At 42.2% G+C, this 72,089-nt stretch overlaps 2 protein-coding genes across 6 annotated transcripts; both read left to right on the forward strand.

The window, feature by feature from the left end:
• Positions 1 to 8,257: 8,257 nt before the first annotated feature.
• LOC120546639 (NACHT, LRR and PYD domains-containing protein 3-like) lies at positions 8,258 to 52,237 on the forward strand. 5 transcript variants are annotated; one of them, XM_039781731.1, is made up of 11 exons: positions 8,258 to 8,382; positions 15,601 to 15,780; positions 37,129 to 37,408; positions 37,695 to 39,486; positions 39,576 to 39,749; positions 41,471 to 41,641; positions 49,619 to 49,789; positions 50,120 to 50,293; positions 50,451 to 50,603; positions 50,780 to 50,826; positions 51,449 to 52,237. In XM_039781731.1, the coding sequence occupies exons 3-11, from the start codon at positions 37,138 to 37,140 to the stop codon at positions 51,979 to 51,981; spliced, it is 3,486 nt and encodes a 1,161-aa protein (XP_039637665.1). In that variant the 5' UTR covers positions 8,258 to 8,382; positions 15,601 to 15,780; positions 37,129 to 37,137; the 3' UTR covers positions 51,982 to 52,237. The 5 variants fall into 5 exon arrangements, with proteins under 5 accessions (XP_039637665.1, XP_039637664.1, XP_039637669.1 ...); XM_039781730.1 differs by lacking the exon at positions 15,601 to 15,780; XM_039781732.1 differs by lacking the exons at positions 8,258 to 8,382; positions 15,601 to 15,780 and adding an exon at positions 27,120 to 27,188.
• A 16,877-nt stretch (positions 52,238 to 69,114) lies between these two features.
• LOC120546666 lies at positions 69,115 to 72,023 on the forward strand. The gene is made up of 2 exons (XM_039781786.1): positions 69,115 to 70,978; positions 71,233 to 72,023. Exon 1 carries the CDS (start codon positions 69,372 to 69,374, stop codon positions 70,413 to 70,415), a length of 1,044 nt encoding a protein of 347 aa, XP_039637720.1. The 5' UTR covers positions 69,115 to 69,371; the 3' UTR covers positions 70,416 to 70,978; positions 71,233 to 72,023.
• Positions 72,024 to 72,089: the final 66 nt, after the last annotated feature.

The raw sequence follows: 72,089 nt of genomic DNA on the forward strand, positions 1-72,089 counted from the left end.
ATGCACAATGCGTATTCTCCATTCTCCTCGCGGTCTTTTGAGGAAAGCCGTGGACGCACATCTATCTGAATTACTTCAGCCTGACTCGACCTAGTCTCTCCTCCTCAGCCTTCGTGCAACGCACCAAGCCAGGATGCACAGATTAGACTAGGTCAAGCCTCGCTTTATCAGTTATCCTGGATTTATATATTCTGCTTTTGTGAAACAGGCCCCGGAAGATATGAATGGGTCTATTGTTGTATGTTGTTGTCTTGTTGTTAAGTGTGACTTACATGTTTTGTATGCTGCATATGCATATCTATTTGTTTTTTTCTGTAATACTATGATATTGTAAAGTAGGGGCAAGACTTTATAAGCATTATGCTTCTGCCTGCTCCATCTTAAAATCATCCTTTTTGTTCTTTGATGGAATCGGATTGATTCTAGATTTGTGTTTTATCTTTATGTTTTTATCTGATTTAGTTTTCTCTTCTACATTCACAGTATGTTGATGGTTCAAGATGAATAAATCAAACTGTGTTGACTTTGATATTCACTGTAATCACATTTTCTTGCAGCAGTCCAAACAGCTGTTAGTGATTTATTTCCATGAAGGCTTCAAGACAAAAAACAGAGTTGATGTTTATAAGTTCAACCTGTTTTAACAAATGTAAATCTTGTACATTTAAAAGTCAAAGAATAAAGATGTTTTCTTCACAATTAAGTGGTATTTCTTTTATATTTATAATATTTGAACATGTATTTATATCAATTAATACATGCCTCCTCCTAGCTGGACGTCCTTCCATCTAGTCCTGGGTCTTCCCCGAGGCCTCCTCCCAGCTTGACATCCCTCCACCTAGTCCTGGGTCCTCCCCGAGACCTCCTCCCAGCTGGACGTGCCTCCACCTAGTCCTGGGTCCTCCCCGAGGCCTCCTCCCAGCTGAATGTGCCTCCGTCCTCCGCCAAAGTTTAAACACTTAAACATGTTCTGATGTTCTTTACAGCTTTTATGGTTATTATTGGATGTTCAACAGGTCTTTAAACACACTGAAACCTCTTCTATTTTTTCCTCCAGTTTACAACAGAGGATATCTCAGCTCATAGAGTTGCAGCTCTATATTTTTTTTATTTTATTTATTTTATTACAGAGACAGTGCATATTAATAAACATTTCTGTCAATATGCCAGGGTTAGCCAGAAGGCTATTTTTCATCTGCAGTCTCTAGACAGATGGTAAAAAGTCACCCTAAAAGAATGTCAAATTACACATTTACATATAACATTTAAAATACATTTGGTAAAAGGTACTATTAAGGCAAAAATGTACAATAGGAGCACAACAGACCACAATCAAACAAAAATTAGACAAAGACATGAGCACATATACACACACAGGATCAAAAAACCAACAGGGGGCAGCGTGAGCAGGTCAAGGAGTTAATGGTAATGTTGACAGTTCTGATTATCAATGAGCCATTTCTTTAACTGGATCTTGAAAGTACTGTAAGTGTTTAAATTTCTGATGGTTATGGGGGTACGGTTCCACTCTGTAGCAGCTCGATCAGAGAAAGAAGTATGGCCAAATACACTTTTCCTAAATGGAATGACACAATCTCCCCTCGCTGCACCTCTGGTTCTGCTGTGATCAGCTGTTCTGATGTTGACAAACTTGTGGAGAGGAGGGGATGATAAACCGTGAATAATTTTATAGACAAGACATAGTTTGGAATATTTAACCATATTTTCCCAGTTAAGTAATCTGTATTTTTGTAATATTGGACAATGATGAGAAATGCTTGTTTTTTTGTCCAGGATTTTAACACTTTTTTCTTAAGTGATAGCAGAGGTTTCAGAGATGTTACACTAGCTTGTGACCAAATGGGTAAACAGTAAGGGATATGTGACAAGATCAGTGAGTGCATGTACATTTTTGCTGCCAGTGTGGACATTTGATGGCGAATGTATTTAAAATTACTGAGGTTGAATTTGATTTGATTACAGACCTGTTTAACATGTGATGTAAATGACAGATTTGAATCAATTAATACCCCAAAATATCTGTATTCAGACACGATCTGCAACCTTTGTCCTGACACTAAAACATCTGGCTCAACATTAAAATTTCTGTGGGACTTGCTGAAGAACATTGCTACTGTTTTTGATGTGTTCAACTGCAGGCAGGATTAATAATAATAATAATACATTTAATTTGTAATGCACTTTATATTTAAGCAAATCTCAAAGTGCTACATGATAGTGCTAAAAATTATAAAAACACATGGAGAGCATGAAAAGAAAAAGAAGTAAATAAAAGGCAAAAGGACACAAGTTCACTCAAAAGCTCTCCTAAAAAGGTGGGTTTTAAGGCCATGTTTAAAAGCATCCACAGTCTGTGGGGTCCTTAGGTGGTCAGGGAGAGCATTCCACAGTCTGGGAGCAGCTGAGCAGAAAGCCCGATCTCCCATTGTACAAAGCTTTGTCCTGGGAGGTTTCAAAAAATATGCTGAGGCAGATCGGAGGGTACGTGTTGAGGTCTGTGGGGTGAGGAGTTCCTTGAGGTAGAGGGGGGCTTCACCATGAATGCACTGGTGGGTAAGGAGGGAGACCTTGTACTCAACCCTGAGTGAGACAGGAAGCCAATGGAGTGATTTAAGGATGGGGGTGATGTGGTCATATTTGCACACCCTCAGGATTGTTCTAACCAAGCTGTAATATTAACCATGGTGTTAGTGAGCTTCTCAGCCACCTGAGAGATATTACTACCATGAACATAGATTACAGTGTCATCTGCATACATCTGCACAGAACAATCAGAACAGACGGACGGGAGGTCATTAATATAAAGTGAGAACAACAAAGGGCCTAAATTTGATCCTTGAGGGAGACCGGTGGTCAGACCGAGGGCCTCTGACTTATATGACTGGAGACTCCGCTACAACCTCAATATTATTTGTTAGTTGGTCATTTATTTTAATTTCTAAAGTATTTTGTTCTTTGGGGCGATCACCTGTCATTTTTCTTAGCTGGTTCCATATTATTTTAGCATTTCCATTTGATTTTTCGATTATAGTGAGAAAGAAATCTGCCTTTGCTTGTCTTAATGTTCTTACAACTTTATTTCTCAACATAGTAAAACGTCCTCTGTCATGAGTCAGTTTAGTTTTATTTGCTATTTTTAGGGCTTGGTCTCGCATTTTCATGAGTTTTATGATGCCTGGGTTTATCCAGGGTACAGTGTTTTTGTGTAGTTTGTGCTTGATTTTTTGCGAGAATTCTTTAATAGTTTTCTCAAGTGTTTCTTAAAAATATTTGGCTGTCTTTTTCATAATCAACCAAAGGCAAAATTTCATTCCATTGAATTTGGTTAGCTGCAGCTACAGTATAAAATTTTGAATTTTACTTTTGGGGATTGCAATAGTTTCTTTTTTCTCACTAGCACAGTAAAGGAAGCGTTTTTTGGTAAGTTTCCTATTGACAAGAGTTAGATTGTGATCTGATAGGCCTGTTAACATATTGAATGATTTTACAATTCTTTCTGGCCTGTTGGTAAATATGAGATAGATTTGCGATCTTGGTAGAGTTTGTTATTCTTGTTGGCCCACGGATAACTTGTGTTGGATCAAACCTGTCTGTAATTTGTTTGAGCTTTTTTCTACAAGGTTTATCTTCCCAGTTGATGTTAAAATCGCCCATAATTAAAATATCTTTATCAAGATTGCTTTCTTTTAAGAGCTTCTCAAAGTTTTCATAAAAGCTGTTATCTGCCGAGGGAGACCTGTAAATTACAACAAGGACAAAGGACATTTGTCGTGAAAGGCTGATATTAAGACCTAAACATTCTAATGGAATACAATTTGACCACTGGATTTTGTGACACTCTAATGTGCTTTTTATATAAACCATCACTCCTCGCCCTTTTTTTGATCCCTCCCTGTCTTTCCTGTGGATGTTATAACCAGGAATATTCAGAGCTGCTGATGGAGCATTTTGATTAAGCCAAGTTTCAGATAAGCATAGGAAGTCAAGGTTTGAATCCAGTAACAGATGCTGTATTTGTTCACTTTTAGACAGTATACTTCTAATGTTTAGATGACCACCTAGAAGGCCCTTTGTTTTAGCCCTAGGGTCCCACACTATCCGCGAATGATTGACAGTCTGAAACACCTCCCACTTCCTGTTCTTCGCAATCCCTGCATTTAGTCCTTTTCTGTTTACATTCTGCGTCACTATTGGGACGCGTGAGGCGCAAGTTTTTGAAGTGGTCGCAGAAGGCCCCGAAAAAACACAGGATCCATCCGACGACCCCGCGAAGTCATTTCTTTGGTCCGTTCCCCATGATCCCAGGAGGACACGGCGCCCTCCACCCACGCCGACACCGGAGGCCACAGGCACTCCACCGATGCCAACACCGGCATGAGAAACCCGCACATGTCGATCCACCACCTCCGCTACAGCACCAGCACGGCTCCCCAGCGTCCCATCCGCGGCAGCACCAAGCAAAGACGACGGACAGCAAAGGTTAGAATGTACAGGACTACGCATCATACAATGGGCATACCTGTAGGACTGTAGCAGTGCGCTCCTCCACAGGCCTCTCCTCCGGTGTAGCGCAATGCGGACCTGGGCATTGATGTATATCACCAGATAATATCAAACAGATTGTGATGATCAGTGCATTGTTCCATTGTAGGCGTGAAGTAGTCTTGGTATTTTTCCGTATTTGTTTGTAGAGAGCAGGATAAATAAGAGTCACAACCAGAAGGTGTTTCCCATAGCTAATGTTTGGCTTGGCGTTGTTGTTTGTTTGTAGAGAAGATCCATACTGTTGAAACACATTTTTCCGTGGAAGAAGAGTTGTTGCTTATTTTCAGCATATTTGAGGACTAAATCAACTTTAGATGGTATGAAACCAACAAACCGAGTGTATAGTAGGAGAGCTGTGACCACACCTGCCCCACCTGCGGCCATGTTGTCTGTCCATATACTGAAGGTTGAGGGTTCAAATCCCCACAGTGTATGTTTTCTTTCTGCTGACCGTCAGAGGACTGACTCATAAACACACTCAGAGCGGATCAGTCATTTCTGATTTAATCCATTGTTAAAGTGAATCTAAGTCGACTTATTGACTGAGAGGAGGCATCTCACAAGTAGAAGTCCTGCATTCAAGATCTAACATAAAGGTATAAAAGTATCAGCATCCAGGTCTGTGTGCATATCATGTTTGGATGATTCCTATTTCTTGATGTCCCAGATGGTCTTGTGGTCAAGACTCCTGGTTTATACCCAGCTGGTCTGGGTTCAGGTCCCAGTGACTGAATATGTTTTACAAAACTCCAGCATTTATTTATCCATTAATTAAACTCAGATTTGCATCCTAATTGAAAAACTTCAGGTTCTTTAAAGGTGCTCTAAGTGATGTGACGCGTTTTTTAGGCTACAACATTTTTTGTCACATACAACAAACATCTCCTCGCTATCCGCTTGCTGCCTGTCCCCTGAACGTACAAAAACGCGGTCTCTGTAGACAGCCCAGGGTCCACAAACGTTAACAAAAACACACTGCGCCAACCTGCACAACAAACCATAACAAACAGTGTTCCAGCCAATAACCGACAAGAAGGAGCTGGTTGAGTCATGAATACACATTGTGGAAGTAGCCTACGTGCTAACGCTGCTGCAATGATGGCTCAACCAGCTCCTTCTTGTTGGTTATTGGCTGGAACGCTGGAAGACTGTTTGTTATGTTTGGTGGTCCAGGTTGGCCAGTTTGTTTTTGTTGCCAGTTGTGGAGCCTGGGCTGTCTACAGAGACCGTGTTTTTTTTACAGTGTGTTCAGGGGACAGGTAGCTAGTGGATAGTGAGGAAATGTTTGTTGTATGTGACGAAAAATGTTGTAGCCTAAAAAACGCGTCACATCACTTAGAGGACCTTTAAGATACAAATGAAAGTGGTTGCCTGTAATGTTATTTTATACATTCAAAGTTGATTTTTAAACTTAAATTATTTGCCCATCTTACCCACTGGGCTCACACGGACTTACCTCTTCTCTGTTCCCTGGAAAACGCTGGAAAATCAGAAATTCGCAGTTTGAAATCAACGTAATATTGCAACGAATGTTTTTAAATGGAAGGTTTGAAAGTTTCAGATGTTTGTGAATGCAAGGTCTGAAACTTGATGTTGCTTTTTAAATGAAACCGCAAACGCAGCAGTTACTCCTGTGTGACATACCTGAGGCAGGGTTCGGCATCCTCCACCATCGGACCATCTCCGGTGAAGACCAACACAACATCAACCTGCAGAGAAACAAAGTTTACACACTGAAACATGTTCTGGTGTTCTTCACAGCTGATCTACTCATTCTTTTCCAGGTGTCCCTGTAAGACGTTGTAGTCCCTGAAACCTCTATTACCTAAACCTTCTATTTCTTCTCCTTCAGCTCACCTCAATGAGCCAAAGCTTTATAAACTGAAGGTTGAGGGTTCAAACCCTTGCAGTGTGTTTTCCTTCAGAGGACTGTTTCATGAAGACACTCAAAGCTGATCACAGTCATGTCTGATTGCAGACTGATCTCACTAAGTGGCGTGTGTATGACACGCCAATTCGTATGCCATTATTGGCGTTATGAAGATGCATACTCACTCTTTAGCGTGTTTATCAACACAGTTTGGCCTCCATTGACTTACATTACCTTGCAATTGCGATTGCGATTGAATTGAGGTTGGGAGGGGTGGAGGATGGGTCAAACACAGGACTTTCACCCAGGAGACCGGGGATCGTGTCCCACGTGTAACATTTCCTTCGTGATGTTTCCTTTCCACGTTTGTTCTTTTCCCTAAACCCAACCCCTGTTATGGCTGTGGCTAAGACCCAGAACACAGAGTATCACACACAGACACGGAGGAAAACGTTTAGAATGTCTTTAATGAATGGCACAACAAAAACTCAGCAGCCTGAGACAGTCAGCTGCGCTGGTGGAGGAGACAGGACTGGAGCGGCGTGGGCAGAGCGTGGCGTGTCCAAAAACAATTCTCACAGGGATCCAAACGAGGAGATGAAAAGTTGAGGAGCGAAAGGCTGGCGGCACAGCGGTCATAGGCACAGGTCGAGTGGTGTAGGTCTGGATGAGAGGACAAAAACAAACATAGGTGAGCGGAGCACGAGAGACAAAACATGAGGCAAAAAACTTAAGAGCACGATTCACTGGGAGCCAAGTTACCACTTTGGTAGCTGTAACGATCCGGCGCCGAAGACAGGTTCCAACCAGGTCTAAATACTGCAGAAGTGATGAGAGAATCAGCAACAGCTGAGCAGAAAGAGATTGCAGGATAGCCAGCAGCTGTGCAGGTAGGTGGATCACCCGGCCACGCCCCTTGACCTACTTTCAGCCGCTCCAGCAACATGGACAGACACAGAGGACAAGGAAGACAACACACACACCCAACCGCTCCCATAACAACCCCGTTATTCTTTTCCTAAACCCAAACGTAGCCCTGCGATAACACGTAGCCTCGCGATAACACACCACGTGGCTTTAGAAAGTGACGCGTATGTTTACGCTGTGACGTTGCAGACTGCCGTCCGCTGTATACAGCGTAGACATACACGCAGATTGCTCAAAATGCATACAGATAACATGCCACTTGGCTTTAGGAAAGTTTTGGGGAAGACCCAGGACTAGGCGGAGGGATTATATCTCCAACCTGGCCTGGGAACTTGGGATCCCCCAGTCGGAGCTGGTTAATGTGGCTCGGGAAAGGGAAGTTTGGGGTCCCCTGCTGGAGCTGCTACCCCCGCGACCCGATACCGGATAAGCGGACGAAGATGGATGGATGGATGGATGGATGGATGGATGGATGGATTGGCTTTAGGAAAGTGTTGTGTATGTTTACGCAAAGTCATGATGTCATGTTGCTGATTGAATCAATTTTCCATGAAAAAGAAAACCTTTGTTTGCTTCGTTACTATTTATTAAATTTTAAGGGATTTAAGGGATAACCCTAAAAACCCTGGTTTGAGAGGGAACTTTGGAGGGATCCAGGGTATCTGAAGCCTCTCAAAAATGTGGTTGTGGAAAAAAAAATATTTTCAAAAGAAAATAGGCACCTGGCACTAAGAGTACTCAAGCCAAACTAGCCAATAACTTGAGACAGGTAAGGGGGAGGAACAAGTAAATTAAAACGCAAACACTTCTGAGAGACTGACATCTACCTCCTGTTGGACAGGTTTTGACGTGGCATTTTTTTTAGACTTGGACTGAAGTCGTGAGGGTGTGCCGGCGTCCTCGGATCAGACGCACACAGAGACCATGGACGGACGAGGAAGAAAAGAGGAGCTTTGTCTCTGCCAGTGTTTCCTCAACAAATGAAGTTGGAAAGTCTCTAAATCGAGTTCAGCATGCAGGTGAGAATCATAGCAGAGGAATCTGTTAATGTCTGATAATCAGCTTTGATCACATTGTGCTGTATCACTGTTTAACTGGACAGAAGAAAGGAGGTTTCTTCATGCTGATTGGCTGATTCAAAATATCTATTTTAATTATTCTGTAGAATTTCTCTCTGGGGTAAAGACCAATGAGTTTAGAAAGTGTTACATGTAAAGTTGTTTGTGTTTAAGTACAACCAACAGCAGTTTGATTGTAATCTGAGTTCATCATCAGCGAAAAATGTGTCTGAACTGGTCTGACTGCTTGGCTCAACTTGGCTCAGGTTCCTTTGTTTTTAAACCCTTAATACTCTGAAGTTGTGCATGAATGAAGTGTTCAGTGTTTGAATACAGCCATCTTCAAACACTAAGGGTATGTGTCCACTGCCAAGGGTAATTTCCATGCTTTCCATTTATTGTCTATGTGAGCAGCTGTGCAATGCATTCTGGTGGTGTTGCTGCCCACATCGAAACCTGTAAGCATTGGGAGACTATACAGCAATTTGGTTTATGTGTTTAGCCCAAAAAATGGACATAGCATTAGTGCTGCACCCTTTGGTTTGATTTTTGATACATGAAAAATGCACAACTCAACTTCTGGTTGGGTAGAACTAATGAAAGCAAATTGAAAATATCTCCAAAATCATAAGAGCAATGTGGGTAAAAAAACTCTGTGAATATTGAAGCAACTATGTCCAACTTAAGGCCTTGCAAACATTAGGGGGCGCTATGGAGCGCACTTAAACCACATTAACCAAATCACTTGATCAACCCAACCACTTGACCAAATCACTCTTGCAATGCTAACAGATTTTGATTTGTGCGCCAACTTTGGTGAGTTTTGGAGTATATCAAGGATGTCAAAAATGCATTGAAAGGCTAAAATTAATTGGGGGACACTATAGAGCCACCATGTCACGCACAAGCCTAAATGCAACATCAGATCAAATAATTATTAGTTTGAACATGGCTGCAAAATTCTAAGAGTTTTTGAGCATGCTAAAGTCCTCAAATGTGTTTGTACAATGATAAAATGAAAATTAACACACAGTATTCAAGATGACTGACTTCTTGTTAGGTGAAAAAATACCAACAAATTTATATTTGTTCCTAAAGATGAAGGCAATGCTGACACCAACATGTAACTTAACACCATGAGTTGATTGACATAGGCGTACCAAAGCTTGGGCTGAAGGGATGCCCACTTCCTTTTCCAATGCTGGAAAAGGGGGAGACTGGGCCATAGTGTCAGGACGGTAGAGGAACAACACTGTAAAAATTATCAGGGTGGTTCTACTTAAAAATGTAAGTACAATTGCTGCCTTAAAAATGTGAGTAAAGCCAACATTAAGAATAGTGTTGTTTCAACCCACAAAGTTAGATTATAGAATATGTTTAATTAATGATCATTTATTGTTTGAACTTGATACTGTGATTTAAAACAACTATCAATACTACATTGTCCACTCAAGGAAACTTGCTTCCTCATTTCAAGCAAAAATACAATTGTATGCTATTTCAACTCACAAAGGTAAGTTAGAGAAGATGTTTAATTAATAATAATTTATTGTTAGAATTTGATACTGTGAGTTAAAACAACTATCAATACTACATTGTCCACTCAAGGAAACTTGCTTCCTCTTTTCAAGCAAAAATACAATTGTATGCTATTTCAACTCACAAAGGTAAGTTAGAGAAGATGTTTAATTAATAATAATTTATTGTTAGAATTTGATACTGTGAGTTAAAACAACCATCTATATTGCATTGTATATTCAAGGAAACTTGCTTCCTTTTGTTAAACAAACATACAATTTTACACCATTTCAACTAACTGTATTCATACCAATTGTCTTTTCAAGTTAGGTGTACTCATGTTTTTAAGGCAGCAATTAAACTTATACTTTCAACTTAAGCAGACTAATGTTTTTACTAAAAGATCACACACTGTAATACATTTCATGGTAGTTTAACTTGGAAATGCAAGTTCACCTTCAGCCTTGAAAATCGAAGTTCACTCAACTTGAAGACTGCTTTTGATTCAACTTAGAAATTAAAGTTAATGAGGTTGATGTAACTACAGTGTTCTAGTTTTGTTAAAGTTGTTATTTTAGTTGATTTAACTTTTTATTACTTTGTTTAACTTCATACTTTAAATTAAAACAAATAACTTACTTTCCTTTAATAATGCAAGAAACCTTCCTTGCCTAGTATAACAGACATACTTTTCTGCTTTATTACAACTCACAGTTTAAAGTTATATAATAATAACATAATCACATTTATAGCGGAGATAGTGTGGGTGCTTAGGTGCAGCCGCCCCAGGGCCCGTGCGAAATATGGGTCCCTCTAAAGCCACTGATCTTGCATCACTTGGGCTAGTGAAGTGACACACCGCAGATTAATGGCTGAAGGAAGCCTATTACTGCTCAAATTCTAATGCTTCAATTCTCCAGCTCTTCTTATCAAACATAACAGTCACTTAACTCATGGTTACAAATGTAAACCAGCACAACAATGACAATTACCAGGGCCAAAAAAAACAAAATTCTAAGCAACAACACGTTTAATAAAACGCGAATTCACAAAGTTACATTTGTATTTAAAACAAATTGCAAACTTTTCAGCAAATTTTAACACAACTCTATTTCCGCCTTGCATCATGGGAATTGACCAGCCAATGAACCAATTGCACCTGACTGCAGTGCGATTGGGGGGTTGGGCTAAATGTGGAGAGCTAAACGTTTGACTTTTGAAAAGTACTTTTCAAGTACATTTCAATTTGAGAAGAGTGAAATGCCAAATTCACAATTCACAAGCCTTTGACAGGTACTCCCTCCTCTCACTAGTGCTTTCTTGTTTGCCACAACACGTATATTTTAGTAGAAATTTGCATAGGCTACATCACTTATCTGCGGTGTATAATTTATTTATTGTGTCCATGCTTTAACTATGCCGTGAAGACTTTAAAATCGAAAGGCAACCATTTTTTGTTGCAACAAACACACTTTTTTTTTTCAACTGATAACTTACATACCCAAGTTCAATCAACACATACATATCTGATAAAAAATTTAAATAGTCAACCCAATGAATAAATGCAAGTTTAACTTTCAAAAACTCATAAAGTTGAGTTCAAAATCCAAAACTTGTATAAGCTTGTTCAGTTTAAAATAAGAAATAAGTGGACATAACTAAATGGGTCTGTACTTTTTTACAGTGAAGGCAGGGTGCTATGGGTATATTCAATCTACATGAGTCATTTCCTCCAAGGGGAGGGATTGCAGGAAGCCAGAGTCTTGGTTCAACCTCTTGTTCTTGCCATTAGACTGAGGATAATAGCCTGATGATAAGCGAGGAGTCGGACAGCAAACAGTCGTTTCATGTAACAAAAACACATGAAAAAGAATAACCTCTGCTGTCTCCTTAGTAGATGAAAGCTTAGTGAAGGAAGTGGATAGTTGATGCGGTCCACTTGGTCTGTTAGGACAAAAGACGAAAAACTTCTCTCATTTAAGGTGGTTTAGTAAAGGTGAAATAATAATAGCAACTTGTATACGGATTCCTCCGGTATGAGAAGCCACAGTCAGCAGAGTGCTGTTACTCTTATCTCTCCTCGCCCCAAAAGAATGCAGTTCAAAACTTTGGTGGTTGCCAGTTGGTGCACAGGCTGGTCCCAGCTTCTTGACACTCAATCCATCCAATGGTAGAGGACAACACCCTGAAAGAGAGATTTCCCGCTCTCCCTTCCCCCCGGGTTTTCTTCACTTGTTTAAAAGGATGGTGTCAGGTTACTTTAAGAGGAATTCAAACTATTTCAACCCAGTCTAACTGCCTCCACACCCTCAAATGCCAGTGCTCTGTGTGTGTATCACTATGTGTATGTAATTTTGCAAAAGAACAGCCATTTTTTTAAGATGACTCTACAGTACTAGTAAATATTCCTAACACCGTCTTGGAAAATCTGTAAACTACAGTGTGTACTGTGGGGTAACAATCTGAGGGGGGCAACCCAGTAATAAAGTCCAGGCTGGGACGGACCAGGGACGTAAGAGGCCAGCCAGAGGTTGATGTGAGGAATTGTTTTAGGCACAGGTAGGACAAGCAGCGACATACTCCCCAACCTTCTCTATAGAGGGCCACCAGTAGAATCGCTGCTTCACTGCAAACATTGTTCTTTTAACCCCCTGGTGACAGGAGAGAAGAGAAGTGTGTCCAGTGAATCACTTGAGATCTGAGTTCTGGAGAAACAAACAGGCGCTTCAGCGGGCAGCTGACCGAAACTGGCTGGTCTTTAATTGTCTGCTTGACCTCTCTTTCACCTCGTAAGTGACTGCCCCCACCACACAGGTGGCCAGGAACATTTGGGGTGGAGTCAGGGTCAAACAGGTGAGATAGGGCATCATACTTGACATTCTTTAAACCTGGGCAATAGGAACCCAGCCAGCAATGACATGTGGGGCCCAGATGAGGGCTTCATGGGCGGCAAATGTGGGCCCCATTATGGGCTTGCACCCGGGATCCACATTGGGGCAAGCCGTGGAAGCCCAGACGTACTAAAAGTGGGACCTGTAAGGGTACTGCATGGGTCTTAATTGGGCAATTCATGTCAGACCCATTTGGGCCCCACCTGCCCAAATGGGTCTAAAGTGGGCTTGCACCCGGGATCCAACCATGGCTACCCAGATGGGCTTTAAATGGGCTCTGTAAGAGTCTTATGTGGGTCCTAACTGGGCAATTCATGCCAGACCCATTGGGGCCCCACCTGCCCAAAGGGGTTTAAAGTGGGTTTGCACCCAGGATCCAGCCGTGGAGGCCCAGATGGGCTTTAAAAGGGATCTATAAGGGTGTTATGTGGGATCTTAACCGGGCAATTCATGACAGACCCATTTGGACCCCACCTGCTTAAAGGGCGTTAAAATGGGCTTGCACCCGGGATCCACAACGGGGCCAGCCGTGGATGCCCCGCAGGGTTTTAAGTGGGACCTGTAAGGGTCTTATGTGGGTCCTAACTGGGCAATTCATGCAAGGCCTATCTAAGCCCAACCATGCCAAATGGTTTAAGGAAACAATCTAAGAAAAACGAAGAATGAATATAAGTCCAAGATAAATACAAGACACTTGACGCTTTGAACTGCAAGAAATATATTGTTAAATTGAACAACAAAAATGATCTTTAAAAAACAATTTAAATGTCACAACATACCGGTAAACAAATCAAAAATATATTTTTAAAAAATCTCTGAAAAAAACATCTCTCCAAAAAATACATTAATACAAAATTGTTACATCGAACAACAAACATAATCTTTAAAAAACAATTTAAATGTCACAACATACTGGTAAATAAATCAAAAATATATTTTTAAACAAAATCTCTGAAAAAAAACATCTCTCCAAAAAATACATTAATACAAAATACACTCATGGCGTCTGTGTGGTGGAAGCTCCTTTTTCTCTTTGGGCTCTTGCAGCCCTCTCCCCTCCACGGTCACGTGCGCCGGTAAACCACTTCCCCAGCGCCATTTCCACTTCTTTGCGGTTCACATTTTGAGTGATTGCATTACTCTTCAGTGCACCTAAAAACAAAGAAGCATAAGTCAATTTAGCAAGGTTGTTTTTTGCTCCAACTTGAAACTCTTCAAATCATTCAGTCAAGTAGTAGTTAGTGCTCACCTTTCTTTGAAAAGAAGTCAGTTACCAATTGTTTCCCCTCATTCTGTTTTCTCTCCTCCTCCTGTCTTTCCTTTCTTTTTGGTAGCCTGATTTGGCTTTCTTTGAGAAAGACTTTCTACAGCAGAAGTTTGCGCTCCACCAGACGCTCTCAACTGATCTAGCTAACGTAATGCATGCAAGTGGACTAAACCATTTGGCACATTAGCAAGGGGGGGGGGGGGGGGGGAGACCTTTTTGTATACAAAATGTAGTCAGTCAATCAACCAAGTTATTCAGCCAATACACTAACTTTACATTTCATCTGATATGCATTATGAAATGTTATTAGGAAATAAAAATATCCAGGTAAAATAAAATATATTCCAGACTTTTCAAGGGCCCTCTCTCCCCTTGGGCCCTGGTAATCAGTATTGGTTTTACCCCCGGTCCGATGCCCCTGGTGTCTGTGCTGCTGCTCGTCTCTATTTCTACAGAGAGAGTGAACACTAAGCGACACACAGGTCTGCTTCAGAGCTCCGTGTGTTTGAGTCTGACCTGAGACGGGAAACGTCGCGTAATGAAAGGTTGACCAGTAAACGTGTGGCTGAGGGGGCGCCCTAGGATGATCATGTTTAATAAACACGTTTTATTTTGCTTGTCGTTCTAATTCTATTATTAATGGGAAGTAAACCTAAGGGCGACACGCGCCCCCAACACATTTGACGCCCTAGGCAATCGCCGGCCCTGGTTGACAGCTATGCTGTAATGTATATTGAAATATCGGAAATGTGATTAAAACTCATATCACCGTTATTGAATAAAAGTCTATCGTGATATATTAATTATTGTCCAACCTCTCCCGCTGTTTTTCCTTTTGGTTAGATTCTACATCAGATTAAACAGCACAAACCAAAAATACAGACCACTGTATAATCTGCAGTGTTATTTTTCTGGCAACATAATATTTCAACTTACCTCAATTTGTGAATGTCTGATATGAAGTTCTCCTCGAAGTCACAGCCAGCAGCAGTGCTTTACGAATGGACTGTTAACGTTTTGAGCGCAAAACAAGGCCTTTGCATACATGCCCCTTATAGATGTCCTAAGAACTGCCTGACCAAATAACAATTAAATACAGTAAAATTCGTAAATTAAAGGATATGTGAGAGAATTAACAAACGTTAACTGCTTCGCTGGCTTCATTATGAATGAGCCTAATTAGGTGTTGTGTGCATAACAGGCGGAAAGAGTACTGAAAATCTGTACTCAAGTACAAGTACTATTACATTGCTAAAATATTACTCAATTACAAGTAAAATTACTGGTGTTAGAGAAATACTCAAGTAAAAGTACAATTTGTAAAAAAAAAAAAAAAAAAAAACTACTCAGAGTATTAGTTACTTTAAACCACCGTCACTTCTCCAGACTAGGGCTGGATGTGTGTTTTCCTTTACCAAAAGTTAAAACGCCAACAATCTATTAATCATTAATAATTGATAAGATACAAAACAAGTGTTTTTCCCTCATTTTTTTCTCAAACAGATCTACTGTACCTTTTACAGCCAACACATCAGGCATTGTTGGTGTATGAGCTACACCTTGATAGAAACACATGCTACTCCTTGGTCCAAGGACATCTGACACAGAAGTGGAAGACAGATTGATGATGAGGCCTCCTGCAAGTCCTTTTCTAACAAATATTGAATTACAATTTCCTAAGAGGTAATAAATGCATCATATTCATGTCCATAAAGAGACTAGCTGTCTGTGAGCTATTTGGCCTCATCTTCAAAAATGAAGTACCGTAAAACTTCGAATAGGATCCCAGAGTTTTATTTGACCAAATAGACCATTGGGACAGGCATCTATGGGATGTGGATAACCGTATGGGGTTATTTGTAGGGATGCTTGACATTGATTTTGTACCGATATCCGATATACCAATATTGTCCAATGCTTAATTTCCGATACTGATATTAGCCGATACAGATACCGAAACATATGATCGTTTATAGGCTTACTGCACACTGTTCCATGACTCCCTTGATACTGGGGATTTGAATGTTTTGAAGGACTAGCCAGCAACCGGTAGGCTAACTGGGGTGCAGTGCTTACTACCCCTTCGAAAGAAGATGCCAACTGAACATTTCTTTGACTGAGGTAAACTGAAAACAAATAGCCACACAAGAACAAAAATTCAACTCATTCCACTCATTGGGGCTTAGATCTGCCCTGCTCAAGAATTTATTTACTGTACAAACCCTGTGTTTATGCTGGTTGGTCAACAACCTACAGCAACACCCAAATTTTGTCTGCATTCGCTTTGAGAGGAAACAAGCTTTCCAATAAGGTATAAAATGACATACTTTAGTCATTTTAAACCATTTCAAAAACTAATACCAATATTTACCAATATTGAATTTTAAAGCCAATATCGGCCGATAATATCGAGCATAGTTATTTGTCTAAATATGTGTTTCTGCCCCAAGGGACAGGCGTCTGGGACTGGGCTATTATTTGAAGTGTTACGGTAGGCCTGCAACCTTTCTGAGAGTCCACTAATCAGCATAATTCAACACAGCGTAAACTTTGACCTATTTTGATGTTTTTTACATTTTTGGGAAGTTACATTTTTCATTTTCTGCACAACTAACAAAAATGACTGATGGATTGTTTTGGCAGAAGATCTACATGACTTGAAATGTATTGAGTTACAATTACTCAATCTCAACATGCTTGATTAGCCTACATGTAGAATTACTACAAGTTACTAAAAATTGTACAGTAAGTAATTACATAACTCAATAGGCCTACATAGTTACTTTGCGCCTCTGCCATGCAGGACCCATATATGTGTTCCCAGTTCAAACCCATGCCCACTTTGCCCATAAATATACCATGCAGGACCCATATGTGTGTTCCCAGTTCAAACCCATGGCCACTTGGCCCATAAAAAATCTATGCAGGACCCATATATGTGTTCCCAGTTCAAACCCATGGCCACTTGGCCCATAAAAATGCCATGCAGGACCCATATGTGTGTTCCCTGATCAAACCCATGCCCACTCGGCCCATAAAACTTCTATGCAGGACCCATATATGCATTCCCAGTTCAAACCCATGCCCACTCGGCCCATAAATGTGCCATTCAAGACCCATATATGTGTTCCCAGTTCAAACCCATGCCCACTTGGACCATAAATATGCCATTCAAGACCCATATATGTGTTCCCAGATCAAACCCATGCCCACTTGGCCCATAAATATGCTATGCAGGACCCATATATGTGTTCTCAGTTCAAACCCATGCCCAATTGGCCCATGCCTGTCCCTTATGGGGCCCATGTAATCAGCTCATATGGGCTTCCTATGTGGGACTCATACTACAAAACCTACATGGGACCCGCTGATTTCACCCAGCCAAAGCCCAAAGCCCATGCCCACACAGTAACCATGGAACCCGTACTTAACCCATCTGGGCCCCACATGTCATTGCTGGCTGGGAAGTTAAATCTATTAAAGGGGTGATAGAATGCAAAACCAATTTTACCCTGTCATAGTTGAATGACACCCCTTTACTATGAAAATCTCATATTTTGAAACTGCCGCTGAAAACGGGCGAATCTCAACAAAGCTAGATGCTTACGTAAGCATTCCAGGACCTGTACCTTTGTCATGCCCATGGGTGTATTAAGAGAACAGTCACACCCCAACATTTACATAGGCTACACAACTGACCTGAGATCAGGTAGTCTTCTGAATCTTGGTCACGCAGATCTCTGCTATTCCATTACAAAATTCACTTCTGAAACTTTTTTTATGCGAGAAATCAACTATGTAAAGCTTAAATATGGGCCGTTTTATGAAAATTAATGGCCAATTGCAAATTTTGAGTTCAGCGGCCGGTGCAGCCTGGGTTGCTACATCGCTGCCCTTCCTGTCCTCCTTCACAGACCCCGGCCTGCTGTGAGCTCGATTGAGCTCGGCCAGCGGCCCGGTGCTCAATACCCGTGCAAATTCACCCTTTCTGAGTGACTGGACTACCAAACGCCGCTGCTGAGAGTGTGGTCAGCGAGCTTGTTACGCCCGCAATCTCTTACCGCAGCCCGCAGGTTCCAGTTAATCTTAAAATGGATATGTGTGTTGAGTTATTTAAACAATCAATCAGGGAAATAAACGGCTCTTGTCCACGAGTCTCATTGATAGAGCCGCGGTGAGCTGGAGTCCATCAATGAGAGCTAGCTAGCCTACTCCTAACGAGACCTCTGACATTCACAAAAATGCATTCAATTGAAATCCGAAATCGGACAAGTGTTAGCTAAGCTTTGTAAGACCTTGGGGAACCTGTAATATTCATGCCGTGACAACATTCAAACTGTAAATATACTATAGTTATGCCGAAAGTCTAGCTAGCTAGCTGCGATATTACCCCATTGTATTGAATGGAAAATATAGCTAGCAACTGCTCGTCCTACAAAGACTCCTTGCGTTCATAAAAATGCCTTAAAATCAAATCGGACACAACGGTTAGCTTTATAAGACATTGGGGAATGATGTTATATAAGTGCCGTGACGAAATTCAAACTGTAATTAAAGCTGCGAGCAGCGATGGACAGGCCCTCGCGCCTCTGCGCGCGTCGGGGTTACCGGCGGACGGCGCTCCTTGCGACCGTGCATTCGCGCGGCACTCGGACGCCGCAAATCGTCACCAATTAAAAGGGAACTCCCCGCCGAGTTCAATGATACCTCACACAAGACTCTACGTCATACGGTTCATTAGCTGTGAAAAGGGGCGTGGCTAAAGCATAGGGGGCGGGTCAAACCATCACCAATTAAAAAGGAAGTCTCTGATGAGTTAATTGATACCTCACACAAGGGTCTATCTTAAAAAGGTCAAATTTTATGAAAGGGGGCGGGGCTTAAGCATAGGGGGCGGGTCAAACCATAACCAATTAAAAAGGAAGTCTCTGCTGAGTTCAATGACACCTCACACGAGTCTCTACCTTAAACGGTTCAAATGTTATGAAAGGGGGCGTGGCCTGAGTAAGTGGGCGTGGTCATATTATAGGGGGCGGCTCAGTATCACATGTAGACCACACATTCTAAGTTTCATGTAAATCGGATGATGTTTGTCATATAAGGCAGATTTCCTGTGGCCAGGGGGGGGCGCTATGACCAAAAATCAATTTTGGCCTGTAGGTGTCCTCAGGCCTGGACCCTTGTCCATCGTGACAAATTTCGGGCAGATACGACAACATACACTCAAGTTACAACAACTTCTTTGGTCATCGCTAAACACTCAAAATGGCCGCCACGCCACGCCCACACCGTCTGATGAAAAGTTTTTCTTTTAATAACTTTTCATCGTTAAGGTGTTGGGATGGTACAGACCAAGTTTGAAGTCCATCGGATGAAATCTGTAGGAGGAGTTCGTTAAAGTATAGCACCTTGACTTTTAGGCCTACTTCCTGTTGCCACTAGGGGGCGCTATGACTTTAAGTAAATATCGGCCTTTATTTGTCCTCAGGGTTGGACTCTTATGAATCCTGAAAAGTTTCGAGGTAATCAGACAACGTACACTCGACTTACACCCACTTCCTGTTTCGGCGGCGAAACGCACAAAATGGCTGCCCCGCCACGGCCACGCCCTATGACGAAAAGTTTTTCTTTTAATAACTTTTCATCTTTAATATCTTAAGATGGCACAGACCGAGTTTGAAGTTGATCGGATGAAATCTCTAGGAGGAGTTCGTTAAAGTACGACATGTGGAAATGGCCAAAATCGCACTAATTTCGAACTTTGAGATCAAAATGGCGGACTTCCTGTTGGGTTTAGGGTATGGCTGTAATGACGTTTTTTGTACATCTTGACATGTTACATATGTGTACCATGTTTTCGTGAGTCACGTTAAACGCGACTGCAGGGGCTCAATTTTCTTAACTTTCTAGGGCGCTAGCGAGCCATTTTTATGCGCCCTATTCCCAAAACCCTTAAAATACGTAGATTTTCACCAGACTTGATGCGACCGCCAAATTTGGTGAGTTTTTGAATATGTTAAGCCCCTCAAAAAGCCAATTTCATTTGACGGGAAAATAATAGAAGAAAGAAAAAAGAAAGAAAGAAAGAAAGAAAGAAATAATGAAATTCCATCAATTACAGTTTCAATAGGGCCCCGCTGTCGTTTCGGGCCCCTAAATATACTTTAGTTATGCCGAAAGTGTAGCTAGCTAGCTGCGATATTTCCCCATTGTATTGAATGGGACATATAGCTAGCAGCTGCTCGTCCTACAAAGACGCGTCGCGTTCATAAAAATGCCTTAAAATTAAATCGGACACAACGGTTAGCTTTATAAGACATTTGGGAATGATGTTATATAAGTGGCGTGACGAAATTCAAACTGTAAATATATTAGTTATGCCGGCAGCCGGCCGCAGAGACCCGGTAGTGCAGTATCCACAAAGGGTGACTTCGCGCTGGGTATGAAGCCCAGCAGGCTGCCGCTTTCTCATCAGACTGTGTGGAGCTCCTAAAGTCCGACATGTCTTACCAAATTTTGCAATTAGCCATACATTTTCGTAAAACGGCCCATATTTGAGCTTTATATAGTTGATTTCTCGCAGAAAAAAGTCTCACAAGTGAATTTGGTAAGGAAACATTGCAGTGTCTGGAATATGAGATTCTGTCGCGTCTCTAATGTGTGTGTATGGGGGATTCGCTCAACCAATCAGCGCGCGTCTCTAATGTGTGCGTATGGCAATTCGCTCAACCAATCAGCGCTCATCTAAATATTCATGAGCTTACCATATTTGGAAGAAAAGCTCTTGTTACAAATAGGGCCAAAACACAGGGATGCATAAGGGGCAATAAAATATCAACCAGGCCATTTTCAGCCCAAATAAGGTTACATACCCCATTAGGAGACCTTAAGGAACAGTGTGAAATACACTATATAATCATTCTATCACCCCTTTAAAGAAAAGTAGCTACCTTGCTTGCATTAAGTTCAGTCTTTTAGCCTTTCATAGATTCAATTCAATTTTATTTATAGTACCAAATCATAACACGAGTTATCTCGAGACACTTTACAGATAGAGTAGGTCTAGACCACACTCTATAATTTACAAAGCCCCAACAATTCCAGCAATTCCAGTAATTCCCTCAAGAGCAAGCAGTGCGACAGTGGCGAGGAAAAACTCCCTCTTGGGAAGAAACCTGGGACAGACCCAGGCTCTTGGTAGGTGTCTGACGGTGCCGGTTGGGGATGTGATGAACAGTGGCGATAATAGTCAAATTAATAATGGAACAGTGACTTCAAATGGTAGTCGTAGTAGTTCATGTCATATCAGGGCACTGCAGGGCGTTACAGGATGTAGCGTGGCCCAGCAGATCATGGATGGACGTAGCAGGAAGCAGCAGGGTTCAGCAGGACGCAGCATGACATTGCAGGGCACCGCTGAGCTCAGCAGTGAGTGCAGCAGGACCACGGCGACAGCTGCAACCAGGGTCTTGGTGCCAACGTTCTCCAAGGAAATACGCTGTAGGGAAAAACATAAGGACTCCGGGGAGTAAACTCCCCAGAAGCTAGGATTAATAACAAGCATTTCTGGGACGGGATGCACACAAATGGTAATAGAAAGGGAGAGGAGAGAGCAGCACAGTGTGTCAAAGGAAGGAAGGAAGTCCCCCGGCAGTCTAGAACTATAACAGCGTAACTAAGAGAGACAGGTCATAAGGAGAGGTAGCCTATTCGGGCTTTGAACTCTCCCCTGCCGGATCGGGCTTTGCTGGCCTGCCTCCCTCTACTTTTGTTATGTATTATTAATCTAACAATTATGAAGAGAAGCAGGTGGGTCAGTTAGGTGTACACTGCAATTCCTCACTCCCTAACTATAAGCTTTATCAAATAGGAGAGTTTTAAGTTCATTCTTGAATGTGGTGACAGTTTCTGCCCCCCGAACCCAGATTGGGAGCTGGTTCCATAGGAGAGGAGCTTGATAACTGAAGGCTCTGGCTCCCATTCTACTTTTAGAGACCCTAGGTACCACAAGTAACTCTGCATTCTGGGAGCGCAGTGCTCTAGTCGGACAATAAGGTATTAGGAGCTCTTCCAGATATGATGGTGCTTGACCATTTAGAGCTTTGTAGGTCAGGAGAAGGATTTTAAATTCAATCCTGGATTTTACAGGAAGCCAATGCAGAGAAGCTAACACAGGAGAAATATGATCTCTTTTCTTAGTTCTTGAGAGAACACGCGCTGCAGCATTCTGGATCAGCTGGAGAGTCTTAAGGGACTTATTTGAGCAACCTGACAGTAGGGAATTACAGTAGTCCAGCCTGGAAGTAACGAATGCATGGACTAGTTTTTCAGCATCGTTTTGAGACAGGATATTCCTAATTTTGGCAATGTTACGAAGATGAAAGAAGGCTGTTCTTGAGGTTTGTTTTAGATGGGCGTTAAAGGATATATCCTGATCAAAAATAACTCCTAAGTTTCTGATAGTAGTGCTGGAGGCCAGGGCAATACCATCCAGAGTAGCTATGTCTTTAGATAATGAGGTTAGGAGGTGTTTAGGGCCCAGCACAATAACTTCAGTTTTGTTAGAGTTTAACATCAGGAAATTATAGGTCATCAATGATTTTATATCTTTAATGCACGCTTGAAGTTTAGCTAGCTGACTGGTTTCGTCTGGTTGGATTGACAAGTATAATTGGGTGTCATCCGCATAACAGTGAAAGTTAATTGAGTGTTTCCTAATAATATTACCAAGAGGAAGCATATATAAGGAGAATAGAATAGGTCCAAGCACTGAGCCTTGTGGAAGGCCATGGCTAACTTTAGTGTACATGGAGGATTTATCATTAACGTGAACAAATTGAGATCGATCGGAAATAGAAATAGGACTTAAACCAGCTTAGAGTGATTCCTTTAATGCCAACTAAGTGTTCCAATCTCTGTAACAGGATTGTATGGTCAATAGTGTCAAATGCAGCACTAAGATCTAGTAGAACAAGAATGGAGACAAGTCCTTTGTCTGCAGCAGTTAGAAGGTCGTTAGTAATTTTCACCAGTGCCGTCTCTGTGCTATGATTCTTTCTAAATCCTGATTGAAAGTCATCAAATAAACTATTGCTATGTAGAAAATCACATAACTGATTAGCAACTACCTTCTCAAGGATCTTGGAGAGAAAGGGACGGTTAGATATAGGTCTATAGTTTGCTAAGACCTCAGGATCGAGGGTGGGTTTTTTCAGAAGAGGTTTTATCACTGCTACTTTAAATGACTGTGCTACATAACCTGTTAATAAGGACATATTGATCATATCTAGTAATGAAGTGTTAACGCTGTTAACACTTCTTTGAGTAGCCTCTTTGGGATAGGGTCTAAGAGATACCTTTAACATTAATTGTTGAAGGTCTATAGGATAAAAGCAATCTAAAAATATGTCGGGACTAGTCGTTCTGTCTAGCGGTCCTGCGTTTAAAGGTGAACCGTTAGAAGTTGAGGGCAAAAGGTGATAGATTTTATCTCTAATTGTTATAATTTTATCATTGAAGAAGCTCATGAAGTCATCACTACTCAGAGCTAGAGGAATAGATGGCTCAGTAGAGCTGTGACTCTCTGTCAGCCTGGCTACAGTGCTGAAAAGAAACCTTGGGTTGTTCTTATTTTCTTCTATTAGTGATGAGTAATAGTCTGATCTGGCATTTCTTAGGGCCTTCCTATAGGTTTTGAGACTTTCTTGCCAATCCAAACGAGATTCTTCCACTTTGGTGGAACACTATTTACTTTCGAGGTTTCACGAGATTTGTTTTAATTTGCGAGTTTGGGAGTTATACCAAGGTGCTAGTTTCCTTTGTTTCATCATCTTCTTTTTGAGGGGAGCAACGGAGTCTAAAGTCGTCCGTAGGCAGGTCATAGCACCGTCTACAAATGTATCAATTTGGGAGGGATTGACGTTAACATAAAGGTCCTCTGTTATGTTAAAGCCTGACATAGTCAAATGCTGTTGGAATATCTTCCTTAAATTTAGCTATAGCACTGTCAGATAGGCATCTAGTGTAGAAGCCTTTATCTAATTTAGTATAGTCAGGTATTAAGAATTCGAAAGTAATTAAAAAATGATCTGATAATACCGAATTCTGCGGAAATATTATTAAATCCTCAATTTCAATACCATATGCCAGCACAAGGTCGAGGGTGTGGTTAAAACAGTGCGTCGCCTTGTGCACACTCTGACTGAAACCGATTGAATCTAACAATGAGTTTAAAGCAGTACTAAGGCTATCATTGTCAACGTCCACATGGATATTAAAATCACCTACAATAAGTACTTTCTCTTATTTAAGGACTAAACATGATAAAAACTCATTCAAAATTCAAAAATTCAGAATACGGACTTGGAGCCCTGTAAATAACAACTAAAATAATTGGCTGTAATGTTTTCCATTTTGGATGTTGTAGATTAAGAACAAGAATTTCAAACGAGTTATAATTTAGTTTTGGTTTATGATTAATTAACAGGCTTAAATCAAAGCTGGCTGCAACTCCCCCTCCTTGGCCTGAGCCTCTAGGAATTTGAGTATTAATATTACTGGGAGGAGTGGCTTCATTTAGACTAACATATTCTTCATGGCCCAGCCAGGTTTCAGTAAGACAAAATAAATCAATGTTATTATCTGATATCAAGTCGTTTACCAATACTGCTTTAGAAGACAGAGATCTAATATTTAATAGTCCACATCTAATTTTCCTATTTTGTTCTATCGTTGCAGTCGTTTTAATTCCAATTAGGTTGTTGAGTATAGCGCATCTTTTGTTTACCTTTGATTTAACCAATCTGAGTCGGGGGACAGACACCGTGCTTATTAGACTATGAGTGGGCGACTGCTCCAACGGAAGCACAGAGGGGCGCGTAGCACTGCACCTCTGATTACTAATATCAAACTCGGGTTGTCATGGTTTATGACCGATAATAGACTCGGTCAGATTTTTTGATATGAGAGCGACTCCGTCCCAGGTGGGATGAATGCCGTCTCTCTCAATCAGACCAGGCTTTCCCCAGAACGCCCTCCAGTTATTCACATAGCCCACATCATTAGCTGGGCACCACCCCGACAACCAGTGGTGGAAGGATGACGTGCGGCTGTACATTTCATCACTGATCAGGTTTGGCAGGGGTCCAGAGAAAACTACAGAGTCCGACATTGTCTTTGCGTATGCACAAAGTGACTCAACATTAATTTTAGTGATCTCCGATTTACGACCATTACCACCTACGTCAAGTATGATCTTACTGTATTTACGGTTCTTTTTAGCCAGCAGCTTTAGATGGGATTTTATGTCGCCCGCTCTAGCCCCAGGGACACATATGACCTCAGGTGCTGTAGCTGCTGGGGCCGCCGGCTTCACATATCGCAGTTGTTGTGGAAAATCTCTTTGGTGTTCGGTGATGAAGCTGGAAAATAAGTTTGTCTGACACACTGGAGTTCTCTAAGTTATTTTCTTTATTCTTTTGCAAAAGAAGGAGACAGTTTAACAGACTGACAAGCAATCTGAGAAAGTGTGTCAGTGAACAAAGAAACTTCAGGGTTTTTATAGCTGAGCATGAGATGGGAGGGACTGTTTTCCTGCTGACACTGCTTCTTTTACTGCTGAGTCTTGAGCTTTTGGTGGAAGCCTTCTTCAGGTTGCGGAAAGCATACTCATGTAGAGCTGAGCCCTGAGGCTTTCTGTAGAAGGTTTCCTCTAGTTGCGGAAAGCATACTCAGCCCTCTGCTTCATGTAGAGTGTGCATGAGGGAGACAGAGGGGGCCGCATAGGCTTGCATGACAGATACAGGAGAAGCTATGATCACTTTTTTAGAATAATAGAGTACTATACTAAATCCTTATAACTGATATATATTATATTATATAGAAAACAGAGTAAATATTTTATAGTAAAAAATTTATATATATAAAATTATGAGAATATAAAAAAACATGGAGTAATGGATAAAATATGAAAGAAATATCACACATCAGTATGACAGATAAAAACTTTCCACTACACTTCCCCCCTTTTGATTATTCATTAATCATTATTACAAACACTTCACAATTTGCAAACATCAAGCCAAAAAAAATTCACAAAGATTCAATTTTAGCCATCATTAATGTGAGTGTGTGAAGGCAACTGCTGTCTGTTTCTGTGTGGACATAAACATCCTAAGGAGTAGAGTAAACTAATAGGAAGGTGTTTTAGTCCTTATCCCCCTACATATGCTGGATGCTGTAAGGCTTATACAGTGTTGTCAAACTATCTCTTATTGCCCACCTGTGATCTGTAAGTAAATAGGACTCTGATGTGGTTATACAATCATTTCTGACTAACCATATAGTGTTGAAACTCCAAACAATACTTAATTGTGACCTCATGTGATTATGATTTTCTTACTAAAATTCACACCATACTTGATGTGAGGTTTTCCAGCTTTAGACCCGTTAAAAATCCTTCAAATCCAGTTGCTTCATTTTACGTGAGCTGACAAACATTAATATGGCTTATCAATTCCAGTTATTTCCTTTCAGTGATACAATGATATAACATGACAAACATTGTTGTTTCAGTGACATAACCATGATTTCCCTTTTACTTAACCAGTGGTGTGATTACTGAGTCCAGTGCATTTTACAGATTGTCCAGTACTTTCATCAGAGGTTTGTTTTTGCAACAATGATGGGTGACCCAGATACTTTACGCATCCGGGTCCGGAGTGACCTGCCCTCTTATTCTTGTAGGTTGGTCTCCGTTTTATCTCGATTTGATTGCGTTTGAAGCTCTGTACTTGCTGTTTTCTTCTCAGGGTGCGACAATAATGGGTGTCCGTCAGTGATAGTTCTTTCATCACCCTCCTGAAATTTTATGCTGGCATGGTCATCATTGGACTGTCCCATTCAGGCACTGGTAATGCTGGTGTCATGTTGGTAGCTTGTGGGGTGGTGGACATGTTCCCCTGCATCTCAGCCATGGTGCTGTCATCACTATCCACCGTAGTTTCTGATGATTCGACGTCCCCATCTGCTTGGTCCTCAGGTCTGGTCATCCCTCTTGGTCCTCAGGTCTGGTCATCCCTCTTGGTCCTCAGGTCTGGTCATCCCTCCTTCTGGGCTGTCTCTCGGTCCTAGTTTTGGTGCTGGTTCTGCTACGGTGGGTGCTGTAGGTGTGGTTCCTGCTGGAGCTGGGATTGGGAGGTTGTGGTGCCTGGTCCCTACTGGCTGCGGCAGAGCTAGTTCCTGGATCATCTGGGCCCTGTTTGGTTGGAATTCATGGTTGAACTAGGCCCATGGCAGATCCAGGGTGTCGACCGTACTTCTCATCTGTCGAGCATTTCCCATAACTAGAGCTCCAATTGATGTTTTATGCCATATTTGTCTAGTGATAAGAAATCAGAATTAGTCACCACTCAAAATGTCAGTTTTATTTTGTGGGTTAGTCATGCACTAGATCCATGGGAGGGTGTTAGCCTGCTGAGTCAAAAGTAAGTTTCTACTTGCTATTTGTCATCCTATTTGTATGAAAAATGGGATTGCCCTTTGGTAACTTACTGGTGGAACTGGAGGTGACCCTACTGCTTGCTGACCTACTACTGGTTGTGTTACTGCATGCGGTGTTGCCCTATCTCTTCTTATGTAGTCATTGGTATCATCTGACTCCCTGTGGGGTGGTGTCACCTGCCCCTCCCGATCCAGGAGGTTCTGCTCTGGAGGTTGAAGCTCCTCCCCTAATTGCTTCATGTACTCTGGTTGGGTCATTCACCTTCTACTCTGAGGGTTGTTGGTGTTACTAATAGGACTTTCAATAGGCCTTCCCGTCTTGGTTGGTCCCACCTTCATTTGTACACTTGGATATAGGATGTATACCCAATCTCCAGGAGTTATCTGAATTAGGTTCTCTGGAATCTCTGCACGTCTTTCTTCCGTGGCACCTTTCACCTGTTGAAACACTCTTATGGATTTGATACATTTGGGTTAGATAACTGCATCATTTTATCTTCCAGCTGTTCGAGTGGAGGTCATTCAATCAGACTTTTGATAAAAGGCAAGGCAAGGCAAGGCAAGGCAGCTTTATTTGTATAGCACATTTCAGCAACAGGGCAATTCAAAGTGCTTTACATAAAACATTAAAGAGCAGTTAGAAGACAATTAAAAACAATTTAAAAACATTAATAAACAAATTAAAAACATTAAAAGACAAGAATAAAATTGATAGTGCAGTTTAAGAATAAAAGTTACAGTGCAGTATAAGAAATTAAAGTTAATAAAATCGATTATTTAAAGAAAAGCAACATCAAAAAGATAAGTCTTTAGCTTAGATTTAAAAGAACTGAGAGTTGCAGCGGACCTACAGGTTTCTGGGAGTTTGTTCCAAAGATGTGGAGCATAAAAACTGAACGCTGCTTCCCCCTGTTTAGTTCTGACTCTGGGGACAACAAGTAGACCTGTCCCAGACGACCTGAGAGGTCTGGGCGGGTCATAATGTAGTAGCAGATCAGAAATGTATTTTGGCCCTAAACCGTTTAGTGATTTATAAACCAGTAAAAGTATTTTGAAATCAATTCTTTGAGGCACTGGAAGCCAGTGTAGAGACTTCAGAACTGGAGTGATGTGATCCACTTTCTTGGTCTTAGTGAGGACTCGAGCAGCAGCGTTCTGAATCAGCTGCAGCTGTCTGATTGGTTTTTTAGGGAGACCTGTAAAGACACCGTTACAGTAGTCAATGTTTTGATAAAACAAAAAAACAAGCATGGGACGTCCCGTAAGCATTTCATGCGGGGGTTATGTGCGTGTTAGTACATGTTAACATAGACATTAGTGCAAAAAATTCTAACTTTTCGCACTCCTGCAGAATCCTATCTACTGTGGCGGTGACCACTATACCGCCTGCAGCCGTCTTATCACTTCCCCCCTTGGGCAGCGATCTAATCGGTGCGCATTCCTAATAGCAAAATGTAGGAGAGAGATTGGCAGTAGACAGAATTTTAGTCTGACATCAATTTGGACACCTGTCACAAGCATTTTCCAAAACTGAAGTGGCTAAATGTCAACAAGTACATTCAGGGGAGGCTTCAACAGCTTCCTTTTTCAATGTTATTCGCACTGACTGGGCTGAGTTGATGCATCCTACGTTGTGTCCTAACCGAATTTCCTATGATACTTGACTTCCTGTAGCTGCTTCTTCAATAATAAGATAGTTATACCAGTTTAATTTCACTTAGCCAATAATTTTTCCATAGTTATTTGGAATGACTTTCAGTGGTACGACTTTCGAACAGTGGATTTAAAACGTTCACTGCAGCTTCTTACATTCTACTTCATATAATCTAATAGTATCTGTGCAATCCTTTTTAAATTGACTGTGAATGACTACACCTCATCGATTTCCCTGGGGGAACCAATACATTCTTCTTACTCTAATTTTTAGTAGTTTACTAATTTTTAGTAAGTTATATTTATAAACCCTTAATCTTAACTCAAACACACTGGAAAAAGGTAGAGCATGCTTCTTATGACAATATATAATTTTCAGGGGTTGGGGCCTCCTTTTCCAGCAAAGTGTGTGGATTTTAACACTCACGCATAGCTGCTGCTTTTTCCGTCATGCCCGTAGGTGCAGATTTCATTGACCCTCTGGCTCCTGTCCTCTGAGCCAGATGATGTTTTCCCTGTCTGCCTTTAGATTTGCATCAGCGTAAGGTCCCCCCTTGTCCTCTTGATATTTATGGTGTCTTTGAGGGAGTTTCACTCTTGGTCATTTGCATATCTTGATGCTGCAGTCCGGAGCCTCCTCCTCTGCTTCTTTGGCAGACAGGTCTCTGAGTGTCTCATAACTGCCAGCTTTGCCTCATGACCAGACAGAAGTTTCTACCGTCATATTCCCCAGTCTCTTGTCAGCTGCATTTGGATGCTTGACCTGGGAGTTGCTTTACCACAGTCTGTCTGAACATAGTTCTTTAGAGAGGGTCCTCCTCTGGGTCGGTGCCAAACTCCTGCCTCTGTTTCCTGTGGACTTCTGCAACTGTCCCCAATTGGCTGTCTTCTGAGCATGGCAGGATTTATTCGGGTTGGAGATGTAGTCCTCATTGCCAGCCACAATGATGCTCGATAGTGGTTGAACTCACTCATGCTCACTGCCTTCTGCACCAGTTCTTTGACCTTCTGGTCCCGTGGCCTGGAAGCTTGTGTGTTTGCAGACTTCTTTTTTGCTCTTGTTCTTGTTTAATCTGCTCGTAGTGTCTGTAAATCCCCACACTTAGCCAAATCAAAAGTCCCTCCCGTGGGCCACAGATTGAGAAACCTTTTGTTTGCCGTACCCACTTTTTAGTGATTTTCCTAATAATATTAGCTTTCACCGGATTCTGTTAGTACAGCATTTTCCTTTGCTGTCACTTTTGGTACTGTCATTTTCACCTGCTTGGCCTTCCTCTCCAGTGTGCATGATAGTGTGTGTTGATGTAAGAATATTGGGTGTATTGTGCTTGTCAACAATAAATCAATCCTGTTCTTCATGGGTGTGGAAAAATTGGGATGCTCTGTAATTAGCTGTGTGTGTGTTTGTGCTAAAATGTATGGTTTACTCTTAACCCACAGTGCTGTGTATGAACTGTATATGTGTCTCTGTGTGTGTGTGTGTGTGTGTGTGTGTGTGTGTGTGTGTGTGTGTGTGTGTGTGTGTGTGTGTGTGTCTCCCTAGACTTCTCTGTGTTTTCCTATGTTAAATATGACCTATGTCCACCTGTGACTAAAGGAATTTCTCAACCTGTCAACTTAAATAATGCTTAAGGTGTCAATTCTCTTATGACTACAGTTTGTGTGTCTCAACTTTAAACATCCCACCTTAACTTTCAAACTGTAATCCATAACTCCTTATGATAATTGCCACAAATCACAATCAAAGCATTTTAGTATCCATTTAGTGACTAAATTGTTAAACTAAATTTCCCCATGTTTTATTCAATTCAGCTCCAGTTGTCTTTTTACTTAACCTTATGAATGTGACTTTACTTATGCAGTGATAATAATATTCCCTTAAACTCTGTCCACGTAGCTCCATAAATCACTCAAATCTAGCAACATACCACAACTATGGTCTATTCCTCCAACCCAACATAAAACCCTTGTATGCCCCATACCGACAACATATATTTTCCAACATATTGTATGTAATTATGCTGTTGACTCGATCACAATCTGTTCCTGTTATCATTACTGGGTGTGGGGCCTCCTATTTGATGTTTGCTATTGCTTTTTATTTTTTTTTTTGCCGTCCGCCATTGTCATAGTTATCATTCTGACATCATCCCTACCTGCATAATCCAATCTAGCACTTACTTTTCCCTCTAGCACTTACTTTTCCCTCTGCTCGTTCTTCCTTCCCTTTTATTACTTTATTTAATAAAAACATAGTAATTTAGCATTCTTGTTTCGCTTTCTTTCCATAGGTTCACTTTCCTCTCTTGATCCTTTTCATCTTATCCTTTCATATACCTGCCTTACTGTTCCACTCTCATTAACCAAAACCGTTTGCTTCTTTATCTACCTTCTTTTTAACTCACTTTATGGTTTTTCGGCATTTACTAGTCATGGGCTGTCAGTGATACGCGCTCGTGGGCCCTAAGGCCTTTGTTTCGTTTTAACTATAACCGTTCGTCCTGACAGGTGTTATGACTCGAAACGGTTGCGCTATATTACCCGCAATTAGTGCTCTATTTGATTTTGTTTTTAATCCAAAAATCTACCGATTAAATACAGTTCACAATTGCACAATTGGGGTGAAAATGTGTGTGCGTTGTTATGTAAGTGTAAGTGTAAGTATTTGTGTGTAAAAAATTTGTGTGTGTGTGAGAGAGAGATGTGTATGTGTGTATGTGTGCGTGAATGTGGGTGTATATATGATATTCGTCTTTGGGTGTGTGTGTGGGGATGTAAATGTGTGTGTGCGCTGTTAAATACGTGTGGGTGTGTGTGTAAAGGGAAAATGTGTGTGAGACAGAGAGAGAGAGAGAGAGTGAGAGAGGGAGAGAGAGAGAGAGAAGAGAGAGAGTGAGCAGTATTCTAGCTGTGCTTGTAATCTAGGTTGTCTATTTACAAGCTGTCGGATCCAAATTTGCAAAAATAGAGTAATACTGCCCGCTATTATCTTATAGCCACAGCTGAACTACTTGCCGTGAGCCCCTCCCTACAGCCGTGAACTCTGAATTTAAACTCTGCCTCTCTCCTTAGTTCCACTGTTTGACCCCCTTTAAAAAAAACCTCTCTCAGCCACCCCTGAGCTAGATCGTATTATGTGCCTTTCCTTTAATTCTGACTTTCTCGGTAATGATCTTCCTGCTCGCGCCTCCTGCTGCAGCCTCGCGACCTTGACCTTATGCGCCGGTGCTACAAACAAAGGCGCAGAGACCGAAACTATACCTCTTTTTCCTATCTGTCTGATTTACTTCTGTACACCTTCATCTGTCCTCTAGCCTTACTCCTTACACTTTCAAGTTATTAGTCTCAGCCTTCAAACACACTTTCCAAACTCATGCGCTCATTCATACACTTTGTCCGCACCATGGTATTTCAAGACAAACAACATATATTTTTCACATCTGATTCCTGTTGGCAGTGTTTTTGTTAGTTATTCTAGCAATTCACTTTGTGCCAATTTACTAAAATTTCCTCTAGGTTCTTTTGGGAGAGAAAAACGATTTCTGACGCTTTCCACCTGGGCGAGACTTGCACTCCGTCAACACTCAGAATTAGCAGAAAAAATGGCTCTGCCTACCTTTGATATATGATTGGGCCCCTGGTGCTTCAGAATGCAAGTTCCTCCTGGGATCAGAAAGGTCTCGTCTCGTCCTCCTCCTGGATGTGGCTCGCCAAACTGAAGAAGTAAATTTGAAGTGTCCGCAGCTCAAGGCCAGATAAGCGGCGCGGACTCCACTGCTTGCTGCGACCGCTCTATGTTCCTCGTTACTCGCTTTAGGTGTAAGTTTTAAGAGTTATAAAAGAGTTACGCAGAAGTCAAGGGAATCAGATTAGAAAAAGAGCTTTAATGTGCATGAAAGAAAATCAACACACAAGAAAGCCCGAGCAAGGTCCGGACAAAGCTTGCTAAAGATTCCTTTGTCTAACTCCACTTTATATTGTCCAAAAAGAGAGATCCTCCCCCTGAAAAATGCTCCAATGATCACTCTCAGAACATGCGTGTAAAGCTTCAATTGGCTACTTTTTAGGCCTAAGACCACCTCTTCTGGGGATTTTCCACTAGATGAAGTCATTTAGCTGATCTTGCATTTTGAATGTTTACGCTTAAGGCGTTTTTGGTATGAACTTTTCACCGGATGGACTATCCGCAACTAGCGCGACTGCTTCAGTGGTATATCACTGTGGCTATTAGCGAGTGTATAACGGCAGACCATCTGTGGATTGTCAGCAGCTACACAGCAACTGAAGACTGCACGAGGGGGGAGTGTCTTTGTTTAGCACTGAGGAAGGCAGCCGCTGGAAGCAGTAAGACAGAGAAAGTCTGTGACTCCCATCAGGCAGACACATTGACATCTCCTATCTATATCACATTAATACACGTTGTATTTGTCCCCATAATTCAATTAAAAACCAGATTTATCATATTTTTGGCCTCTTCTAAATCCTGTCTTAACTTTTTAATTTTAAGTTTACTCAAAGATTCACCCTCTGGAAATCCATAAACTCTTCTTTTCTAAACTCAAATTGGCAAACATGATACTGATTTTGGTCCATATTTATCCATCATGATTTCCACAATAGGGCCTCCCGGAGGCACCTCTGTTTCACTCCCCTGTCCTCCCATTTCACGCGTTTCACACGGAGGACAGTAAAACTAGTCCCGGACTAGTCAACACAGTCGTCACTGTGCAGCTTGGATTGTTCCTAGGCACAATCAAAGTTAAAGCCGTTACGTCCCGGACGTAAGCGTGAAATCCCTTCTCGTCTTCCCGTAAGAGGTTAAGAGGTTCCCTGTCAACTCTGGTTTTATGAGTTCACAGTTACTTACTTACATTACGTACCTTTTTCTTTGTCGTAAGGGGTTAAGAGGTTCCCTGCAAATTCTGGTTTTGTGAACTCACAGTTACTGACTTACATTACGACTACGTGGATTTTTTAGTAAGAGGTTCCCCATAAATTCTTGGTGTGCGAATTTATAGTTACTGACTCACATTCGAGAAATCCAATTTTCTCGTCATGAGAGATGAATATGGAGCAAAACGTTTTACTTATGGATTTCCCAAACTCTTACCATATAAAAAATAAAAGTAAAAAAAAATAAAACCCTGTGGCCAATATTATAGACTAACTCCAGATGAGCAGACAAACTGTTTTAACCTTTTTGGTCTGTCTTACAGTATCTTGTACTTCAGAATTTTACTTACTGTACAAGAAAGCTGTATAGAAAAAGAACTCAACTTTGACTTATAATTAAATTTCCTGATAGAAAAAACTAATAATAAAATGGAATTTCAACTTCTCACCAAATTTAGGAGATTATTTCCATTCGTCTGAATCGGTGTGGAGTTGATCGGTGACCGTCAGGCATCAATCCTGTCTTCTCTGAATCTTGTTTGACGAGGTAGAGGAAGAGTCAGTCTCGACTCCGGTGATCAGCCTCTGACAACCCTCCGTATCTCCGACGGACTCGCACCCGATCCCATCCTCGTCGCCAAAATTGTTGTGGAAAATCTCTTTGGTGTTCGGTGATGAAGCTGGAAAATAAGTTTGTCTGACACGCTGGAGTTCTCTAAGTTATTTTCTTTATTCTTTTGCAAAAGAAGGAGACAGTTTAACAGACTGACAAGCAATCTGAGAAAGGGTGTCAGTGAACAAAGAAACTTCAGGGTTTTTATAGCTGAGCATGAGATGGGAGGGACTGTTTTCCTGCTGACACTGCTTCTTTTACTGCTGAGTCTTGAGCTTTTGGTGGAAGCCTTCTTCAGGTTGCAGAAAGCATACTCATGTAGAGCTGAGCCCTGAGGCTTTCTGTAGAAGGTTTCCTCTAGTTGCGGAAAGCATACTCAGCCCTCTGCTTCATGTAGAGTGTGCATGAGGGAGACAGAGGGGGCCGCATAGGCTTGCATGACAGATACAGGAGAAGCTATGATCACTTTTTTAGAATAATAGAGTACTATACTAAATCCTTATAACTGATATATATTATATTATATAGAAAACAGAGTAAATATTTTATAGTAAAAAGTTAATATATATAAAATTATGAGAATATAAAAAAACATGGAGTAATGGATAAAATATGAAAGAAATATCACATCAGTATGACAGATAAAAACTTTCCACTACACAGTATAGAGCTCCCAATAACCAGAGCTGGCTTCTCAGCGGGTGTATCACTGAGTAGGGAGAAACTGTTAGAGAGGCGAAGATGCTCCGATTTAGAGCGACCGTCATCATGTGCACTCCCTGGTTTAGATCTAAGGTTACGTTTCCCTCCGCTACGCCTCCCTCGGACAGTCACCCACTCGCCCAGCTGCTCAGGGTCTGCCGAGGGACAGCTAGCAGAAGCTACGGAAGCTACAGTATGTTGGCCCGCATGAGCTACATGGCGCTGGCTAGCTACGGAAGCATATGATTCTGATTCCATGGTACGGAGCCGTGCCTCAAACTCACTAAGCCTTGCCTCCAGAGCAGCGAATATACTACATTTATTACATGTATCGTTATCACTAAAGGAGGCAGAGGAATAGCTAAACATTTGACACACAGAGCAAGAGGGAGCAGGAGAGGGAGAGGAATTAGCCATTGCTAATGGCTAAGCTAAAGTAGCTAACAGCGTTTTAGCAACTGTAAGATCAGCGAGGCAGTCGCTGTAAGAGAAGTAAAGTATAAGTGCTTTGAGTAGAACAATTGTAATTCAAATGCAATCCAGGCAAATAGCCGCTAATTTAAACAATAAAGCAGAGTTGAGTAAGTTTTTGCTGGAGCAGCAAACTGGCGTTTGTAACACTGGAACACCGGAAGTGACACAACACGCTTACCGTACACGTCAGCACGTCAGCTGTATGTCCCCACAAAGCATCAGTAGCTGGATTTTTCACTGATACCTGTAGTAGTAGTCACTGCATAGATCCACACTAGAAAAGGCTGCTCCGATCCTTCCAACCAATGTCTCCACTTCTCCAGAGCCATCTTGAGCACCAACAGCTCCCGATTGACAACATCATAGTAAGCTGAAGTTCCTAAACTTCCGGTAAAAGTTAACAAACCCCCCCCCAAAACTCAAAAAGATATTACAGTTACATAATCCCAGCCATTCACTCAGTGCTCTCACCTTCTCGGGACCCATGGTGACCTCCCCCCTCAGCCACATAATACAGGAGAAACACCTTGAGAACATGGAATTAACAATTGTCGGCCTTCACAAAAAAATAATGGTTGAGCAGGCGTTGTAAGACCGGGCAGATGTGCTGGATGTGGGTCTTAGGGTCTGAGGGACAGAAAAGGATATCCTCCAAGTAGACAAAAACTAACGTATTAAGCATTCACAAAGCATATCATTTGCAAGAACCTGAAACACTGATAAGGCATTGTTGAGGCTCATAGGCATATCCAGATACTCGTAGGGTCCATTGGGTGTCTATTTGTCCCCCTCCATTATTCTGACTAGGTGATATGCAGCAAGTGAGAGGGAGGGGGTACCTGTTTATAATGGTAAAATCGTTGAGACTGCAGATAAAAAAAATAGCAATTACCAAAGGCTTGCATCATGTGGATGTGCTGACAGTGTTGTTGTCATTATTTAGAATTCCTCAACTCATCCAAATACGTTTTCACATTAAACCAATGCAGAGTTTATTAATCTTAACTCTTTGTTTATTTTTCTATGCTTTATTATTTGTCTGTGCATACATTTCCACATCAACATTTTTCTGCCTTAACTTTAAACTAATAAAAAAAAAACATCATGACTAAATCTACAAAACTGGCTTGTTTTGATAATATTTTATCACCCAAATAAATGCTATACGGTGATGATTTTCTTTTGAATGTTTGCAGCAACAAAAGATGGCGAAATCGGACCTCTTCAGTACTTTGGAACATTTGGGAGCCGAAGACTTTAAACACTTCAAGTGGCTCCTGCAGCAGCAGGGGATCCTAGAAGACTTCCCAGCAATCCCAAAGAGTCGACTGGAGAATGCAGACCGGATGGACACAGTGGATCAGATGTTCCTGACCTACAGTATAAACACTTTTAAAGTGACCAGGATAGTTTTAGGCAAGATGAATCAAAATGATCTAGTGGACAATTTATCAAAGACCACCACAGAACCTGCAGGTAAACCATAATCATTATGGATTAAAAAAAATATCTAACAAAGATCATACTTGTATATCATGAAGATTTCAACAAACATTAGCTGTGTAGCTAATATGTCCCTCTTAATGATAGACATATGTGTGTTGCACTGTGGCTTATAGAACAAGCCACCAAGCAAATAACCACATAATTTTACAATAGTTAACATATTCAGGACCTAATGTGTAATGGGCTGAATAGATTTCATGAATAGTCACATTTAATGGAACAACCCCTTATTGATTTCATTGTTTTATTCATTCAGAGATTATTGCTGCATGCCAGCAAAAAGTCAAATCCAACTCACAAACAAAGTTCCGGTCTGTTTTTGAGGGAATTGCAAAAGCAGGAAACAAAACCCTTCTGAATCAGATCTACACAGAGATCTACATCACAAAGGGATGGACTGCAGAGGTCCATGATGAACATGAGATCATACAGATTGAAACAGCATCCAGGAAACCAGACAAACCAGAAACAACAATCAGACATGAAGACATCTTTAAAACCCCACCTGGAAGTGAGGAACCAATCAGAACAGTGCTGACAATGGGAGTGGCTGGCATCGGGAAAACAGTCTTAACACAGAAGTTCACTCTGGACTGGGCTGAAGACAAAGCCAACCACGACATCCAGTTCACATTTCCATTCACGTTCAGAGAGCTGAATGTGCTGAAAGAGGAAACATACAGCTTGGTGGAACTTGTTCATTTGTTCTTTAGTGAAACAAAAGAAGCAGGAATCTGCAGGTTTGAAGAGTTCCAGGTTGTGTTCATCTTTGACGGTCTGGATGAGTGTCGACTTCCTCTTGACTTCCACAACACAAAAATCCTGACAGATGTTACAAATTCCTCCTCAGTGGGTGTGCTCCTGACAAACCTTATCAGGGGGAATCTGCTTCCTTCTGCTCATCTCTGGATAACCACACGACCTGCAGCAGCCAATCAGATCCCTCCTGAGTATGTTGACATGGTGACAGAGGTCAGAGGGTTCACTGACCCACAGAAAGAGGAATACTTCAGGAAGAGATTCACAGATGAGGAGCAGGCCAGCAGAATCATCTCCCACATCAAGACATCCCGAAGCCTCTACGTCATGTGTCACATCCCAGTCTTCTGCTGGATCACTGCTACAGTTCTGGAGAAAGTGTTGAAGATCAGAGACGGAAGAGAGCTGCCCAAGACCCTGACTGAGATGTACATCCGCTTCCTAGTGGTTCAGACCAAACGGAAGAGTGTCAAATATGATGGAGGAGCTGAGACAGATTCACCCTGGAGTCCAGAAAGCAGGACAATGATCAAGTCTTTGGGGAAACTGGCTTTTGAGCAGCTGCGGAAAGGTAACCTGATCTTTTATGAATCAGACCTGACAGAGTGTGGCATCGATATCACAGCAGCCTCAAAGTACTCAGGAGTGTTCACACAGATCTTTAAAGAGGAAAGTGGACTCTACCAGGACAAGGTGTTCAGCTTCATCCATCTGAGTGTTCAGGAGTTTCTGGCTGCTTTTCATGTCCATCTGACCTTCAACAACTTTGGAGTCAATCTGCTGTCAGAAGCAAAATGGTGGTTGAAACCATTTAAAAAAAGATCTACACTGACATATCTCTACCAGAGTGCTGTGGACAAGGCCGTGAGGAGTCCAAATGGACACTTGGACTTGTTCCTCCGCTTCCTCCTGGGTCTTTCACTGCAGACCAATCAGACTCGCCTACGAGGACTGCTGACACAGAGAGAAAGTAACTCAGAGACCAATAAAGACACAGTCGAGTACATCAAGAAGAAAATCAGGAAGAATTCCTCTGCAGAAAGAAGCATCAATCTGTTCCACTGTCTGAATGAACTGAATGATCGCTCTCTAGTAGAGGAGATCCAACAGTACCTGAGTTCAGGAAGTCTCTCCACAGGTAAATTGTCACCTGCTCAGTGGTCAGCTCTGGTCTTCATCTTACTGTCATCAGAAAAAGATCTGGATGTGTTTGACCTTAAGAAATACGGCGCTTCAGAAGAGGCTCTTCTGAGGCTGCTGCCAGTGGTCAAAGCCTCTAACAAAGCTCTGTAAGTGGATACATGAACACTTTCAAATATGCTAAATGTTATACATAACGAATAAAACATTGTGTTTGTGTTCATTAATCCTTCCCTAGACTGCGTGGCTGTAATCTGTCAAAGAGAAGCTGTGAAGCTCTGTCCTTAGTTCTCAGCTCTGAGTCCTCTAGTCTGAGACAGCTGGACCTGAGTAACAATGACCTGCAGGATTTAGAAGTGAAGCTGCTTTCTGCTGGACTTCAGAGTCCACACTGTACACTAGAGACTGTCAGGTCAGTATTAAGCTGATTGTAACGTGTTATAGAGGTTTTGTAGTTTCATTAAATTGAAAATAAAAAATATGTTAAATTTACCACACCTTTTAAAACATTGTGTAACAAAATGATTGTAAATCAGATAAAAATTTAAGACCAGGGGTTTCTATTATTTTCATCACAAAATAGAAAGGTTGCATAATTAACAACAAGGCTTTCAATCACATTAAAGGGGTGATAGAATGCAAAACCGATTTTACCCTGTAATAGTTGAATAACGACAGTTTGGTGGGTAAATAGGACATACATAGAAGCTCAAAATCCCATTGACACCCCTTTACTATGAAAATCTCATATTTTGAAACTGCCGCTGAAAAGGGGCGAATCTCAACAAAGCTGGAATTTGACGTCAACCTCCCAAAAACCGGAACCTTTGTCAGCCCATGGGTGTATTAAGAGAACGGTCACGCCCCAACATTTACATAGGCTACACAACTGACCTGAGATCAGGTAGTCTTCTGAATCTAGCTAGGTCACGCAGATTTTGTCCGACTGTGTGTCGGAGTTCAGCGCCGGTGCTGCCTGTGTAGCTGCCTCGCCGCCCGGCCTGCCTTCCTTCACAGACCCCGGCCTGCTGTGAGGTACTTGGAGCTGCGTCACGACTGGCAGCCCACAGCACTCCATACCCACACAAAGTCACCGTCTCTTGGGCTAATGACAACCAAATGCCCCTGCCCTGACAGAGCTCCAGGGCCTGCAAGTCTCCTCTTCCTGCTAGCTAAATGCCCGGTGTATGTGAGTGAGAGCACGGTCAGCGAGCTTGTTACGCCAGCAATCTCTTACCACAGGTTTCAGTTAATCTTTTAATGTGTGTAATTATAATGTGTTGAGTTATTTAAACAAACGATTGGGGAAATAGCCGCAGGCTCTATCAATGGGACTCGCGGACAAGCGGCGTTTATTTCCCCAATCGTTTGTTTAAATAACTCAACACATTATAATTACACACATTAAAAGATTAACTGAAACCTGTGGTAAGAGATTGCTGGCGTATTTCTTCGCTGACCTCTCACTCATACACCGGGCATTTACCTGCAGGAAGAGGGAGCTGCAGGCCCTGGAGCTCTGTCAGAGCAGCGTGGTGGTAGTCTATTAGCCCAAAAGACGGGCGTCTTGCGGTTATGGAGTGCAGTGCCCCCGTACCTCATAGCAGGCCGGGGTCTGTGAAGGAAGGCAGGCCGGGCAGTGAGGCAGCAACACAGGCAGCACCGGCGCTGAACTCCGACACACAGTCGGACAAAAGTTACAATTAGCCATCCATTTTCGTAAAGCGGCCCATATTTGAGCTTTACATAGTTGATTTCTCGCATAAAAAAGTTTCAGAAGTGAATTTTGTAATGGAGTAGCCCGATAAACAATGTATAACTTTGCAGTGTCTGAAATATGAGAGTCTCCCATGAGTTTCTATGTAGTTTGCTCAAACCAATCAGCACGTGGCTCATTCGGAATATTAATGAGCATACCATATTTGGAAGAAAAGCTCTTGTTCCAAATAGAGCCATATTCACAGGGTAGTTAAGGGCCTAATAAAATAGCATTCGGGCAATTTTCAGCCCAACCAATGTTACATACCCTATTAGGAAACCTTACGGAACAGTGTAAAATACCCTATATAATCATTCTATCACCCCTTTAAAAAATCAAGAACAATGTTTTTAAATCTGTACATTTCTATACAGGCTGAGTGGCTGTAACCTGTCAGAGAAAAGCTGTGAAGCTTTTTCCTCAGTTCTCAGCTCCGGGTCTAGTCTGAGAGAGCTGGACCTGAGTTACAACAACCTGCAGGATTTAGGGGTAAATATGCTTTCTGCTGGACTTCAGAGTCAACACTGTAAACTGGGAACTCTCAGGTCAGTATTAAGATGATTGTAAAGTGTTGCAGTGGTTTTGTAGTTTCATGAAATTGAAAATGAAAATTCTCTTCAATTCATCAGTGTAAATTCAGATTAACTTTTAAGACCAGTGGGTTCTAATATTTTCATCTCTGTTAAAGGGTAACTTTGGGTGTTTTTCAACCTGTATTTCCCAATGTTTTTGTGTCTAAATGACTGATGGGAACAACAATCTTTGACCTTGGTCCAGTGTTAAGCAAGATCGCTGTAGTCGGCAGTCAGCGAAACAAGCTACAATTCAATGGGCAGTTGTAAACCTTCAATATACGTCCACAAAAGTGCTTCTTTTGCCACTGACAGGCTAACATTATTATTATAAGTGTCCGACAACATTATGGAAAGGATCCCTACAGAGATGACCTTTTTGTTAAAGATTATGATCCTTTTTTGAACATTAAAACATTGGCAAAATTTTGTTTGTTAAACCCACCAGAGTCCGTATAAATAAAAAGTAATTTTAGCATCATAAAATACACTTTTTTCAAAGTGAACAGAAAAAACCTATGAAAAGCTGTATTAGTTCGTCTTTCTACTTCTCCAACAATCACAACTATATTTTTCAGTGAAATGAAAACATAGCTTACCGATTTACATGTGGAAATATGTTGGCTTTATACACTCTAAAAGTATTTTTTTTTTAAATGGAGTCTGGTGTGTTTAGTGCTAATGGAGACAGAGCAGAGCTGTTTTTGGTTAAACAAAAAGGTCTTAGAGAGTTTTTTTCTGTAGGGATACTTTTCACAATGTTGTCAGACACTTAGAATAATAATCTAAGATTGTCAGCAACTGTTACCGTGGATGGCAGCCTCGGTACTTCGCTCTCTAGTACTTTGTTTTTGTGCATTCATTACGCTTTCTGCAGTCTTTCACCAGTAACTTTAACCAGGAAGGAACTCTTAAACATCAGGCAAACCTGTACAGGAAATTTTTCTCCAGTCTTCACAAACCCAGCAAGTTTTACTGAAATTCTGGTTGGAGGCGCCGCGGTTCTCCATGGAATTTGCCGGAGACGCAGACGTGGGAAACGAGCGGGAGCGCTGGTGAAATAAAGGAAGCAGGGACTATGCACCTCGCTTCCAGCCATTCACCTGGCAAACGTCCAGTCCCTGGCAAACAAGATGGATGAGCTGCTGGCTTTTACAGAGCCGCCGCCCTGTGTTTCACTGAATCCTGGCTCTGTGAATGAATCCTGGACAGTGCACTTCAGCTGCATGGTTTCCAACTCATCCGGGCAGACCGCAACACAGAGCTTTTTCGGGAAAACGAAAGGCAGAGGTATCTGCTTCTACTTAAACAAAGGTTGGTGTACAGATGCTACAGTGCTGAAAAAGACGTGCAGCCCTCACTTAAGAGACTCTCTTCATAAACTGTAAGCCCTTTTTTTCTCCGCGGGAGTTCTCCACATTTGTTATGGTCGGTGTTTATATACCACCACAAGCCTGCGTAGCAGACGTGCTATAACAGCTAGCCGACCAGGGGTCCGTTTCAGGAAGGAGGTTTAACAAACTCTGAGTCTAACCCTGAACTCTGAGTTGATTTACCCTGAGATGGGAAACTCTGAGTTTTCAGTTCCAGAACAGCTGATTAGAGTTGTTCAATCAACTCGGAGTAGGTTGACTCAGAGCTAAGCACATGAACCACCACAATAAAACAGAATTGGTTTGGGAGAAAATTGCTGCTAGAGTAAATGCGTAAGCATTGACAGTGTATTAATTTCATATTTAATCACGGGTAACCTATAATATTACTGGTGAAAACTGGAATGGTATTACACCTATAATTTCATTTAGGTGCAATCCTGTGGGCGAAAAAGTAAACTACTACTAATCCAATTCTGAGCCTGCAGCACCATGATCATTAACAAAAATATAATTTATAATCATGTAATTCTTTTTAATGGCTCTCACTGGTTTGTGTCCAAGGAACACTACAAAAATGTTTTAAAAAAAACGTTTCAGAGTGAGTCTCACTCTTCTTACGGCTCTGCCTACAGTTGCTTTACCAATAACCCTCGCATCACCAATGTTGTAAAGAAAAATGCAGTTTTCAAAAACATTATGCGACACAAAGAATCTGCTGGGATGTAAAAGCATGTCCATGATGGTGGATGTTAGTGATATGAGGACAGATAAGGTATCTACATATCTGATCGACTGAAGAAAATACCTCTCAATACGATTATCTGGAAATGAAAATACATCTAGTCAGGCCTCAATATCATCTCCCGACACAAACTGTCTGTGAAGTAATACAGGTTTTTCATCAACGAGATCGTCGACAAAAGGACATGCAATGTTTGAGAAAAAAACGTTTTATAATCTGCCTAACATAAACCAATACATTTTTTTAATTAATGTAGATAACAAACTGCGCTAAAATGTGCCTGATACAGACTGAATGAATGAATAAGGAAATGAAAGCGCACTGTGTCAGAGGGAGGAGACTGAGAGAAAGTTACCTCTCTTTCTGAAATGAGCTGGAGTTACCCCTCTCTCTCAGGTTTGACTAACCTCTCTTTCTGAAACAGAAAACCCAGAGTTTCCCTCATCTCAGGGTCGAAAATCAAGCTGTTCCACTTAGCACTCTCTCTAGAGGCCTGGAGAACTTCCATTGTGTAATCTGGATGCAGCGTTTTTTTTATTTGTTGCATTTCTTTTCGGTAATGTATGCTTTTCTTTTTGCATCGCTTCTTTTTCGGGGTTTGTGTGCGTTTCTTTTTGCATCGTTTCTATATTTGCAGCGTGTTTATGTATTTGGTTGTGTTGTGTATATTTGCAGCGCGTTTGCTGAATGCTGCGCATGTGTTGTCAAATTAATGAAGTTGTTTTCTTAATTTGCTTGTGTTTTTTCTATGTGCATGTGTTTTCTTAAGTTGCAGGGCGTTTGCCCCTGTCGGTCCCCATAGGAACTCCCTAAATACAGACAGCATTTCAAGATTCCCACCAGGGACAGTGAAATGTACAGGTAGATGGATACCTGCTAGGCATTGCTGCCGGTCGCGCCTCCTCCGGTGCCCATGGGTCAACTGCAGGGTCATCAGCCAGGAACCACCAATCACCAACGTTTCGCTCCTTTAATCCTGGAACGTCTCCTGGTGGTGGAGCAGTGACAAGGACGTCTCCCTGTCACCCCCTGCAGCTGATAGGTGTTACCCTCTGCGGCTGTTGTTGCTGGGGTTAGTTGTTTTTTCCCCAGCTCCTATCTTTCCTCCTCAGCCAGAGCCACAAGCTCACCTTCTCGGCCTCCTCCGCTAGCTCTTTGGTTGTCTTCTTTAGGTTCCCTCCAGTCACACCTGTGTCCCTCGGAAGGCATATGGTTGACAGCCCCATGTAGCCTCCATCCCACCCTCCGCTGGTATTGTGAGCTCAATGAGGAGCACGGATTTTGCCTTGGTGGACCACACAACTATGTCGGGGTGGAGAGATGTAGCAATGATCTCGACCGGAAAATGGAGCTGCCTGTTGAGGTTGACTCATGTTCAACTCCTGGTCAGGGGAAAATGGCATAGGTGTTTCTCTTGGCCTGATGTTTCTTCTCCCCCCATCTTCCGTGACAAAGCTGATGTGGTTGTGGTTCTCTGCTGATGGTACTCCTTTGCTGCCCTGTTGACGCCCCACCAGCACCTCGGCTAGCTTTCTCAGGACCTGGTTGTAGCGCCATCTGTAGCGTCCTTGGGCGCAAGCGCGATCTTATAGCCTGACAAGATATGCGGGAGGCTTGCATTAGGGGTATTGCAGAGTGTGCAGCATTCCTCACTCCTGAACCACTGGTGAAGGTTCCGAGGACAGGGAGCAAATGAGGAAGCTGAGCCTTGCCTGCGGGATCTTCCACAGGTCTGACCAGGTGATGTTTCAGTTGACAACTCCCTCTCACGTTGTCCAGCTTCCCTGTTGACCCTGCGACACGGCCTTGATCTTGTAGCGCTCTTCCTCAATTCTTGTCACCTCTGCCACCACCATCTCCTTCCTCTCTTTGTGGCTGGCCTTGGACCAGAACCGTGGCACTTCTCCCCACCCTAGCCCTGCTCTTCCTGCCTGGACTCTGCCGACAATCTCCTGATGTTGCAGATGACTGATGGCTTGGTCGACCTCAGTTTGGGCGTTCCACTTCCGGCCTGTCTCAACCTTGGGGTTCGCATTCCTTACAGCCTGGTCAGCAGACTCTCTCAACTCGAGAACAAGCCTGGTCTTTTCCTGCTTGTAGCCCAAACTGATGGATTGAAGCGGCAGCTGCAGGGTGTTCCTTCCGAAGAGGCCCGTTTCAGAGAGGCACCGTGGCAGCCCCAACCACTTTCGGATGAATGTGTTGGCTTTTCCATCCATCTTACTTGGAGTGGATGAGGGGATCTCACTCATTTTCAGTGGCCACATCACCCTCCTGTAGAGACAAAAACACATTGGACCACTGTTACACAGTTTTAAAGGATGCCTATCACACGGTTTCCCAGGCAGCTCTAGGATTCTCCGACAACTGTCTGCTTCATCTCATCCCAACCTAGAGGCAAAAACTAAAAAAAACTAAACCTGTGGCAAAGACTGTAAAGAAATGGACAAGGGAATCAAAGCTGGAGTTGCAAGCTTGCTTTGACTGCACCAACTGGACTGTTTTTGAAGCGGCAGCTACAGACCTCAATGACCTCACTGACACTGTAACATCTTACATCAGTTTTTGCGAGGACATCTGCGTGCAAACCAAGAGCTTCTGCACATAAAACAACAGCAAAGATTGGTTCACTCCTAATCTTTAACTTTAGCAATGTTTAACGTTAGCTACATAACATTAGCAATATATCTTGTGTAGAATCCAGGACCAGCAGAGCAGAGGAAAGTGTCAGGGAGCAGAGACAAAGTATTTAGATGAAGGGAGCTGGTTTGACCATGGAGATGGGATACGGTTAGCTTGACCACAGTTGTGTCAGTGGCCGTGCACTAGCTAGTGCAGGGTAAGAGGTTGAGGGGTGTTGCAATGACATCATCAATACGCACGTATGTGGCTTCACCATCCAAACGAAGCCAAACAGGAGCCGTTTTCGAATTTTTTCACCCTGGGACCAGGTTTCCAAAAAGTGCGTTTTCAGGCAGTGTGTTTACAGGATTCGTTTGGACGATCGGCCCAAACGATGCAAAACGTGTTTGCATCAAAAAGCATCTCCATGTGGATGGCCCCTTTTACTGCAGGTTTGAAAAGCACCCATTATCACACCCCTCATGCACAAAAGGTTTTCCCTCAACACCCAACCCCCTCCCCCCACCTGCGCTAACAATCCGTGAGAAGGATGTGTGACGGCTCTTTCAGAAGAAGATCAAGAAGGCTCCAGGACCTGATGGTGTGTCCCCCTCTTGTCTGCAAGTCTGTGCTGAACAGCTGGCGCCAATATTCACGCAGATCTTTAACCGGTCCCTGGAGCTATGTGAAGTGCCCTCCTTCTTCAAATGCTCCACCATCATCGTTGCCCTGACGTCTCTGGTCATGAAATCCTTTGAAAGACTGGTGTTGAGCCACCTGAAGGACATAACAGGACCCCTGCTGGACTTCCTGCAGTTTGCCTACAGGGCAAACAGGTCGGCGGATGATGCTGTCTTTTATGGGACTGCAATACATACTGCACCACCTCGAATCCCCAGGGATGCATGCAAGGATCCTGTTTGTGGACTTCAGCTCGGCATTCAACACCATCATCCCTGAACTCCTACATCAGAAGCTCACCCAGTTCTCAGTGCCTGCCACCACCTGTCAGTAGGGGTGTGTCCTCTCACAGCTGCTCTTCTCCCTCTACACCAATGACTGCACCTCAAAGAACCCATCAGTAAAACTCCTGAAGTTTGCAGATAACACCACCGTCATTGGTTTGATCCTGGATGGTGATGAGTCTGCTTACAGACAGGAGGTGGAACAGCTGGTCCAATGGTGCAGTCAGAACCACCTGGAGTTAAACCCCAAGAAGACTGTGGAGATGACAGTAGACTTTAGGAGAAGTTCCGGTCCAGGGTAAGGAAAAGGGCAGCAAAAATCTCTGCAGACCCCTCACATCCAGGTCACTAACTGTTAAACCTCCTTCCCTCTGGTAGGCGATACAGGGCACTGTTTGCCAAAACCAGCCAACATAAAGACAGTTTCATTCCCCAAGCAGTCACTCTGTTGAACACTCAGAAATAGCCCCCACTCTTACACTGAACAAAGTCAATCAACACTGTTCTGCTCATCTACCTCATGTATATTTCAATCTTACAATTACAATATTGTTATTAGGGCTGTCAAACATATAAATTTTTTTATTTCTGATTAATTGCCAAATTTCTATAGTTAATCATGATTAATCGTATGTTTTATCACATGAATACAATTCTATTATTTTGTATTTCAGAACTGTTTTAAGTACATATTAACAATGGAAAGCAATTCTTACCAGTGTATCTTGATTGGGAATCAAATGAATGCAAAGAAAGTTACTTATGAACTTGACTTTAAGATTTGTAATTTTTTATTATTTATTTACTGTAAACAAAATAAAAATGTGTGAATCTGTCATTGCACAATTCCTCCAAGTACCTAACCTAACTGAGATGTAACACTAACACTTTGCTTATACCGTAAAAACAACATGGTACAAAACCAGATGCCACAGCAGGACATTTGTAACCTTTACATTTTTCTAATAAGGAATGTAACAATTCTCCTGGACATAAAAGGGGGTGGACAATGTCCCAAATTACAAAAACAGTCAAAACATGATACAAAGAACACAGTCCTAAAAACGTATGCTGATATACAGAGTCAATATAGTCTGCAGTAACTCCTAAATAATTTTGATTATTCACCAGACGTCTAGTGATCACCGGTTAATGAGACAGTGTTAGCACTTTGCAGCAGTTTCAGTTGGGCTGCTTTCTCAGTGTCGTACAGGCTGTGTATGCATGAAACTACTGTGCCCCTCAACAACTTTTTAAAAGTAAACTTTCCATTCAGAATCTTATTGGCATCCATTTCGGCATCTCGCACTCGCCATCCACTCAAAACGTAACATTAGTCTACTACTCTTTGGCCGGCTCGCATGCCCAAACAAGTGTGTGTGGCATGCCTGTTGTTTTGTTTCCGGTCTAGCTAGATCCAGTGTGGTGTTGTAGTTTTTCTAACGTTATTAGTTGTTGCAACAGCATGTAAAAAAAACCTACAAAGCTTGCTAGGCCAAAAAGAACGTTAATCTCACGATAAAGAAATGTATGCCGTTAAAATGGGTTAGCATTAACGCCGTTAATAACGCCTTTAACTGACAGCACTAATTGTTATTAATATTACCATTGCACTGAACTGCCTTGCACTATATTAATATTTAAATCTTAAATCTCAGACTATACTGACATTGCACTATATTCCTTCCCTCACTTCAATTGTTATTGTATATTTTTTGTAAATTTGTGAATTCTATTGTATTATTATACTGCATACTTAACATTATTTTTTATATTTCCTACTGTCATTTCTGTTTTTATTCTTTATATGTTAAGTAAGTGTTGTACTTTGAGAGAAAAAACAAAATTCCTTGTTTGTTTACGCAAATCTGGCCAATGAAGATGATTCTGATTCTGAAAAACAGAACTTTTAGTGTACAAAACGGACGATGCATATTTCCCCTATAGGATTACATTGCAGTTCACATCGCGGCTGCTGGTTACAGCATTCTCATTTAATTCTGGACCAATTTCCAAGATTGTTGTTCTAATCAGTCACTTACACAAAAAACACAAATGGGGTCCAGGTTGAAACCCCCCAAAATTACCCTTTAAGGCAGACTGATCAACACAAATATTCTTAGACAAACACAAATAAGATATTCATTAGGCAGAGTAAATAAAAAGATTGCATAACTAAAATTCTGGCTCTCAGACACATTTAACATAAAGAAAGATTTTGTTAATTGTGTACATTTATTTACAGGCTGAGTGGCTGTAAGCTCTCAGAGAGAAGCTGTGAAGCTCTCTCCTCAGTTCTCAGCTCTGAGTCTAGTTTGAGAGAGCTGGACCTGAGTAACAACAACCTGCAGGATTCAGGAGGGAAGCTGCTTTCTGATGGACTTCAGAGTCCACAATGTAAACTGGAAACTCTCAGGTCAGTATTAAGTGGATTGTAAAAGTGTCTCAGTGGTTTTGTATAGTGTCATAAAATTGGAGATGAAAAATATCCTCTTAATTGTACTTTTTAAAAAGAAGTGTCTTAAAAAACCATGTGTAACAAAACACATGTACAATGGGATTAACTTTTAAAATGATGTATAAAATCTCAAGTCAGTGATAGGCTGATTGTTAAAAAGTTGATCTTTTAAAAATCCTGCTCATCCTGCTTTATGTTAATGTTAGTGAAGATGGTCAACATCTGTGGGATTGTCCCGCTGACATGATTTTCTAAAACACTGAGTTTACGATGTTTTTCTAATTCCAGTTTGTCAGGCTGTCTGATCACAGAGGAAAGCTGTTGCTCTCTGGCTTCGGCTCTGAGCTACAACCCCTCCCATATGAAAGAGCTGGACCTGAGTAACAATGACCTGCAGGATTCAGGAGTGAAGCTGCTTTCTGCTGGACTTCAGAGACCACAATGTACACTGGAGACTCTCAGGTCAGTATTAAACTGATTGTTAAACAGTTGATTTTTAAAAAATCCTGCTTATTCTGTTATAGGTCTATGTTAGTAAATATGGTCAACATATGTGGGACTGTCCTGCTGACATGATTTTTATATAAAAGGTAAGTTCATGATGTTTTCCTAATTCCAGTTTGTCAGGCTGTCTAATCACAGAGGAAGGCTGTACTTCTCTGGCTTCCGCTCTGAGCTCCAACCCCTCCCATCTGAGAAAGCTGGACCTGAGCTTCAATCATCCAGGAGAGTCAGGAGGGAAGTTTCTGTCTGCTGGACTGAAAACTCTCAGGTATGGACAAGTTTTAAGGTATTAAAGTCAAGCCAAAACTAAGCACCACTGATTGGCTGACTGGACAGAGAAAACTCTCCCATTTCAAGGCTAAAGAGTTACTAAAATATGTTTGTGATCATGTTGAACAGCAGTTAAGACTCATGTTGGATCATTGTGACTGTTTCATCCTCCAGTTTGGACCATGGTGGAGAGCAGAGGTTAAGACCTGGTTTGATGAAGTGTAAGTTTGGATAAAGTTTGATTTATGAAGATAAAACAGCACACAGTCAGTTTTTCTTTACATACAAAGCTTTTTATTCAATAAAACATTACTGACATGTGTCATCATAAAACCCTGACCCGAGCCTTATCCCTCACGTAATTCCCCTAAAATTAATCATTATGGTTAATTCATTTTAGGCATATTTGCACATTTCTGGTCTTATTTGATGGTTAGAAGCTAATGAATATAAATACATTGTAACAAAACCTATTTCTACCATTCTGGAGTAAATGTAGATGCATATCTTGGATCTTTTGGCTTCTTATATTTACAAATGTTTATATTATATATTATTTTATATTATATTATTACAACTTTAATGTTAAAAGACATCATAATAAGACATATTTGGACAACATACAATTGTTTTATGGATTTCTGAAAGCTGAAGATCTAATGTTTTTAAACGTATAACAGTCATATTTTCTGTAAATAAAATATTATGAAACGGCAAGTTTTCTTAACTACACAGTGGGTGGACTCTCAGGCTTTTAAACTTTGTAGTAATTCACATTAGCACACGAAAGCCTTGAGATGTGTCTGATGATAAACTGTTGCTGTGTCTTTTTCTGTCCATCAGATTCTTGTGAACTCACAGTGGACACAAACACTTTGAACACAACCCTTAAACTGACTGACAATAACAGGAAGGTGACACATATGGAGGAGAAGCAGCCATATCTTTATCATCCAGAGAGGTTTGACTGCAGGCAGCTGCTGTGTAGAGATGGTTTGACTGGTCGCTGTTACTGGGAGGTTGAGGGGAGCGGAGAAGTTGATGTAGCAGTGAGTTACAGAAGAATCAGCAGGAGAGGAGACAGTGATGATTATTTGTTTGGATATAATGATCAGTCCTGGAGTCTGGACTGCTGGTCTGATGGTGTTTACTCTGTCTGGCACAATAAAAGAAGAACAGACCTCCCTGTCTCCTCCTCTGTCTCTGGTAGAGTAGCAGTGTATGTGGACTGTCCTGCTGGCACTCTGTCCTTCTACACAGTCTCCTCTGACACACTGATCCACCTCCACACCTTCAACACAACATTCACTGAGTTACTTTATCCTGGGTTTGGGTTTAGGTTGCCTGGTTCCTCAGTGTCTCTGTGTTCTCTGTAGGAAGAAACAACTTCCAGTCTTGTGGTTTAAATGTTGGCGGTGGACAAGGTTTCACATTGGTTCACATTTGGCTCACTGATTGTGCCTTTTATGACATAAATGTTATTCTTCTTAGAAATGATGAAATGATCTCCTCAGGGCTGAACTTGTTATGTACTACTACTATAGTAATACTAATACTAGACCAAAACAAAGAAGAGACCTGGGGCCTGTTTCACAAAACCAAGATAAGGGATTAAGCCGGGATATTCCAGTTATCCTGGATGAATTTAGCCTTGACTCGGTTTCACGAAAGCGGAGGCACATAAATCACCATAGAGATTTATTCTGTGCAGCTAGCCTGCTCCAGACCAGGCTAACAGCCAGGATTTATTTAATCCTGGAGCCTTTTCTGATCACTCAGCAGTGGTTTTACCCTATTATCAGCCTGGATTAAAATACAACAGGTGCATATAGCTGTTCATTTAAGTACTGTTATTTAAAGTTTTGACCATTATTTTTTTATTGTAATTATTCACGTGACAGTCATTGTTACTGTTTATCGCTGTATGAAGACTGCTGTTCATATTGTTGTTAGAAGTTTGATGGATATATTATGGCAGTTGTTGAGATAATTAGAAAAGGCTGATAAAATTTCAAATGTGTTTTAAATGAAGTCTGTTACTAAGGGCAATACATACAATGCTGTAGGCTACATTTCTGTAGTTGACCAATGCACCTTGATTTATTTTAGTTGATAAATTATTTTTAAATTCTTTAACAGTAAGGATCATGTTTGTTGTGCTTCCATGTGCATTGTATTTGGCATTCTTAGCACACAAATTGTGTTGTCCAGTAAACTGGGACTATAATTTGGGAGGATTGTACAATTTTAAGAACATATCCTAATTGTACAATCCTCCCAAATTATAGTCTTAAAAATATTCACTGGATAACTATATTCACTGTAATACTGTAACAACAAGGGACAGGACCACCCCAATGGTTTTTGACCTTATATTTGCTGGGGGGAAATAACTGATGACTATACTCTGTTCCATTCATGTTTACAGTGTGCATGGAATTTATCACTTAATTATCTTTATAGTTTCTAGATTTTAGAGTGTCTTTATTTTCTTATGTCCATATATACGAGGGAGCAAGGCATATAATATGTAGAGAATGAAACTCGTCCTCTATAAAAAAAAATTTAAATTAAAAAACGCGAAAAAAAAGCGTGGCAGATAATAGCGGACAGACTGAATGATAGTCTAAAAATATACATTTATGAACTACTGCTCTTAACTGAAACCATTTAACGAGTCACTGTCATTTGCAAAAACGAACAGTTGTACACTTTGCATTAAAAGTGAGCAGTGGAAGTTAATATGACTTAGGAAATTTATATTTTAGCCCATGAGAGAAAGGGAGGAACATGGTGAAAGAGATATTTATGCATCATATTCTAGTGTAGAAAATTGATCTTCACGGTAAATTTCCTGAATAACATTATCTTCTGCTTACTTGTATGGCAAAGAGTACAACTGTTAATTTGTGCAAATGATTCGTAGCCTAATCCTTGAATGGTATGATTGTGAGGGTTTCAGTTCAGAGCAGTGGTCAGTTAATGTATATATTTAGGCTACTTACGCATTCAGTCGGTCCGTCATCGTCTGCTGCGCTTTTTCTCGCTGTTTCATTACAGCGGCCGTGTTTCTTTTCGTTTTATAGAAACAATGTGTTTCACGTCATCATTCTTCCACAAGAAGCTGCTGCTCACTCTGTATAAAGTATGCACAATACTTATTCTCCATTCTCCTCGCGGTCTTTTGAGGAAAGCCATGGACGCACATCTATCTGAATTAATTCAGCCTGGCTCGACCTAGTCGCTCCTCCTCAGCCTGGCTCGGCCTTCGTGAAACGCACCAAGCCAGCCTGCACAGATTAGACTAGGTCAAGCCTCGCTTTATCAGTTATCCTGGATTTATATATTCTGCTTTTGTGAAACAGGCCCCGGAACATTTGAATGGGAATGTAAAGTCTATTGTTGTATGTTGTTGTCTTGTTGTTAAGTGCGATTTACATGTTTTGTATGCTGCATATGCACAGTGGTGGGCTGTCAGGGCCATCAGGGCCTTCTCTGTTGGCCCTGTCAAAATCAAAAATATATTTTTTCATTATTAAATTAATGTGTGTCTAAAAATAAATTACTTTTTTCAGTACGTTACGATTATATTTCCAGAAAGAATAGGTTATCTTTTCTGAGTAGCTGGATTTTCCATGTCATCTAAACGCATCACAGCTCCGTGGACCAGCACTAGTAGCATTGGTAGCCTTTCGTTGAAACTGCCATTTCCCATTTGATTATAACTTTGACTGACGTGTGTCATCAGCCAATCAAATTTTGATGCGTAGTGACAGAACGCCCTAGGGGCCAAGCGTTGTATCGACGCATCCCCCCCGCTGTTGTCATCAACGAAGTTTGAACCTTTTAACGGGTTGTGAGCGGTTGTGAGTGAACCAGGAGTGAACTATGGCCGCTGCCTTCACATCTCCTAATGATCCTGTTTCCGTTCTCCTTCACAGAAGAAAGAAATAATTTTAAGAGGTAGACCTACACCTAAGCTGGATGGGCTGACCAAGGCTGGCAAAGGTTTTGTGCGGCACTTCACTGAGGGTAACTACGACCGCTATGACTGGCTAACAGCTAGCACCGAGCGGAACAAGCTATTTTGCTGGCCGTGTTTGCTTTTTAATACCAGTGAGGGAACATGGAACCCCACAGGTTTTAACAGCCTTAATAGCTTCACCAAGGCAGCTATCAAACATCAGGCATCCGAGCGACACCTCACAGCGGTGGTACATTTGAAGACCTTTGGTGAGTCCAGGGTGGATTTACAACTGGATGAGCACCGGAGACGAGAGACAAGCCTGCACAATGAGAGAGTGAGAAAAAACCGGGACATACTGAAGTGCCTCGTTGATTGTGTCATCTTTTTGGGACAGCAAGAATTTTCTTTCAGGGGACATGACGAAGGTAAAGAGTCCCTTTATCGAGGTAATTATTTGGAGCTATTATCTCTGCTATCAGAATATGATGCTGACTTGCGACACCAGCTTGCTACGGCCACCGTTTTTACGGGAACATCTGGGGAAATTCAAAATGATCTCATAAATGCGGTTGCTGAGGTGCTAAATGATGCCATCAAAAAAGAGATCAACAACACCAAGTTTGTTGCAGTTATGGTGGATGAGACCACAGATTTTAGCAACACTGCACAGCTGTCATTTGTACTTCAGTACATTACTAACACTGGAGTAAAAGAGAGATTTTTAAAGTTTGAGGATGTCACAGAAAGAAAACGAGCTCATGATCTAGCAGCTTCAGTACTTGAAGTGTTGGGCAGCTACGATTGCAAAACAAAGTTAGTGGCACAGTGTTATGAAGGAGCTGCTGTAATGGCATCGGGACTTAATGGCGTACAGGCGCGCGTAAAAGAAGAAATCCCTCAGGCTCTGTTTGTGCACTGTTAGGCACACATTAAATCTTGTGATGTCTCAGGGAGCATCAAAAATAAAGGACTGCAAGATTCTTTTTGCAAATCTGGGAGGATTGTCTGCATTATTTACACGATCTCCCAAGCGAACAAAACTGCTGAATGAGTTTTGCGAGAGGCAGCTGCCGTGGGTCTCTCAGGTGAGATGGAACTTCAACTCCAGGTTGGTGGGCACGGTCCACGACAAAAGAGCTGAGCTGGTCGAGCCTTTCCAGCACATCCTCAATCACGTGGAGGATTTTGACCATGAAAAGCTTTGAGTTCTGTTTTTTTCTCTTTGCATTTTATCGGCATTTTTGACTTTGCTGATGTTCTCTTCGGAATACTGCAAAATAAGAGGTTAGACGTGCAGTTCAGTCTGGCCAGAATTGGGATTTTGGGCCGAACAGACCCGCACACGCACTGCAGACAGCTACACACAGAGCTAATCGACAGTATCATCACGCAAATCCGGAATCGATTTGAGGATCACAAGCGACTACTGTTTCTTGCATTGCTGGACGCACAGCTGTTTACCAAGTTCAAGCAGACATTTCCCAAAACAGAGCTGAGGAGCCTGGATGAGAGCTACGGCGCACAGTTTGACCTGGGCAGACTCAGAGCAGAGCTCAAAGTGATGTACAGCATGACAAACTTTCAGGGAAAGAGTCCAAGTGACCTACTGACATTTCTGAGGAACACGGGGCTTGCAGTCAGCATGTCACAGCTCAATGCCCTCACATGCTTGATCGTGACAATACCAGTGTCCACCGCATCAGTTGAGCAATCTTTCTCAGCTCTCAAGTGCATCAAAACGTATTCACGGAATGCAACCGGACAAACACGACTCTCTGCACTGGCATCTATTGCCATAGAGAAGGAGCTGCTCATTCATCTTAAGCAGGACGCGCAACAATGACGAGGTCATTGAAGATTTCATCAGAAAGGATCGGCGGATGGATTTCATTTACAAGTAATGGGTGGGTGTTGCTGTTTAGGAGAGATAAAGTTATTGCGGTATTTTATTTATATACATTTGTATTGCTGTTGTTTGGGTATAGATGGTGATTCTGTGTTGATGTGCCTAAAGCTGTTTAATGCACAGTGGTGTGCGTGTGTGGTGTGGTTGTTCGTTTTTTTGGGGGGGGGGGGGTGGGGTTAGAGGTCGTTACGGAAGGCCCTGACTGTAAGCCCACGGTACGCTACTGCATATGCATATCTATTTGTTTTTTTCTGTAATACTATGATATTGTAAAGTAGGGGCAGGACTTTATAAGCATTATGCTTCTGCCTGCTCCTTCTTAAAATCATCCTTTTTGTTCTTTGATGGAATCGGATTGATTCTAGATCTGTGTTTTATCTTAATTGATTTTATCTGATTTTGTTTTCTCTTCTTCATTCACAGTATGTAGATGGTTCAAGATGAATAAATCCAACTGTGTTGACTTTGATATTCACCATAATCACGTTTTCTTGCAACAGTCCAAATAGCTGTTAGTGAGTTAATGTTTATAAGTTCAACCTGTTTTAACAATAGAAAACTTGTACATTTAAAAGTCAAAGAATAAAGACGTTTTCTTCACAATTAAGTGGTATTTCTTTTATATTTATAACATTTGAACATGTTTTATACTTGTGAATATAATCCAATTAATCTAATTTCCATATATGAGTGTTTTGCATAAATGTGTTTGAAAACTGGATGTAGTCTCACATGTTTCCTTCCGCTAACTTCACAGTAACAAAGACAGCTGGGCTTCTGCATAAATTACATTACATGTTTTGTTTCCAACAGACATTAACCCTTTAGGCGACGGGTTTTATTTTTTAAAATACTAGGTTTTGACACCTAAATCTCAGAAGGCTCTGGCCTCTGAAAATGGTTTGAGATAGAGAGAAAGTGTAAATGAAACAAATATTCAGAATGACCTAACGTTTATCTAGGGAGTACATTTTTCCATCGGCGGCCATATTGGATTATGTAAATTCCATGAAATACCTGATATTTTGAAAGAGAGTTGAATTTATTTTATCAGATTTAGCCCCCTCCATCTATTTTTTATGTTGTCCACATATCAAATGAACAGGGAAAAAGTAAATTGAAAGCCAACAGTCGTAAACTACAACTATTACTACGCCACAAAACTCATGTAAACAGTAGGCGTTTTTTTTGTTTTTCTTTATTTTTTTGGATGGGGGAGCGGCTCACGGCAGCACCTGCTGCTCGTTGAGAACAGTAATTGTAGAGTGATACATGCTTTCACGAGTCTCCAAACACCACAAAAGTTTCCAATAACACCAGAAAAAGTCGCTAGTTGCTTTTGACAAAAAAAGTCAAGTTTGGATGGGATTTCGTCGGACATTTTGCATTGAAGCATGACATATTTCTGAGCTAAGGTCTAAGTAGTGGAGTGGTGTGTGTCTCCTCTCTGCTCTGACTGCAGGTTGGGACTGCTGCGCGAGGCTACTGAGAGACTGACCGCCTGTGAGGCCTTTGGACGGGGGAGGGGCTCACGGCAGCGCCCGCTGCTCGTTGGGCACAGTAACTGCAGAGTGACGCTCTATTCGGAGAAAACAGCTGATTGATTCAGTACCGCGTCGTGTCCCTAATTATTTTGTGTAGAGTGAAGAATCATTTACATTTAGCCTACAGCTGCTCTGTAAGCCAGGGCAAGAACGGTGGCAAATACGTGATTCAATGCAGCCTGGACGCGGAGTGGTTTGTCTCATCTCTGCTCTGACAGCAGGCTGGGGTGCTGCGCAAGTTACTGAGAGACTGACCGCCTACGGGCTTTGGACGAGGGAGGGGCTCACGGCAGCACCTAATCAGTAATTGTAGAGTGATACGTGCTTTCACGGGTCTCCAAACACCTCAAAAGTCTCCAATAAAACCAGAAAAAGTCGCTAGTCACTTTTGACAAAAAAAGTCAAGTTTGGATGGGATTTCCTCGAACATTTTTGCATTGAAGCATGACGTATTTCTGACCTAAGGTCTAAGTACAGGATGTCTGCCAACTAGTGGAGGGGAGTATGAATGACATATAACACTCTATTCAGAGAAAACAGCTGTTTGATTCAGTACCGCGTCCTGTCGCAATTTTGCGACTTTGGTGCTTAAAGGGTTAACTCTGTTATGATTTCCTGTCATTTCAACCGAGGTGGGAGAAGTACTAATACCACAGTGTAGAAAATGGAATCCATCCATCCATCTTTGTCCGCTTATTTGGGGTCGGGTCGCTTGGGCAGCAGCTCCAGCAGGGGACCCCAAACTTCCTTTTCCTGAGCCACATTAACCAGCTCCGACTGGGGGATCCCGAGGCGTTTCCAGGCCAGGTTGGAGAGATAATCCCTCCACCTAGTCCTGGGTCTTCCCCGAGGCCTCCTCCCAGCTGGACGTGCCTCCACCTAGTCCTGGGTCTTTCCCGAGGCCTCCTCCCAGCTGGACATGCCTGGAACACCTCCCTAGGGAGGCGCCCAGGGGGCATCCTTACCAGAGGCCCAAACCACCTCAACTGTCTCCTTTCGACGCAAAGGAGCAGCGGCTCTACTCTGAGCTCCTCACGGATGACTGAGCTTCTCACCCTATCTCTAAGGGAGACGCCAGCCACCCTCCTGAGGAAACCCATTTCGGCCGCTTGTACCCTGGTTCTCGTTCTTTCGGTCATTACCCAGCCTTCATGACCATAGGTGAGGGTAGGAACAGAAGCTGACCAGTAGAAGGAGAGCTTTGCCTTCTGGCTCAGCTCTCTTTTCGTCACAACGGTGCGAAAAATTAAATGTAATACCGCCCCCGCTGCGCCGATTCTTGGACCAATCTACCGCTCCATTGTCCCCTCACTCGCAAACAAGACCCCCAAGGACTACTTCACTTGGGGTAAGGACTCATTCCCTACCTGGACTAGGCACTCCATCGGTTTCCTGCTGAGAACCATGGCCTCAGATTTAGAGGTGCTGATCCTCATCCCAGTCGCTTCTTACTTGGCTGCGAACTGATCCAGTGAGTGCTGAAGGTCACAGGCCGATGATGCCATCAGGACCACATCATCTGCAAAGAGCAGCGATGAGATCCCCAGCCCACTGAACTGCATCCCCTCCCCACCCCGACTACGCCTCGATAACCTGTCCATAAATATTACTAACAGGATTGGTGACAAAGCGCAGCCCTGGCGCAGGCCAACATGTCACACTAGGCGGAAAAAGACAAAACATTCAGACATGCTAGACTTTCTGCATCGTGGTCATGAAGCATCCAATAAATCAATTAGTTGATTTAATGGACAGTTCTTTCTCCACAAAAGCACCACTTTAAATCTTGTTTACCAGCTGCGTGCTCTGAAGTTAGTAAATCATTCAGCATAAAAAATGACCTTATTAATCTAAAAAATCTTAGTCCAATGAGACCAAAGCAGATTAGTCGACTAATCGACTCAGAGGAGGCAGCTACACAAGTCCTGCATTCGACATCTTACTTACATGAAGTATAATAGTATCTGCATCAAATTATACAAAGTACCAAAAGTAGTCCTCATTTTGCAGACTAATCTATAATATTTGTAGTATTGATCGAGGACTGTGAATCTGCTAGCTGACCCGCTGGGCTTACGTGGACTTACCTGTTCTCTTTCCTCCTCAATGCTAGAAATTCAGAAATTCGCAAGTTGAAATCAGCGTGAAATCACAATGAATGCAAGGTTTGAAACTTTTAGATTTGTGAATGCACGATTTGAAAGTTGTTAGATGTTTTTGAAATGAAACCACAAACACAGTAGTCACTCCTGTGTGACATACCTGAGGGGGGGTTTGAACTCTCGTTCTCCATGTTGGCAGTCGGCATCCTCCATCCACCTCTTGACCATCTCCGGTGAAAATCAACATGACGAAGATCTGCAGAAAGTTCCTCTTCATCAACCTGCAGAGAAACTAAGTTTAAACACTGAAACATGTTCTGGTGTTCTTTATAGCTGATCTACTCGTTCTTTACCAGGTTCCAGTGTTCCTTTAACATGTTTCAATGGTTATTATTGGATGTTCAACAGGTCTTTAAACACACTGAAACCTCTTCTATTTCTTCCTCCAGTTTACAACAAAGACGACTGATGTCATGAAGTGTTATGTGTCACGCATATTTGTTTGCCATTATTGGTGTGTTATCAAGATGCATACTTGCTTTTTAGCGTGTTTATCAACGTTGTTTGGCTTCCATTGGCATACAATCCCTTGTGATTGTGTGTGAATTGACGCCGTAGTGAGTAGTATGAAAGGGCGAAAATCCACATAGGGAGGTTGGTTGGGGTTGGGGTTGGGGTTGGGGTTCACCCCCGAAATTGTGCAATGCAAAACAGGCTCATTGCAGCCACTAATGCAGGGAGAATAGACCTGTCTTGCCAAATGGATTTCTCTTCTTTTCTTTTTTTAACAGATTGCAAAGTGGCACTTTTATTTTCTGTTTTTGAACTTGATACACATTTTGACACAGCTGCACTTTTATTTTCTTTACTTTTGAACTTGCTGTTATTTGATGTAGATAGTTGTTACTTCAATAAATTGGAACATTTTAAGCTTGTTGCGTATTTCATTAGCATTGTGTTGGGGCGATAGGGGCAGGTGGGGCTTGAAAATTCCCCCTTGTTCAAAGTGGGGAATGACTGAAAAAGTTTGAGAACCACTGCAGTACGCAGTGGAGGGATATATTCAAATGTTCAACTTTGTTGTAAACTGACGAAAAATAAAGTTGGGGAGCTCAAAGACCCAACACAACAGCAGCTAATGTAGCTAGCATTAGCTAACATGTTAACTAATGTTGGCTAAAGCTAAAGGGCTCGTTAAACTTAGCTTAGAGAGTAGGTTAACATTCTGGCAATGATATCCATGGTAATCATAACTTTGGTCCAATTTGTGTTCTTGCCTCTAGTTAGTAGATCTAGACAACACGGTAACTAGTTAGCTGTTAGCCTTAGCTTTGAGCAGACGTATTTATGCTTCGTGTAGAAATATATTGGGTTTAGAATAAGAATGTCCTGTAGCCTGGGATGGCCTCGCTGTCTCCTCCTGTCTGGCATGTGTAAGATAAGACAGGTTCAAATTTAGTGGAGCAAGAGTGCTCCTCATTTGTTTAATAAACAATTGGAACAGAATGCACCTAATGAAATCTCTTAAAGGAACAGACAATCTCTAGCGTGCAACTTCTCTATCTTCTCGGAGACAGAAAGTCTGAGTGATAGCCAACCAATTGGTGGCCCACACGCAATGGCGGAAGGAGGAACCTGAAGATGAATAAAAGAAAAGGGAAAAGGAAGGTCCGGGGTCAGACCCGGAAAGACTTTGTTGGTGGCTAGGGAGAGAAAGTCTCGAAGGAGCGGCTGATCCATATGCATATGAAAGATCTGTTTGCAATATCATTTTACTAAAGATTGTTATAGTTTAACTGAACGAATCCTGAGTATTCATTTCTTGGTCTGCCTTTCAACGAACACAATAAGTAAAGGGGAAACTTTGAGAAGTGACTGGTGGTTCTTAAAAGACTCTGGCTTTTTGAGCAAGAGTAGAATCGGTCGCTTTTTTTTCCTACATGGTGACCCCCGACGTGAGGTAAAGACCAGGAAACCAACAGAAGCCAACCAGAACTTTTTGGCTGGACTTCACACAATCAGACTCTTCTCTCCGGATCCAAATGGTGCACCAAAATTAAAGGTAAGAGAATTCCTGTTTTGTCTTTAAGAAAGACCAAAATTCTCACATTCGGACCTCAAAACTAAATTTCTTTTGGATCTGTGAGGGTAAGACATCTTGGGTTTTAATTAAAAATTGGGCTAACCAGTACTGTAAGTGATATTGCATGCAGAGACAGACGCCTCGAGTGAGGAGTGTCGTCCAGTTTAACTGAGAACGCCTCGAGTGAGGAGTGTCGTCCAGTAAAAAGACACCTCGAGTGAGGAGTGTTGTCTAATAATAAATGTCCTGTGATTACAAAGTAAAGACATCTCGCGTAGAAAGAGCTGTCTAAAGCTGACTTGAAACCTGGGTTTCGAGATATGGTCTAAGAGTGACACCTGGTGGAGAATTGGTGTCACTATATAAAGTAAAGATAAAAAACAAAAATGCAAAAGTGATCTCACAGGGCGATTTGCCCATAGCGATCCAGTCTCGAAAACCCAGGTGAAAAGCAGTGTACTAATGTGTTTGGCGTGATGATGTGAGCAGTCAGTGTATTCATTTGTGTGGCAAATGTTTATCTAGTTTGGGTTAGTAGACTGTTAGCGTGTTGGTTTAAAAATGGCTAGAGAGAGTACTTTGAATAAATTATATAGAAATAATATAATATAATAATCAACATACTTGGTGGGACAAAAACGCTAAGTAGTGGATCTAGAAAAGATAATAATATAAAATCCTCAGTATATTAAAGGGGGTAAATAATTATTGAAGAAAATAGTCAGGAAAGCTGACAGTGAAATCCAAACGCAGGGAGAGTGTGAAGTGGGTCGCACAGCTGCGGACTGGATCACATTACGCTTTGGGCGAAAAAAGGGGAGTGAACTGTCTGTGACTATGCGGCTGCAACACACACACACACTCGTTTTTTCACTAAGGAGAAGTAGGGAAAACTTTATTGACAGAACCCTACATACACACATACACACACACACACACCCCTGTTAAGATAGAGCACTAGAGGTGTAGACAGGATGACAGCCAGCGAGCAACTAGCTCAAATTTCACGCATACACACACACCCTCTCACCGAGAGAGGAGGAGTCCAAGAAGTTTTGAGCATACACATAGCGGTTTCACATAACACACACACACTCGCTTCATGCAATGAAGAAATGCTTTGCACTTGTAACCGATGTGTTCTAACTGTTATATTTGACCAAAAATCCATGTTCGTTGATATTTTGTTATTTATTTTCATATAAATCTGGTTTTGTGTGTATTTATTTTGGGGAGTTTTTATTTTGTTAATTTTATTCTGGCGGTGTGACCAGTTTCCTGTTGGTGATGTCACTTCCTGTGTTGTCGGCGCTATTCTCCTCAGTAGCGGTACGCTGTGATGAGGAGAGGTAAGACAATCGGAGCGCGCTCTGGTTCAAAGTGACTTAAAACATGTTAAAACCGTTAAGTAGAGGTTCTTGCGTACACTTTAACTGTCACGAGCGCTTTGTCCTTTGTTATGGCGATATTTGTTTGAATGTGTACATACAGTTTTATTGTGTGCGGCACTTTTTGGTGTGAGATGCTAGCTCGCTTCTCTCAGGCTAGCTTAATGAAGAGCACACGTGTGGATTCTTATGTGCTGGCTCTTTTCTCCGTCATTTGAAGGTGTGCGTGTGGGAATCCAGAGCTGCTGTACTGATAAATGTGTGTTGTACACAGGTATGTGAGTACTCCCCTTGTGTTTTGTGATGAAAATGTTATTTTTATATATATAGTTTTTTGTTTGTTCATTTTTTATTTTACATTTATTAATGAAATATAAAAATTGCAGTTGGTATGTGGGGAAATTGTTTTGATTCTATAATGACATTTTGACTATACGATCACATTGAAATGTATTTTGTTACATTATTTGAATAAGAACACTGCACGTGTTCCTCAGTAGCGTACGCTGTGATGAGGAGAGGTGTGGCGTTAGCCAGAGTCAGAGCTGCTGTACTGATAAATGTGTGTTGTACACAGGTATACAAAATAAACCCCTGTCCAACTGGCCAAAGCAGAAGATGTCTGTCGTCCATTACTACACATACTGAGATTAAAGGAATTGTCAGGCCAGACCGGCTACAGTGGTGCCGTGACCGGATCCACACTGCTTCAGGCTGTTTCGCGCCGTCTGGAGTCGTGGATCAACACCAGTTTGGTCACCAGAGGTTGCTACTCGACACTCATTCATGTTACAAGTTATTTATAGCATTGGGAGATAAAAAAAAAAAAGAAAAAAGAGGTTTTTTTTGGAACTGTTCATTCTGCTTTTGCTGTCCTAAGAGTAAAATTTGTCATTTCAATATATTGTATTGTGTATAGATAAGTGTACAGATAAAATGAAAAATGCTAATGGGGAAATGGCTGAGGACAGTGTAACAGGTAACCGTTTTAGTTTTGCTTTTGGGAGGGGAGAGCAATCAGTGGGTTGCCCCGCTGCTCCGTTCGGGTGCAAGTAATGTAGACTCACCAGCTTTTAGTTCCACCCATATACTTGGTCAGGCAGCTAGCCATAGTCAGGGTGATACGCTCCTCATATTTCCCAGCCACTGATGATCCAGATTTAAATAGTTTGATAACACATATCGCTCAGCAGGTAGGACAGACTATAAGAGATCAGTTAAAAGGTGAATGTGAAGGGAACAATGTTAGTGGTGCGTAAGCTCAGAACAGTGCAGACCAGCCATTCAGTGACTCCACTTACTTCAACTTGACCGGTTGCAAAGCTCCGTCCTACAGTCAGATGTGAAAGAGCCTCCCGCCTTCAGGGGAGATGGGTCTGACAAGAACACAGTCTGTGAGTGGGAAGATTTAATGGAAGTGTATCTTAGGAAACGTGGCATACCTCGAAAAGAACAGCATTCTGAGATAATGTTTAAATTAATGGGCAAGGCTAAAGACATTGTGAGGATAACTTTGAGAAGCAGCCCATCCATGAAGCCTGAAGAAAGACCAAAAGTCATCTATGACATCCTCCGACAACATTTCAGTGAGGTGACATATTCTTGTATGCCTATGGCTGACTTCTACAGCACAGCCCCAGTGACAGGAGAGTCCCCTGTAGAGTACTGGGTTAGGCTGAACAAGGCGGTTTGATGCGGCAGAAGAGGGCTTGAAAAGGTTGGGACGGGCATGGAAGATCCTTGTCAGGAAGTAGCTATGATGTTTGTTAAACACTGCCCAGATCCCACACTTGCCGCTGTTTTCAAGTATAAAGCACCAGATAAATGGGCAGCCAGTGAGGTTCAAGAGCATATTGATCGCTACCAAATTGAAATGAAAGAAGTGCTCTCCAGTCAAAGCCTCAGACCAATAGCAGTACACACTCAGGCTCCTACACTTGACGAGTCACCTGTGCAGAAGGACATCACTGTGACCAGACCTACGTTACAACAATGATGATTGTCTGAAAGTGTTAGTAAGCCTTTTGATGGTGCACTATCACAGAACAACCATTCTGCACAAAAACCTGCCTTCTCTGATCAGATACAGCATAAGTCTTGCAGGGTCTGCCAGTTATCGCAGCACTCCACTCTCGCACACTGCAGGCAGAAACGTCTATGTCTGGTATGTTTCGAGCCAAATCGCATAAAGAGAAACTGTCCTAGGCGGCGGCCCCGGCCCAAGGTCAGATCTGCACCTCCCCTCCCAAAGCCCCCAGACCTTAAACTAGTTGGCCCGCATTTAGAGAGGGAATGTGTGGGCACAAAGGAAGAGACCCTCAACAGTGATATTGAGCAACATTACATAAGAGCATGTGCAGCAGCTCCCACTGGTGCTAAAGTAATAGTGCAAAACACACAGAGAGGTGGGACCCTATGATGAACTCTTTTACACCTCTGTCACCATAAACAATGTTTTCCAGGTCCAGGGGATGCTTGACTCTGGTTCCATGGCCTGCACGCTAAGTGAGCAAGCAGAGCAAAAGATGTTGAATGAGCTCCCAGAACCCATTCCATTGACTCAGGAGGTGGTGTTGGTAGGCTGTGGTGGGTCACTGAGCCGACCCAAGTGCATGTATGAAGTGGAGATGGAACTGTACGGAGAGCGTGCATCGTGCCTGTCCTTGTGGTGCCTGGTCAACGTGATGACCTGATCATCGGCACCAATGTCATCAGATTTCTGATGCACCAGCTCAAAATAACCAGTGACTATTGCCTTGTGTCCAGTGGCAATCTTCTTCCTGAGTGTGAACGGTTTCGAACCTCATGGCAAATTCATCCAGGTGGAGAGGCAAGGAGCTTCCAGACAGAATCGGCACTGTTAAGCTCCAGCAGTCTGTCACCCTGCTGGCAAGACAAGAACATCTAGTCTGGGGAAAATTGCCGTAATGTTTCCCATGTCACCAGGCAGCACAGTGGTAGTTGAGCCCACCACGTCCAGATCCATGCCTCGTAATATCATGGTGGGCGTTATCACACCTTTATGGGCGATAGATGGGTTCCTATGAAAGTCACCAACATGTCAAACAAACCCATCACATTGAAAAGAAACAGTAAACTGGCAGATGTGTCTCCTTGTGTAGCTGTGGAAGATTTTGAGGTTTTCCAGGGCACCAGCCAACCTGAAAGAGACACACCAAAGACAAAGCCTGATACTGCCAGATCCACAGACTTAAAACAGCGACTGCAACAGGTTGGGCTCAATGATATTGATGTTGATCAGTGCCATGCTGGTCAAGTGGGCAGAGAGAAGCTGGTTGATCTGCTTGAAAGGTACAATGACATTTTCTCCAAACACGCACTGGACTGTGGTGAGGCGAAAGGCTTTGTACATCGTATTCGACTCACTGATGAAAGACCTTTCCGCCTTCCCCGGCGTGTGGTACCACCAGCCCATTATCAGAAATTGCGACAGGTTCTGTCTGAAATGGAAGAACAGGAGATAATAAGGAAATCAGTGAGTGAATATGCTTCTCCCCTGGTTTTGGTGTGGAAAAAGGATGGCAGTTTGAGGCTCTGCACCGACTTCAGGTGGCTGAATGCAAGGACTTTCAAGGATGCGCACCCATTACCACACCAGTCAGACTGTCTAGCAGCCTTGGGTGGAAACACCTACTTCAGCACCATGGACTTGACCTCTGGCTTCTACAACATACCGATGGCAGAGGATGACAAGAAGTACACAGCGTTCACGACCCCAGTGGGACTGTATGAGTACAACAGGATGCCACAGGGCCTGTGCAACAGTCCTGCTTCATTCATGAGAATGATGCTCAGCATATTTGGTGATCTGAACTTCAGCAGTCTGTTGTGTTACCTTGATGATTTGCTGGTCTTTGCTGCAACTGAAGAAGAGGCTTTGGAGAGACTTGAGGTTGTTTTCCAGCGGCTCAGGCTTCACCACCTCAAACTGAGCCCTAAGAAATGCCACTTGTTGAGATCTTCAGTCAAATTTCTTGGTCACATTATAGATGGCAATGGAGTGGCTGTGGACCCGGCAAAAATTGAGGTTATATCTAAAATGTCAAAAGCAGACCTGATGGAGGATGATGGCTGCACACCATCAGTAAAGAGGATAAAATCCTTTCTGGGAATGGTGTTCTATTACCAACATTTCATTCCTAACTGTTCTTCGATAGCCAAGTCATTGTTTGCTCTCACTGCTGGACAAAAGAAACGTGGAAAAGTCAGAACAAGTTCCAACGGTGGCTCATTCAGGAAGCTCAGACCCTCTGATTGGACAAATGAATGTGACGTGGCTCTCAGTAACCTGAAAGATAGTCTTTTGAACTGTGTTGTTCTTTCACACCCAGATTTTTCTCAGCTTTCCTTCTGTCCATCGATGCATCTCTGGATGGGTTAGGAGCTGTGTTATCACAAATACCAGCTGGTGAAACCAAAGCACGCCCTATCGCTTTTGCCAGTAAAACCCTGAGCAGTTCTCAAAGGAAATATCCGGCTCATAGGCTAGAATTTCTGGCCCTGAAATGGAGTGTGTGTGAGAAATTCAGCCATTGGCTAAGAGGTCACTCTTTCACAGTATGGACTGATAACAACCCTCTAACTTACATCATGACGAAACCTAAGCTCGATGCTTGTGAGCAGCGCTGGGTGTCCAAACTCGCCCCTTACACATTCGACCTGAGACACATACCTGGGACCAAGAATGACGAGACGCACTCAGCCGGACCCTTTGCGAAAACAATCAGTCACAGGGTGATCACAGAGCAGTACACTAACCTTCTTGCTGAGGCTGAGGGTGTGAGTCATGATGGCATTCAAGATACCTTCAGATTAAAGGTTCAGTGTCAACATGTGAAGAAATCAACCTATAAGGGAATGAAGCTGCAATCTGACTCCTTCAAGTGCCACTGTGATGTTGGGTCTGTTAAGGCTCTCATGGGGGTTCACGACCATTGGGAAGTTGCTGCTGAGACAAGAGCTGTGGAGTTAATTCAGTCTGTTCAGGATCTGTCATCGCCAGGGCAAGACACCCTCCCCTATGTTCACATTAGAGGACCTCCCAGCGCAGCCGGGAACTAGACCCCTCCATCTCGGTTATCATGCCATTTGTCATAGCGGAAGGCGGTCCCTCCAGGCGTGAAAGAGCTAAATGTGACGCAAAAGTGATGGTGCTCCTCAAACAGTGGGAGAGATTGAAAGTTCAAAATGGTGTCCTCTACCGGGTTACTAAGGACCACATCAGCAAACAAAAGAGACACCAGTATGTTCTACCTGACAGCCTCAAAGAAAAAGCATTGCAAGGCATTCATGATGCTGCTGGACATCAAGGGCAGGCAAGGACCCTGCATCTAGCACGGCAGCGGTTCTTTTGGCCTAAGATGGAGTTTGACGTGAAGGAGTATGTCAAGTGCTGTCAAAGGTGCATCCTGGCTAAAACACCAGATCCCTCTGCTCGAGCCCCACTTGAAAGTATCAGAACGTCTGCTCCTATGGAGCTAGTGCGGCCTGGATTTGGAGTGCAGAGGACAGTAAGCAACACTCATTGGATGTTCTTGTGGTGACAGACCATTTTACCAAGTTGGCTCATGCTTTCCCATGCACCAATCAAACTGCAAAACAGGTGGCCAAGAAGTTGTGGGACTGTGTTTTCTGTGTGTATGGGTTTCCTGAACGTGTCCACTCTGATCAGGGAGCCAATTTTGAAAGTGAGCTCATAGCAGAACTGCTCAGGCTTTCCGGTGTCTCCAAATCCCACACTACTGCATATCATCCCATGGGAAATGGAGGAACTGAGAGGTTTAATCGAACGCTTGGAAGCATGCTGCGATCCCTTCCCCTTAAAGAGAAACATAAGTGGCCTCAACAGATACAGACATTGACATTTGCTTATAATGCGACAGTACATGAAACCACAGGATACGCACCGTTCCAGCTTATGTTCGGTCGCATTCCAAGACTCCCTGTGGACATGATGTTCAAGCAAGTGTTGCATGATCCAGTGGTTGTTGATTACAAAAGCTATGTGAAAACACTAATGTCCCATCTTCATGAAGCAGCCAGAATTGCTCAAACACATGCTGTCAGAGAACAGGATAAACAGGCACAGGGCTACAACAGGAAGGTGAAAGGCACCCATCTGAACATAGGAGACAGCGTACTTGTGGCAAACAAAGGAGAGAGAGGAAAGAAGAAGCTGGCTGACAAATGGAATGCAACGGTGTACACAGTCAAAGACCGAAACTTGCAGACACATACATACAAGCTGGAGGATGGAACAGGCAGCACGAAAGTAGTGCACCGTAATCTCCTCTTGGACATCAGTTTCCTACCTGTGGGGACACCTGGAGAGGAATTGTGTGATGATGGGTCAGAGGAAAGACCTTGTGTAAATGACTCATTGGACTCGTTAGTGGAGGAGGATTCAGCAAGCAGAACCAGTGCATGGATAATGAATGGATCAGAGGACACACGGAGTCAGGAGACACTGAGCGAAGGGCTGTTGGACCAGTCAAGTCAGGAAGCTTCAGAGTTGGACTATGAAGGGCAGTCTGCGGATCACATCCAGGGCTCTCAATGTGACCAAAGCCACGCAGGCAGAGACTTTGATCTGGACAGTTTAGTTGCAGAACCTGCTTCAGACTTACTCTCCACTCAGTCACACTCAGCAGACACAGAGCAGGTAGTCAGGACTCGAGCAGGTAGGGTCAGTAAAAGAGTTAATCGACTCATTGAGTCTATGGTTCAAAAGCCTCTTGGCATCAGGGACTTAGCAGTTTCTGTTCGCAGAAAGTCTCAGTCACTTCTAACATTGTTTTAGAGGGGCAGATATGTTTGTTTACTTTACATGTGTACTTGTCGATATGCATTTGAAGGATGTTGTGATTAATGTAATGTATATTAAGTGTGTAATGTACATTGAAGTGACCAGATGTTTGTATGGTGTAAAAGGCATCATATTAATCTAGGAAGGGGCTAAGGCTTGATCACCCTTGGTTCCCTCTGAGCCGTTACTAGGCAGCTAATACAGCTGATGTCAGAGTTTAGAACTCTTCAGTGAACCCTGGTCAGGTTTTCACACTCAGTGTTCATCTCCCGATGTTGCCATTTGCTTATCCTGAAGGTATGGTTTGGATTTTGGTGAAATCTAGGAGGGGTGGATGTAACCGATGTGTTCTAACTGTTATATTTCACCAAAAATCCATGTTCGTTGATATTTTGTTATTTATTTTCATATAAATCTGGTTTTGTGTGTATTTATTTTGGGGAGTTTTTATTTTGTTAATTTTATTCTGGCGGTGTGACCAGTTTCCTGTTGGTGATGTCACTTCCTGTGTTGTCGGCGCTATTCTCCTCAGTAGCGGTACGCTGTGATGAGGAGAGGTAAGACAATCGGAGCGCTCTGGTTCAAAGTGACTTAAAACATGTTAAAACCGTTAAGTAGAGGTTCTTGCTACACTTTAACTGTCACGAGCTTTGTCCTTTGTTATGGCGATATTTGTTTGAATGTGTACATACAGTTTTATTGTGTGCGGCACTTTTGTGTGAGATGCTAGCTCGCTTCTCTCAGGCTAGCTTAATGAAGAGCACACGTGTGGATTCTTATGTGCTGGCTCTTTTCTCCCTGTCATTTGAAGGTGTGCGTGTGGGAATCCAGAGCTGCTGTACTGATAAATGTGTGTTGTACACAGGTATGTGAGTACTCCCCTTGTGTTTTGTGATGAAAATGTTATTTTTATATATATAGTTTTTTTGTTTGTTCATTTTTATATTTTACATTTATTAATGAAATATAAAAATTGCAGTTGGTATGTGGGGAAATTGTTTTGATTCTATAATGACATTTTGACTATACGATCACATTGAAATGTATTTTGTTACATTATTTGAATAAGAACACTGCACGTGTTCCTCAGTAGCGGTACGCTGTGATGAGGAGAGGTGTGCGTGTGGGAATCCAGAGCTGCTGTACTGATAAATGTGTGTTGTACACAGGTATACAAAATAAACCCCCTGTCCAACTGGCAAAGCAGAAGATGTCTGTCGTCCATTACTACACATACTGAGATTAAGGGAGTGTCAGGCCAGACCGGCTACACACTGATACACTGTTTGGTTGTTTTTTGCTATTAGGGACAATTGATAATGTGATATGTTTCCCATATCAGGTAACAAATTGGATAAATAGACGTCAAATTAGAAATACTTAGGTTTGCTCTATAGGCCTAAGAAACTTTTATTCATAATGATTTTTAGAACTACCAAACAGTGATTAGGATAGCTTTGGGTTGCAAACTAGAGATAAAAAGAAAATAAACATGTTTTTGTTTAATTCGTCTTAGGTTATTGGTTATATTGAAACCAATACAGGTTGATATGAGATTTCAGCCTGAAAGCAGTTTTAATATCATACTCTAGTGAGTTCTTGGGTTGCTATATCACAAATTGCTTAAAATTATTAATTAAGTTGAGGTTGAAAACATTTTATGTTGGT

The sequence above is a fragment of the Perca fluviatilis genome, chromosome 18, assembly GCF_010015445.1.
Source record: "Perca fluviatilis chromosome 18, GENO_Pfluv_1.0, whole genome shotgun sequence".
Lineage (NCBI taxonomy): Eukaryota > Metazoa > Chordata > Actinopteri > Perciformes > Percidae > Perca > Perca fluviatilis.

Bases quoted from the DNA above. Each gene is read 5' to 3' on its own strand.
- LOC120546639 (XM_039781730.1), top strand. The intron at 49,790-50,119 runs GTCAGTATTAAG...TTCTAATTCCAG, and splicing joins TGTAAACTGGAAACTCTCAG to TTTGTCAGGCTGTCTGATCA. The intron at 50,604-50,779 runs GTATGGACAAGT...TTCATCCTCCAG, and splicing joins GCTGGACTGAAAACTCTCAG to TTTGGACCATGGTGGAGAGC.
- LOC120546666 (XM_039781786.1), top strand. From the start codon at position 69,372: ATGGGAAATGGAGGAACTGAGAGGTTTAATCGAACGCTTGGAAGCATG.